The sequence below is a fragment of the Microcaecilia unicolor genome, unplaced genomic scaffold (genome assembly GCF_901765095.1).
Source record: "Microcaecilia unicolor unplaced genomic scaffold, aMicUni1.1, whole genome shotgun sequence".
Classification (NCBI taxonomy): domain Eukaryota; kingdom Metazoa; phylum Chordata; class Amphibia; order Gymnophiona; family Siphonopidae; genus Microcaecilia; species Microcaecilia unicolor.
This window is the reverse complement of record NW_021963650.1, coordinates 1-66,908: the sequence shown is the minus strand read 5'-3', so window position 1 is coordinate 66,908 and position 66,908 is coordinate 1. Positions and strand designations below refer to the sequence as shown.

Sequence of the window (66,908 nt, the reverse complement as noted above, 5' to 3'; positions counted from 1 at the left end):
ATATAAAATGCTGACTGGATAGAACAGTAGACGTGATCGCTTTTACTCTTTCCAAAAATACTAGGACTAGGGGACACTCAATGAAGCTACAAATTAGTAAATTTAAAATGAATCGGAGAAAATAGTTCTTCACTTAAACGCTGGAATTCGTTGCTAGCTTAGCGGGTTCAAAAATGGCTGGTCAGACTGGATATTCAGTGGCATTGCCCAATTTAGTGGCAAACTGTAGCTTGTCTTCATTTCCCTGTATCACCTCTGCTGTTGTGTTGCCTGTGAGTATCTGCAGAGGTTGTCTCCTGTTTCTTCTGCTAGTTCAGCTAACCCAGATCACAACTCTCCTTCCAGCCTATTAGTATCAGTTCTACAGTGTATAATAATCATGACGATAACTCCCATTCTATTACCCACCAGAGACAATTCGCTCCAGCCCCAGAAGGTACCAAGATCAGAATGGTGCCAGCTGACTTCTAGTGTGAAAGCCCTCCACCATAATACCTGTACAGTTAGCAATATTGTGCAAGTACCCTGAACTATTCATGACCCTGTACGTTCACAATCTGATAGCCTTATCAAGTCAGTACATATAACTCATTGCAGCTGGCCTCACCCAGCTCCATTGCAGATTTAGCGAAACACATGATACCACCATCTGCTATACAGACATTGAGGGGCATAATCGAACTTCGCTGGCGAAATAGGTCGTCGGCGATCTATTTTGGCGGTGGCGCAACAGCTGGCCGGAACCGTATTTTCAAAAAAGATGACCGGCTATCTTTTTTTTCGATAATACGGTTAAGCCCGGCCAAATGCCGGAGTTCGCCGGGTTTGAGATCGCCGGTTTTGTTTTTCAGCAATAATGGAAAAAAATGCCGGCCATCTCAAACCTGGCAAAATCCAAGGTATTTGGTCATGGGAGGAGCCAGCATTTGTAGTGCACTGGTCCCCCTGACATGCCAGGACACCAACCGGGCACCCTAGGGGGCACTTCTAAAAATATTAAAAAATACACAAATAGCTCCCAGGTGCATATCTCCCTTACTTTGGGTGCTGCACCCCCCCAAATCCCCCCCAAACCCACTCCTCACAACTCTACACCATTACAATAGCCGTTATGGGTGAAGGGGGGCACCAAATGTAGGTACAGTGGGTTTGGGGGGGGGAGGGTTGGAGGCTCAACACTTAGCACCACAAGTGTAACAGGTAGGGGGGGGTGGACCTGGGTCTGCCTGCCTGAAGTGCACTGCACCCATTAAAAACTGCTCCAGGGACTTGCATACTGCTGTCAGGGAGCTGGGTATTACATTTGAGGCTGGCATACAGGCTGGCAATAAAGTTTTTTTATTTTTTTTAGTATGGGAGGGGTTGGTTACCACTGGGGGGTATGGGGAGGTCATCCCCCATTCCCTCCGGTGGTCATCTGGTCAGTTGGGGTATCTTTTTGAGGGTTGGTCGTGAAAATTAAAGGACTAAGTAAACCCAGCGAAATACTGATTAATGCTGCTTTTTTTTTTCCATTATCCGCAAGAGCCGGCCATCTGGTAGCCACGCCCATGCCCGCCCATGTCCCGCCTTCGCTTCACCGCCGACATGCCCCCTTGAACTTTGACCGGCGCGGCGACGGGAAAGCGGCGATGTTGTCAAAAACACCGCTTCGATTATACCGATTTCTCCGCTTTTGTGAGATCGCCGGCCATCTCCCAATTTATGTCGGAAGATCGCCGGTGATCACTTTCGATAATAAGCCTGATTGTGTACCAGGGCATGATAGATATATCTGACATCCTTATGTTCTGCAGCCTGATTAGTTTCCTGCTGATGTAGCAAAAGCACATCCTTTCTATGCTGGGAACGGAATTGCAGTGGGAAGCTCAGAAGCATGCGTTTACACTATCTAAGATCACCTATGTATATAAGTGTGAACTGCACAAGACAACTTTGGGAAAGTACCTGATGCAGTCCCTGAGCAGTGCTTTGCAGCCAGTATCTGAGAAAGGACTTTCCCCTCAGCTAACAATATCATTTCACTGTCTTTGCCAGTGGGGTAAGAGTGTGGTGATGGAGGGGAATGGGAGTAGAGAGGGAATGAGCAGGTTGAGTCTTTACCTCAGGAAAGGGGTGTGGCTTTGGGGAGGGGAGCTTTTAAAACGTTTTAACCCTGTGTTGATGCAGAGGTGTGTGGAACCAGGCTGACTGGGCCATCTGTGAGTGGAAGTTCCCCTCAGGAGACAAATGTAAGGGAACTCTGTTCCTGGCAAAAGGCTTTTTATTTTCACCAGCTGTCATCCCAGAGTGTATGAAATCTTGACTGTGGTATTGCAAGAAAAATGTCATTTAAACTTTCAGTAAGGATTTAAATGAGCTAAGAGCTCATTCGCATCTCCTAGCTAAATTTTGCAAAAAATGCCATTCTTTATGCTGTTTCCTATTTTCAGTCAGATCTTCTATTTTCTGAAGGATTTTCTTTTAGTTCTAATAGCTTCCTTCACCTCACTTTTTAACCATGCCAACTGTCGTTTGGCCATCTTTCCTCTTTTTAATGCATAGACTCTATCTGGTCTGGGCTTCCAGTATGTTATTTTTGAATAGTATCCACACCTGATGTAAATTTTTTACCTTTACAGCTGCTTTTCTGAGGTGGTTTGTTTTTCTTTTTTTTTTTTTTCCTTTTTCCTTATTTTATCATAGCCTCCTTTTTGAAAGTTAAATACTAATGTATTGGATTTCCTGTGTGTATTACTGCAGAGATTATATCAAATCTGATCATGTTATGTTTGCTGTTATCAAGTGGCCCCAGCACCATTACCTCCTGCACTATATCATGAGCTCCGCAAAGGTCTAGATTTTGAATTGGTCCCCTCTTGTTGATTCCTGAACAGCCAGACTCATATTTGGAAAAACGAAATACGAAAGCCCTTAAGAGAAAAACTACATTGGCTCCCAATCAAAGAACAAAATCTGCACCCTGGTTCATAAATTATCCACGGCGAGGCCCCGGTTTACATGACAGACCTCATTGACTTACCAACCAGGAACTCAAAAAGATCAGCACGCACATACCTAAATCTCCACTACCCTAGCTGCAAAGGACTAAAATATAAATCAACCTATGCATCCAGCTTCTCCTACATAAGCACACAACTATGGAATGCACTACCAAACGTCATGAAGACAATGCACGACCTAACAAACTTCCGGAAATCATTAAAAACCAACTTGTTCAAAAAGGCATACCATAATCCAACTTGAACACCTGAACCCTGCAACACAACAAAACTCACACCATAACTGAACAAAACTTAACTCTTTATCCTTACTACTTAATTTACTCTGTCACTTATGAACTTTAACGCAATACCACCCTGTATTTCTCATACCGGAATTGGCGATCGCCATCACGGTACTATGTAAGCCACATTGAGCCTGAAAATAGGTGGGAAAATGTGGGATACAAGTGCAAAAAATAAATAACCTGAGAACATTTTCATGAATTAAAACATGGCCCTTTTGAGTGCATTAAACAGTAGCTATTGCAGTGTATTAATATTTTCAGTGACATCATTTTCAAAAGGTGAAGTATACAAATACTTTCCCACTGAAAAACGGTGCAACTCATGTGTTGGCTGCACATGTTATAAGAAAATTACCTTCTCTGTGGTCAATATTGAAATCACTTTTCTGGGACCTAAGCATAGATATTCAGCATTATTTAACTGGATAGTGCCATTGAATATTTATAATTAGGGGGAATTCTATATATGGTGCTGAAAAAATTGCCCCCTCCCAAAAGGAAAGCTCTTAGAGCTATTCTATAAAGTTAGGCACGGTTTACAGAATACACATAGCGCCCATCCTTGTTACAAACATTTAGGCGTGGCCATTTTCACCAATTAAAATCTGGTGTAAATACCCACACCTAACATCATTTTAGGAATGCTCAAGACCCACCAATGTTGCTCCCATGGCCTTGCCCCATTTTGAGATCCGTGTGGTAGCATTTATGAGCACCACTGTATGGAACAAGCTTAGCAAGTTGTACACGTAAATTCTAATTAGTGGCAATTATTGATAACTGCTTGTTAGCGGCCAATTATCAGCGCTGATTGCTTCTTAATTAAATTGCATGCAGAATCTCAAAGAGCAGCAAGATTCCAGAATTCCAAAGAACAGCAAGATTCCGGAATCCCAAAGAGTAGTAAGATTCCAGAATCCCAAAGAACAGCAAGATTCTAGAATCCCAAAGAACAGCAAGATTCCGGAATCCCAAAGAGCAGCAAGATTCCAGAATCCCAAAGAACAGCAAGATTCCGGAATCCCAAAGAGTAGAAAGATTCCAGAATCCCAAAGTGCAGCAAGATTCCAGAATCCCAGATTCCAGATTCCTAATGAGCAGCAAGATTCCACAATCCCAAAGAGTAGAAAGATTCCGGAATCCCAAATCAAGTTGTACGCATAAATTCTAATTAGAGGCAATTAGTATTGATAATTGCTTGTTAGCGGCCAATTATCAGCGCTGATTGCTTCTTAAAAAATTAAATTGCATGCAGAATCTCAAAGATCAGCAAGATTCCAGAATCTCAGAGTAGCAAGATTCCGGAATCCCAAAGAGTAGTAGTATTCCAGAATCCCAATGAGTAGCAAGATTCTAGAATCCTAAAGAGCAGCAAGATTCCAGAATCCCAAAGAATAGCAAGATTCCTTTTTTCTCTCAAATAACTGTTTGCATGAGCAGCGTCGTTTTATTCAAATTTGCCACTATTTGTCTTCTCCAACAAGATATGATTTTGATGAATATATTCTGAGATAGGAAAATCATTATCATTGAGTGAGATAATCTTATTAACTAACCGTTTAATATACTGCCATTCAAAGTCTAAAGAATAGATGTGGCAGTGTTCAAGTTCCAAATAGTTAACTGCCCTAATACAAAGTTGTACCAAAAATGAACAAAATCTCAAAAGGGGCAAAAGACGAATAGCACAACATCAAACCCCATCAACAATGGTAATATAAAAATGAAACACATAAAAAGGGGAGAGGACAAGTTAACTGGCCAGTAGCCCCCCAAAAATCAGATGCCCAGGAAGAAAGAAATAGACACAGATTAAGGCAAATGCATTTGATTGCATCTATACTCTTACATTAAGCTTTGAAACTCAGTGGTGTTTTAACCAACCCTGATTTTAGGATGGATAAGGTTATTTCAATTTGATCTTGACCAGCTCTAGTACACTGCATGTAATTTGATTCTGTTACTACCAGCAATAACGTGAACTCTTTTTCCATTCTATTTATTTAGAATAGACATTAGAGACAGCATAAATGCTCAGAAAATTCTTGAAACTATCTTGAATCAGGTAAGTTATATTTCATTAAAGACCACAAGACATGGGTATGCCTGTTATTAAAATGTGAGGCAATAGTTGTTCTATTTTAAGAAAGTAAAAATACAGCGTCCTGTTTACTAAAGTGAGCTAACATGGGCTAAATGCTTGTGTTACTTGATGCATAACAAGGGATATTAGCAGTATGTAAGACCTAAATTGAATTGAATTAATATTAATATAGATAAAATACAATGTCAATACTGAAGAGAGATGACTACATGCAAATACATGCAAATCAGCTCAGTTCATGAATATTTAATGTGTTTTAATGCACATCTCTTGAGGCGTAGATAAGTTCTTATGTTGGCCTTTCCTTCCCACCTACAAACCTCCACTCAAAATCAAATATCCAAGCTTGCTCAGTCCCCCCCAAAATGAATGCAGGAGCCCCTTGAAGCTAGGTACTCTCCAGTATTCATATTCATGGAACAGGTGGATGTGAAGTGTCTGTTCACGCTTTCCAAAAATACTAGGACTAGGGGGCATGCGATGAAACTACAGTGTAGTACATTTAAAACAAATAGGAGAAAACATTTCTTCCCCCAATGTGTAGTTAAGCTCTGGAATTCGTTGCCGGAGAATGTGGTGAAGGCTGTTAGCTTGGCAGAGTTTAAAGAGGGTTTGGACGGTTTCCTGAAGGACAAGTCCATAGACCGCTACTAAATGGACTTGGGAAATATCCACAATTTCAGGAATAATATGTATAGAATGTTTGTACGTTTGGGAAGCTTGCCGGGTGCCCTTGACCTGGATTGGCCGCTGTCGAGGACGGGATGCTGGGCTCAATGGGCCTTTGGTCTTTTCCCAGTATGGCATTACTTATGTACTTATTTATTTCTAAGAGTAAGGAAATCTAAAAGCAATTTTTTAATATGACTTACAAAGAGAAATCTTACATGGATATCTGACAAAAGAAGAAGACTCTTTGGATGTGATTATTGTTTTGCAGGGAGATTTCATGGTCCATAAGAACATAAGAATAGCCATACTAGATAAGACTAATGGTCCATTTAGCCTTGTATCTTGTTTCCTACAGTGGCCAATCCAGGTCAGAAGTACATGGCAGAATCCCAAAGTATAGCAAGATTCCAAAATCCTAAAGCGTAACAAAATTCTGGAAACCCAAAGAGTAGTAAGATTCCTTGCTACTAATCCCACGAATTTTAGTCCAGGATCTTGTCTAAACCATTTTTTAAACCCAAATACGCTAACTGCTGTTACCACATCCTATGCAAATATATTTCCAGAGCTTGTTCCTCCTCTTCTTTTTAAAATGTATTTCCAGGCAACTTCATTGAGTGTTCCCTAATCTTTGTACTTTTTGAAAGAGTAAAAAAAAAAAAATCAGTGCCTACCACTGCTTAGTAAAAATACCCCTTAGTGATTTAAGCTTGGGATACAGGAAAATTTGTAGGTTTACTGATAAAACCCAAGTTAATTTCATAAAAAACAAACAAACATTAGTTATTAGTTTATTAAAAAATCTAAAATTATTTTGCCTTAGTTTAGATTTGTCACAGAATTCTAAGAGCCCTAGAACAGTGAAAATTAAGGTATTAGCGGGTTTATCAGCTCCTAATGTTGTTGCCCTGTCTTTTAGTCATCTCAGGGACCTGGTGGAAGGAAAATACCCAGTGGAACACTGTGATCCCAAAGTAGAAATTATTGCAATGATAAAGTGGGTCAAATTGGAGGGAGGATAATGTTATATGTTAAAAAGAAAATTGTGTCAAAGAAAATAACAGTTCATCAGGAAACAGATTGCAATGTGGAATCGTTCTACATAGAAATCCCTCCCCTATCCCCCACCCCTGATATATAATGCTATTTAACAGGCCAGAATGGCTGTTGACCGATTAAATAGCATTTAACGAGCTATCCACCTATATTCAATGGGGGATAACCAGCTGTGAATACTCCAGGTTAGTGGCTAGCAGACAGCCGGTTATATTGCCTGATATAACTTGCTAGACGCCTATATCTAAATCCAGATTAGCCGCCATATTTGGCAACATGATAACGTGGGATGTCTTTGACCGGTTTAAAGATAACTGTTAAGATTCACTATTGACTAATCCAATTATCTTTAAATTGGCCAAAAATAAACCGGATAGTCAATACGAGTCACCGAAAATGGCCGCTCATTGAATAACCAGTTTTAGCTCCGACCACAGAAGTTAGCCAATATAACTCTTGCAGTCCGAATGTCGGCCTCTCCGTGTATAAAGAGAATGAGAATACTGGTGGGACTATATTGCTGCCCACCTGGCCACGAAGGACAGATGATGAAATGACAACAGAAATAAGAGAAACTAACAGATTTGGTAGAATGAGGTAAATGTAAAAAAAAAAAAAAAAGCCCATTTGTGGTTTATACTCAACATCTCTTGTGCACTTTATACTGCTCACATTTGATGACAATAAGAAAGGGTCCTTCAGCATTGACTCTTATTTAATAGTTATAAAAGTTGAATTGTTCTCCTCTACCCTTGTCAAACACAGTTACCTGGAGCATTCACAAGTGGCCTTACGATGATGAATGCGGAAAGTGGAGTCAACAGTAAGTGTTCCAAATTTTTGTTGACATTCTCTCTTCAGGTTCATTAGCATGCATGTGATAGTGAGTTTTGTTATAATCATAGAAACAGGAAAGGGTAAAATCATCTTTGAGGGTAACAGTGGCAGTCAGCATTTTTTTAAAAATAAATTAGCACATCTAATCAGAAAGGTCCATGAATATAATCTCAACTAGGGTAGGAATGGATAAGGAGTCCTGCTACCACTTTTCCCTCTAAGCTGAGCGGAGGTCCTCCAACTACACTGCTGCCAGTGGGGGCGCTATTTCAATACTGTGTTTTTAATGGCTAGAGACAGGCAGGTTCCCTGGAGTCTTGCAGAGCTTGTCTGTCCATCACTATTGAAAATGTAATAGTGAAACAGCTCCACCCACTGGCAGGGCTATAGATGGAGGACACCCTCTCAGATTAGAGCAGTGGTTCCCAAACCTAGTCCCGGAGGCATCCCAGCCATTCAGGTTTCCAGGAGAGATTAGCAGGCAGTGCATGCAGTCTCTCTCATGAATATTCATTGTGGATATCCTGAACACCTGACTGGCTGGGGTGCTTCCAAGACCAGGTTTGGGAACCACTGGATTAAAGGGAACAGTGCCTGCTGCAGTATGCGTAGACCAGTGGAGACCAGTGTTAGTCCTTGTGTGTGTGTGACTAGTAAGCTAATTACTTCTTCTGTTATAAGCTTGGGAAAAAGCCTAGCCTTCATTTGCTTCCTGAAACAGAGATAGCCTTGTGCTGAGTGAAGCCTTTCAGGGAGTGCATTCCAGAATGGGGGCTACACCAAAGAAGGCTCATTGGCAGGTATCAAATCACATGATATCCTTTGCAGAGATTGTGTTAGGGTTACTCCTTGGTAGGACCTTAGTAACCTTGGAGGTGTGGAGAAGGAGATCCTGTTCTTCAGGAGCTCTGGCCCATTTCCTTTAAGGGTCTTGTAGATCACAGTTTTATGTTTAGGCCTGTATTGTACTGATAACCAATGAAGTTTTTGCAAAAATGGTTTGATGTGGCTATGTCTTATTTCCTTCTATCAGTCTTGCTGTTGCATTCTGAATCAGTTGGAACTGGTGCAAACCCATTGTAATCAGACCAGTGTAGAGTGCATTACAGTAGTCCAGTCTTATGTTATCATGGCATGAGTCATTCTGACAAGACTTGCCATCTCAATGTATAGAGAGAGGCAGCATAGTTGTTGCAAAGATTAGAAACAGCTCTTGAAGGTTTGGCTGATCTTGAAAGTTGCTGGGATCAATGTAAGTGTTTAATTGTATTCCACAGTTCCTGACTTGCGGTTTATGAAGAAGTTTATATCTCCAAAAAATAATTTTGATGTCAAGTATGTGCACACTTGTGTTCGGTACTCACAGGAGCTCTGTTTTACTTGGGTTTATTGTTTTTAGCCCATTCTTGAATTACTGTTAAATAGGTAGTCTATTCATGGCTGTAGGTAAGTCTGGTTCTATTTATTTATTTATTTATTTATTTATTTCAATGTTTAGCCTGTCCTTCCAATGAAGCCCAGAACATGTTAACAAAAAAAGCATATATAGTGAAATAAAAAGAGATACAGTTAAACAAAAATCAAAACATGCAGAAACAAATAAACAAAACTGTTCATTAAAAAAATAAATGATTTTTCAATTAAATAATATAGTTTTAATAGCTTTATTAAGGGGGACTGTGAGACTTCGGGGATCCCAGTGATGTGTGGAGAGGAAACTATAATCCTCACCAACTAAAGAAAAGGCAAAATTGCAAGAGGTCAAACACGTACATAACAGTACTTAAAAGATCACCTCATTGCCACCCCAAAGCTAGCCCAAGACCACCCTTGGGAACTATAGGACTGGTGAATGCCAGATCAGCTGCAAAGAAATCCTCGGTGATCCATGATGTCATACATGAACAGAATCTTGACATCCTAGGAATAAGTGAAACCTGGCTAGATGAAAGTGTGGGTTTACCACTGGCCCAACAGGTTTCAACATCCAACATCAACCAAGACCAGGAAGACGGGGTGGAGGTGTAGCAGTCTTTTCCCTAAGTGACCACCTGAAACAAATGGCACCTCCCAGAGTTTGGAAGGAGATCAGAGACAAAAAAAGCTGACCGATGAAATTTCCTAGAGGCCTTAGACTATCCACATGTGGATGAAAAGACAACTACAGTGTCAGAACAGGTTGACATTTGGAATACATACTTAGCCAAGACCTAAGAGAAAACGGCACCAGTATAAACAGTTTTATGCTCCACTCACAAACACTCACCTTGGTTTTCTCCAGAACCTTGGATCCTTAAACGCGAAGGACGTAAACTGGAAAGGAGATAGCGTAAATCCTGCCTGGATGAAGACACGCTAAACTAGAGGAACACACAACAACAAAAAAAACGCCAAGCCTTGACAACAGCCAAAAAAACATATTTTTCTCAATGCATTGCACAGGCTGCCAATTCAACCAAGCAGTTGTTCAGTATAGTAAACAGCCTACTGCAACCCCCACAACAGAACCAGCCTGCCCAGTCTAAACTAAACTGCCATGATTTTGCTGCCTACTTTGTCAACAAAATTAAAAGTCTCCACCAGGATTTACAGGCAATCCCACCCAGTCTCCAATCTGTTAACCAGGAGTGCACAAACTCCTGACAGAGACAGATGAGACACTTAACCCAATGACAGAGGAGAGCCTTGACAAAATCCTAACAGAACTTCAACCTTCGACAAACTACCTGCTCCCTTGACCTTTGCTCATCAAAGATAGTGCAGCAGGAAAGTATGGGCCTCATAGAAGCCATCACAAAAATTGTGAATACCTCTCTTTCTAATGGGCAGTGAGTCACCCTTTGGTAAAGCAAAACAAACTTGAAAGTTACCAGCCAGTATCCAACATCCCATTTCTAGGGAAACTTATAGAACAGGCAGTCTATGTTGAACTTAATGACTGGCTAGAAGAGAGAAAATGGCTAGATCCATGTCAGTCTGGTTTCAGACCCGGTTATGGAACAGAAATGGTCCTTGTATCCCTTCTAGATGATCTTCACAGAACTGAAACAGGGGATTCACTTTGGTGATAGTCCTGCTAGATTTCTCAGCAGCTTTTGACACTGTGGATCATTGTATCATGCTAACACGACTGACAGAAACAGGCATCAATGGAACAGTACTTGCCTGGTTCAGATCCTATCTATCTATCAGACAGACAACAATCCATAACGTTTGGCAGCAACTCATCGCCACCATGGGCTCCGCCATCTGGTGTAGCACAAGGATCAATACTGTTATCTATTCTGTTCAATATATACCTCAAGCCACTAGGTATATGGAATACTATGGTTACATGTGTTTAATGGTCCCCCTAGGGATGCTCACTTATGCCAGTCATTGATCTTGCTTAATTGATTGCACCTAAAAATTGGCAGGCCAACGTCTTTTACCTAGTATTCTATAATGGTTTAGGTGCATTATTAAGCCATTATAAAATTGTTGCCACATCGTTATAGAACTGCATCTAACTCCCAAATAAAGCAAAATATTTTTGAATCATCTTCATTTCATCATTTTATTTTATTTCTTCCAGACCTTGGTTGTTGAGAAGCCTGAACAGTGAATGAAGGAAGGAATCTTTCTGGCTGAAAACCTGCAAAATGTTGATTACTTTTATGTTACCTAACTGTGCAATTATAGGGTTAGGAACAAGAATGAATCAAATTAAGGAAAAAGTGAAACTTCTGTAATGCTAATGGTGTCTAATTTCTTAAAGTTTCCTGAATGCTTAAGGACAGTGATCAAAGGCATTTCATGAGCAAGCATCTTTCTTTTTAAATACTTGCAAAATCTAACACATCAAAAATAAAGGGGTTGATATTCAATGTGGTTTAAGTGGGCAGGAGAGGCTTCAAACCCTCTTACACAACACTGAGCATGTCAGATTCCAATATACGCCAGCACTTAACCAGGCAGCCTGAGACAATCAAAATCTGAGCAGTGCCAATTCTCCCTGGTTCCCTTTTCAATACCTCTCCCCTCCCCAATTCCATGTCCATGTCCTGTTCCCCAATCTCGTTGTTCCGCTCTCCCCTAGCTCCTTGATCTGATCCCCCCTTAAAAATCCCCCATTATCACATATCCAAACCCCCCACTCTATCACCAATTCATCAACTGCTGCCCTCTGGACCCCTCAGGACTTACCAGGTTCTGATCTCTGGTGTCTAGTGGGATGGGGGTTGAGTGGTCCCCTTTCCTCTCCTGCCCCATTGGCTCCAGTTTCAAACTGACAGCACTGATCCAGTAGCTGTAGTCTTGCAATTCTACTGCTAGGAGTCAGCTTCCATATAAGGCTGTGCCTCCAAAGATTCAGACCCCTTTATAAAACCATTTCCAAATTAGAAGAAGACAGAGATGAACCACCACTTAACCTGCAATACACATATTTACTGGCACAATCTCATAAGCCGTTTTTGGAACAAGGTCAAGGCTAAAAATTGGTCATTATATCTTTGTAATCACCTTTCAGATAAATTTTCTGTGTTCTGGCATTGTATTCTCATCCTACCTTCTGAAAATCATTAAAATGTTCACTAAGGCACGCTAACAGAATTAGTGTGTGTTAACAATTAGTGTGCGCTAAATGATAAGATGCCCATAGGAATATAACAGGTATATTATCATTTAGCACCTGCTAAATCTGTTATTGTGTTAGTAAAAGGACCCTAGTATTATTTTCATATTGTAAAGAATTGTTTTCTTATTGCTTAATGCCTGTACTGTATTCATTCTTTCATTAAAATAATAATTACTTGCATCACATTCCATGTCTCTCTGCTACTATAGAGCATCTAATCTAAAGGTGTCTTGTATTAAGCTTTATAAAGCAGCCAGCTTGGGTTTTACCACATAGTAGACATTAACGTATACCTAAGCCAACATCTACCATGTCTTCTAACTAGCAATGCAATACAGAAACCTACACTAGTTGTCTAATGTAGATAAGAGTGAGAGGTAGGCATATCGTGGGCTGGTTGGAGGAGTGGTCGGCTGTGACATCTAGAATGTGGGTTGGTACCACACACTAGCTGTCCAACTGCCAATGACAAGGCTGCATTTATTACCACTTCAAGGGAAGAGCTTTGCAGTGTAAAGGATCGTCAGCTCATTGGTGTGAGTTGAGTGATCGTGAATACCTGTCTTTGTAAATCCTTAGGCTCCTGCAGGCACAAAATCTCTGTTTTATCAAATAAAACATATCCTTGCATCTATTCAGTGACCTTCACTTAACCCCTTTGGTCAGTCTATGTCAAGGTCACTTGGAGAGAACTCAGCCCATCCCTGGCCTCTTTTCTATCTATGGAGTTTAACACAAGTTCTAACAATGCTTAAGGAAAAAAGTTCCATATGTATAAACAAAAGTGTTCGGTAAGTTGTCTTTTAACTTATTTATTTTTTATTTATTTGTAGCATTTGTATCCCACATTTTCCCACCAAATTGCAGGCTCAATGTGGCTTACATTTGCCGTAATGGCGGCTGCCATTTCTGGATAACAGAATTACAGATGGTATTGCGTTTAGGTGCATACATACATGGAACATGATATATGGAACAGGTCATGGAATATATATATATAAACCATGTGCATATATATACTGAAATACCGAAAGGAAATGCCTTTTAGTTGGGGTCAGGCCCTGTACCAGACTGCCTACCTATCACCACATGCTTAGCTGTGATTGCTGCTACATCTACCTGCAGGCAAGAAATAAAGTCACCTAGTCCTACTACTCTAAATCATTTCTGTAGCACTACCAGTCGTACAGACTCCGTTCCTTTTATCTTGCTGCACCATGTGCCTGGAATAGACTTTCTGAGCCGGTAGGTCAAGCTCTATCTCTGGCCGTCTTCAAATCTTGGCTAAAAGCCCACCTTTTTGATGCTGATTTTAACTCCTAACCCTTATTAATTTGTTCAGAACCCTTATTTTATCATCCTCACTTTAATATTCCCTTATCTCTTATTTGTCATGTTTGTCTGTCCTGATTAGATTGTAAGCTCTCTCAAGCAGGGACTGTTTCTTCATGTTCAAGTGTACAGTACTGCGTACGTCTACTAGCGCTATAGAATTGATAAGTAGTAGTAGATTCCTATACATCTTAGAATGGAATCATCTGTTAGATGATTCACATATACTTTTCACATATAATTACATCAAAGATGCTTTGAACAGGATATGTGAGATAATGCATTGAAATTTTGCAAAATATAAGTATTAAAAATGAGGAAAAATCTATCTAACTAAAGGCCTTAAGTCCACGTAACTAAGGGACAAGATACTAGGAAATGCCAAAGGAAGCAGGACTACAGTAGAAACCGTTTAAATAATATTGGGTAAGACCAACTCAGTCAAAAATCAAATACCGCCTAATACTGATATACCTAAGAAGTCAAAATAGTCTAGCTGGCAACAACTTTACCTTCAAGAGGAAGAAATGTAATTGTGCTACATTATAGAAGACACATTTAATATTTTCATATACCACAATGCATTTACATGGATATTTTAACTGAAATTTTGCCTTTAAGGACAAAACATTGTGCTGCAAACATACTGTTTTCTTCTATTCTGTGTCCTTATACATATATCGGGGAACTACTACTACTACTACTATTTAGCATTTCTATAGTGCTACAAGGCGTACACAGTGCTGCACAAACATAGAGGAAAGACAGACCCTGCTCAAACAGCTTACAATCTAATAGACAAAAAATAAAGTAAGCAAATCAAATCAATTAATGTGTACAGGAAGGAGGAAGGAGGGTAGGTGGGGGCGAGTGGTTACAAGTGGTTACGAGTCAAAAGCAATGTTAAAGAGATGGGCTTTCAGTCTAGATTTAAAGGTGGCCAAGGATGGGGCAAGACGTAGGGGCTCAGGAAGTTTATTCCAGGCGTAGGGTGCAGCAAGACAGAAGGTGCGAAGTCTGGAGTTGGCAGTAGTGGAGAAGGGAACAGATAAGAAGGATTTATCCATGGAGCGGAGTGCACGGGAAGGGTGTAGGGAAGGACGAGTGTGGAGAGATACTGGGGAGCAGCAAAGTGAGTACATTTATAGGTTAGTAGAAGAAGTTTGAACAGGATGCGAAAACGGATAGGGAGCCAGTGAAGCAACTTGAGGAGAGGGGTAGTATGAGTAAAGCGACCCTGGTGGAAAACGAGACGGGCAGCAGAGTTTTGAACCGATTGGAGAGGGGAGAGGTGACTAAGAGGGGCATAATCGAACGCAAACGCCCATATTTAAGAATGTCCATCTCCGAAAACGGGTCCGTGAAGGGGTGGGTCGAATCGTATTTTCAAAAAAGATGGATGTTTATCTTTAGTTTCGAAAATACTGTTTGTGCCAGGCAAATGCATTGGATGTGGGCGATAATCGAAACCGAAGCGTCCCAGCTCAAAAATGACCAAATCCAAGGCTTTGGGTCGTGGGAGGGGCCAGGATTCGTAGTGCATTGGTCCCCCTCACATGACAGGACACCAACCGGGCACCTTAGGGGGCACTTTTAAAAAATAGAAAAAAACATTACATTACCTCCCAGGTGCATAGCTCCCATACCTTGGGTGCTGAGACCCCCAAATCCCCCCCAAAACCCACTCCCCACAACTCAACACCATTACCATAGCACCTAATGGTGAAGGGGGGCACCTACATGTGGGTACAGTGGGTTTGGGGGGGGGTGGTTAGAGGCCTCATTTACCACCACAAGTGGTACAGGTGGGGGGGTGGGCCTGGGTCTGCCTGCCTGAAGTGCACTGCAGTACCCACTAAAAGTGCTCCAGGGACAGGACTTGTTGCTGCTGTATAACCTTGGCACAGCAATTGATACCTGAAGACTAATCTCGCTGAAAACGTCCTTTATTTGAATAAGCACCTTTACTCACAGTTAACTGCAGATCAGAGGTTGTGCCCCACTGGCAACGAGTCTCCCTGGTACTGAGATTAGCAGTAGGTCAGAGCTGGCAGAATGTTGTACAATGCCCTCTTTCAGCAACATTCAATGTAAGAACTAAGTTCTGTAACGTGGCTAACACACGAAAGGGATCTAAAACGGACTTACAAACATGGCCACTACCTATTGGACTACTGGAAACAAACCAGGGCACACTCTGACCCAGGTCAGCAGGGGGAAAAGCAACATGGGAGAAGAGCCTACCAACTACCAACATCGTGAGACTGTAACACAAGCTAGTGAAATCAGGAGGCCATTACCCTACATCCACCACATTGCATTGCTGATGTGACCCTGCAGAGCACCCGAGAGCCACATCTGACCCAGGGAAAGGCTATGACAGGATCGAACACATTCTGCTGTCATGGAGGTGGGTACGGAATTTGAGGGTGGCATAGAGCTGGGAAATAAGGTTTTTCAAGTGGGTTTTTTGTTGGTGGAGGGGGGGGGTTAGTGACCACTGGGGGAGTCGGGGAAGTGATTCCCAATTCCCTCCGATGGTCATCTGGTCATTTAGGGCACTTTTTTGGGACCTGTTCGTGAGAAAAAAGGGTCCAAAAATTCTCGCTGAAAATGCCTTTTTTTCCCATTATCACCTAAAGACGCCCATCTCTGCTCGGCAGATAACCACGCCCCAGTCCCACTTTCACCACGCCTCTGACACATCCCTATCAACTTTATTCGTTCCTGCGACTGAATGCAGTTGAAAACGAACAAAATCGGCTTTCCATTTTACCGATTTGGGTGTTTTTGCGAGAAAGATGCCCATCTCCCGATTTGGGTCGAAATATAGGCGTTTTTCTCTTTCGATTATAAGGTGGTAAGTGGGAGGCCAACAAAGAGATTATACCTCCCAGAACATCCAGCTTACATGATTGAAAAAAACACTAACAAAAGTGCTGCTTTATCCTGTAAGAAAACAAACGTAACTGGGAGAGTCAGTCTCTCTACAACCTTTTGCTGTGCTCAAGAGAATTCACAATCTGTTGGCAAAAGCTGATTTATTTCTCAAAATCTGTGACCAGAAAGTGTGCTTGAGCGGGGGCGGGAAAATAGATTTGTGATTATCCTCAGTGCTGAATGAAAGGAAAAGGTTTAATTGGACAGTTATGGTCCCTATTACAGAGCGGTGGTAAGCCCAACACAGACTTACCACTCGCTCTTCTGGGACTACTGCCGGCCCAACTTATCTTTCCATAACACTTTTAACCTTCATAGCACACTCAATTTACAGACGGGACCTGTTTCACCACCAGTGATAGAGCGTTGTATCCCTGAGGAAGCCTGGTGGTGCGCTATTTTTTTTTATAAAGAATGAAAAATAAAAATTGTAAATAAAAATTGATAGGATTAAGGGGCTTTTCTGGCCCCTTAATAGAACGTGGTCTGAATGAATATTGCTTAGCACAGACCAGTCCATAGGGTGCAGTATTACTACGGCCTTTCTGAGGCATTTTCCCCTTAGTTATTTTGAACTTAGGGCCCTGCTTACTAAGCAGCGTTATAGGCTCGTGTGTTACTCATGTACACACGTTAACCATGTACATGCCTACAATATCCCTATAGGCGTCTACATGGTTAGCGTGCGTGCTAAAAACACTAACGCACCTTAGTAAACAGGACACTTAGTTTTTTGGACTTGGTATCTATATAAAGCATCCACTTTGACTGTGAGTTTTGTCTAAGAGCTATGTGCATTGGGTATTTGTTTAAATATTAAAATATTGACATTTACCTGAACAAAGTTGAAAGTAATGTAAGAGTTGATTGCTCTATGAAAGGCAATTGTGAAAACAGAAACATCTTATCTTACTGACGACGTCTAATTCTACCTGTACTTATGTCATCTGGACACTTTAGGGCTTTTTTTCACTAACCCATAGGGGTCCTTTTACTAGGGTGCGCTAATGGGTTTAACACATGCTCATGACTAGCATGTGCTAAGTGATAAGAAGTCATTATATTCCTATGGGTGTCTTACCATTTGGTGCATGCTAATTGTTAGTGTGTGCTATATCTATTAATTCACCTTAGTAAAAGGACTCTTATTCATAGGCAGTCGGTGGCCCAACTGTTTGGGGAGGCTAAAGGGGCGGGTTTAGAGGTTGGGCCAGGGGCGGAGCTTACCTCCATAATTGTTTGACAACACACAGAAAAAAATAAGTAAAAATAAAATAGTCACAATTAATACCATTTTAAAATTTAGATATTAGATATGTATCATATGTCAAAGAATATTGTGGTTGCTCAAAGCATATACTAACCACAATCGCTCAACTGCAAACCACTATGCACAACTTTGTGCAAAAACAAACTCATAAACCTTACTGTACCATAACACTGGGCAGACCCTAATAAACCAATATACCACCCATACGGAAAATACAGACCGTCAACCATATGAAACAAGGGATCATAATATCACAATTCTCATGTAGAGCCACAAAACACCCTTTTAGGGTGGATAGTGTTCACAATGAGCTGCTTTTATTAACGACCATATGTAGATCCTTCAAGAAGTAGTGTGTCATGATTTAGGCTCTAAAACCCTTTCTGATGTTTTGGTGCCACCTCAGATAAATATTACACTGGGCAGACCCTAATACACCAATATACCACCCAAACGGACAACATCGCAAACCGTCAACAATATGAAACAAGGGATCATATCACAATTCTCATGTACAGCCACAAAACATCCTTTTAGGGTGGATAGTATTCACAATGAGCTCCTTTTATTAACAACCAGATTTCAATTTTGGCACAGTAAAAGTCATCACAAACAAAATATAGGAAACTAAAAGCATTAGGGGCTTATAGCCCATTTAGTTATGTTTAAACAAAAGAGATCTAGACTCAAGAAGAATGTCAGGAAGTATTTTTTCACGGAGAGGGTGGTGGATGCTTGGAATGCCCTCCCGCGGGAGGTGGTGGAGATGAAAACGGTAATGGAATTCAAACATGCGTGGGATAGACATAAGGGAATCCTGTGCAGAAGGAAGGGATCCTCAGGAGCTTAGCCTAGAATGGGTGGCAGAGCTGGTGGTTGGGAGGCGGGGCTAGTCCTGGGCAGACATATACGGTCTGTGCTGGGGCTGGTGGTTGGGAGGCGGGGATAGTGCTGGGCAGACTTATACGGTCTGTGCCAGAGCCGGTGGTGGGAGGCAGGGATAGTGCTGGGCAGACTTATACGGTCTGTGCCAGAGCTGGTGCTTGGGAGGCGGGGTTCGTGGTTGGGAGGCGGGGATAGGGCTGGCCAGACTTATACGGTCTGTGCACTGAAGAGGACAGTACAAATAAAAAAGTAGCATATATGAATTTATCTTCTTGGGCAGACTGGATGGACCATGCAGGTCTTTTTCTGCCATCATCTACTATGTTACTATGATCAAAATATTTATTTTTTATTTTGACTTAAAACCTTCAGAGTCAGCACCTACCTCTCCTGAAATCCAACGTGCGCTGCATGCCACAATTTCCTCAAATTATTATGGTCTGGGTCTGGTAAGGAAGTGGGAACACCTCAGACAGCCACTCTTAACCAGTCTTGATCCTTCCCTACTCAGTGACGGCCCTTCCCGCGCGTTCCCGCCTATGCGGAACAGGAAGTTGCATCATGATGGGAGGGGAGCTCTCGTAGGGAAGGCTGACTCTGACTGGCTGAGCCTGAGGTGAAGAAGCACATCATGATGATGATCGGTGACGTTGGGAAGCCCAAAGCCAGTTTAAGGCAGATCGGCGGTGTGGAGGCAAAAAGAGGAGGAAGAGGGACGCGGCGCGCTGGTGAGAGACCGAGTAGCCCCGGGCGGGCGGAATTGGGCATGGGCATGGCGCTCAGGTGATGGTGAGCTGGCAGCACTGCAAAGAAGAGAGAGGACTGGAGTCAGTCAGGACTCGTCTACTCTCGGAGAACGGAAAAGATAAAGACCGTCGGAGAATGAGAAACAGCTGATCCATCCTGCTGCATCTGGGGAGGCTTAGCCTCCCCAAGCCTCTTACACTGGGCACCTATGCCCTTATTGTTCACTAATTGATATTGCAGCACATCGCATTTTTTACCTATGGGTCACATGACATTTAGCTCAAACAGCACACAATAAATGATAAAAGGGCTCCTTATGTATGTATAAAATTACAAAAGGACCTTACAAGATCGGGAGATTGGGCATCTAAATGGCAGATGATATTTAATGTGAACAAGTGCAAAGTGATGCATGTGGGAAAAAGGAACCCAAATTATAGCTACGTAATGCAAGGTTCCACTTTAGGAGTCACCGACTAGGAAAGGGATCTAGGTGTCATCATTGATGATATGTTGAAACCCTCTGCTCAATGTGCAGCGGCGGCTAAGAAAGCAAATAGAATGTTAGGTATTATTAGGAAAGGAGTGGAAAACAAAAATAATGCCTTTGTATCACTCCATGGTGCGACCGCACCTCAACTATTGTGCTCACTTCTGGTCACCGCATCTCCAAAAGATATAATGGAATTAGAAGAGGTGCAGAGAAGGGCGACAAAAATGATAAAGAGGATGGGATGACTTACCTATGAGGAAAGGCTAAAATGGCTAGGGCTCTTCAGCTTGGAAAAAATATGGCTGAGGGGAGATATGATAGAGCTCTATAAAATAATGAGTGGAGTGGAACGGGTAGACGTGAATCGCTTGTTTACTCTTTCCAAAAATATTAGGACGAGGGGGCATGCGATGAAGCTCCAAAGTAGTAAATTTAAAATGAATCAAAGAACATTTTTTTTCACTCAACGTGTAATTAAACTCTGGAATTCATTGCCAGAGAATGCAGTGAAATCAGTTAGCTTAGCAGGGCGTAAAAAAGGTTTGGATGGCTTCCTAAAGGAAAATTCCATAGACAATTGTCTGACACATACTTGGAGTGTTCCAGTTCTTCACGTGGGTGGCAAATTTGATCTTGGCCACAATTTCAGATATTTAATCCAGAGACTGTTTGGAAAGCAATCTTTGGTCTTTAGGCTATTCTGAACACCCAGCTGCAGAAGCTACCTTCACATTTAGAAACTGTAGTTGTTGAATCTTCTGCCTTGAAAACAAGGGGTGATGAGTTTGAAAGCAAAACTGCAACATTTGAGGCAAGATTTCAGGCCCTGGAAACCTGGGATGAAACCTGGTTGAAGTATTATGTGAACCTGTGAGAGAGGGTAAACATTTTGGAAAATGTTTTTCAGGCTTTTTCTATTACTGATCCCACACTGTAGATCTGGTCACCTATCTTTGTGATAATCTAAACAGCTAGCAAACAGTTTCTATCACTTTGCCATCTTGATTTCCCCATTACAGCTATGACAGAAAGGATCTAAGAAAGGTTAGTGTGTACAGTGGGTGAGGGATAGTCGTACTTCAATTAGCAAGGATAGGTTTTCTTCTACATCTACCATCCAAAAGATGAATTTACAAGAACGGGAGGAAGAGAGCTGGGTTTAGAATAAACAGTGCCTTGAATAGCAGAAATGGTATCCTTCTGTAAGGAGAAGGATTTGGCTTGGCTCATGGCTACTGGACACCTGCAAAACTAAGTCTATAGTGGCTGAAGCCTCAGAACTGCCAAATAGTTGGCATCCATTCATATACATAGTAACATAGTAGATGATGGCAGAAAACGATCTGCACGGTCCATCCAGTCTGCCCAACAAGAAAAACTCATATGTGCTACTTTTTGTGTATACCTTGATTTGCACCTGTCCTTTTCAGGGCACAGACCGTATAAGTCTGCCCAGACTATCCACGCCTCCCACCACCGGTTCTGGCACAGACCATATTCATATGTTAAGCAAAAGAAATACACTTCCCATTTTGTAGCACTTGGATACAAATCTTGATCTTGTTATAATTTTGGCCATCATATATTCTGAAACTTGGGCGCTTGGAGAATTGGATCGAAGTTATTTTCCTCTACATAAGCTGATGTCCAGTCCAAGCCATATAACCTTATGCACAGGAGAAGAAAGTGGTTATATTTAATTGCTCATCTCTTAAGTCATTCTTCATTCAGTTTTTGACAGTACAACGTGTTTGGATGATAATCAAATGAACATACTGTACCAATGTTCCCGGATTTCTATGTTAACATCCTAGTTGAGCACTTGAATACATTGAGCATTTGAAGTAGAATAAAGGAGCAGGCTGGATACAGCCTTACTCATCCACTGTCTGCACAATTCAGGTCCCAATTTTTAAAGTCCAACTACCAGACCCTCAGGCTCCTTTCCCAATCTTTTTCAAGTTTTTACTTGTTACCATAACATCTTCTCTTCCTTTATGCTCACATATCTAATACTTTCCACTTTTGGACAAGCTACTCTGTTACTGTACTCATTTCTTTCCACCCACTATTTAAAGTAAACATCTCTGTTCTAACATGCAGTTCAAGCTTTTCTATGTTTGCTTAATCACAGCTGTTCCTAATATTTTGTAATATTCACACTTGGCCACTGTATGTCAGTGACCGGGAAAAGGGGCTAAACTTTGAAGGGGTTGGAGGATGAGGGTACAGGGGTGCAAGTTCATGCTGCTGAGGCTGGCAAGAAAGAAAGGTGGATAAGCCACCAGGAGGCAGGAATCAGCAACTGGAGAAAAGACCTTAGTGAACCTTGAAACTAAGGGTCCTTTTACTAAGGTGCACTGAAAAATGGCCTGCGCTAGTGTAAGGCACTTGTTTTGGATGCGTGCAGATCTATTTTTCAGCACGCCTGTAAAAACTGCCTTTTTTGGGGTGAGATGTATGATAAGAACAGGGTTCCGGTTAGCCTGATGTTAGTAGTCGAGGCAGCTTTCCAGGAACCCAGTACCCAGGAACGGAGAGGGAACAACAAAACTAACCTCGCCTCTCACTCCCGAAGAATGGGAGGGGAAAATAAACTAAATTAGGATTTGTCCTGCTTAGAAGAGAACCAAACTGAATAATGGTGAATAAATAACAATAGTTTTTTATTTTGTTCAAAATGAGGTAAGAATAAATATTTCTATCAACCTTTCATCTATTGTAATTTTATTATAACATTCATATTTATCAGTGGTTCTTGTTCCCCAATTTTCCAAATTCCCAATATTCAGTCTAAACTCAACACTTTTATTTTAATACAGTATAGAATTAATCCTACAGTCTTTGTTTTATTCTCTTTCCTTCACAGAATCTTTCCTCGGTACCTGCTTCATCCCTATCAGATAAATATATGTACTTAAATATTCTAAATAGTTAACCCCTTTAATTGCAAAGAATTGATTCTTTGTGCTCTCTCTTTGTATTTTCCCAGGACTTCAGTGCACCCTCCACCTCTCAACTCAGGTAAGTATCTGACTCTCTTTGTCCTTCAACCTTGTTGCAACTTAGCTGTGGCTGATTTTCTTTATAGGTTGTTTTCCTCTGTAATCTTTTTTGCTTGGGGGCCCAGGCAGTGGTGTTCCTGGCCTGGATGGCACCCGGGGCAGAGCGCCGATGCCCCCCCCCCCCCCCGATAGATGACACCTTCCCCCCTCCGGCAAATGACACCCCCTCCCAAGTGCACCCCGCTGGGGGGTGCCGCTGCGCGCGCCTGCTCTACCGTGTTCACTAAACTTCGTTCATTCGCTGCAGCTCCCTCTGCCCCGGAACAGGAAGTAACCTGTTCCGTGGCACAGGGAGCTGCAGCGAACGAACAAAGTTTAGCGAACGGAGGAGCAGGCGCACGCCGCGGCACCCCCCAGCGGCGTGCACCCGGGGCGGACCGCCCCCCTCCCTTGGTACGCCACTGGGCCCAGGATAGGATCCAGGTTCTCGTCCTCCTGTTCGGTTTTTTCTCCCTTCACTTCAACTTTAACCAAATGAAATGGAAGCAATACCCTAACTCCTTAGACTTAACAATCACTTCACTAGGTGGCTTTAATAATTTTTCAGAAATACTGGGCCTCAGTAAACTTGCAGGAAATAAAAGTAACCAAACAATCCCTTACTTCTAAAACCTAGTCTGTACTTTGTTTTCCCTATTCTATTAGACACACTCAGCATGTATACACTGTTGCAACCATTCCAGTCCACAGCATGCAGATTTTTGTAACTCTCTCCCTATCAATTCCCCATTAAATCACACATCACAACTTTTATACTCACAGCACAGCTGTTCCCACTGTTCCAGAACACCTCACTACAGGCAACCCAGATCTAATTTCCTACATTCAGAATTTCCCAGTCCTCACTTTCCTTCTATCCTGTCACACTCCCTTATCCCTGCACATCCCTTTCAGCTATTTCAATGACTCCCTAGAACATTTAATGTGACAGGGGGTTAAGAGCGGGAAAAAAAATAATATAAAGTTTTTTTTACTTACCTGGAAGGGCTCCGGGGCCATTTTAGGAGCCTAGTGGGGCCGGGATCAATGTGGGTTAGGTAGTGAGGCCCGTTGGAGGGAGCGCTGTTAGCTCCGTAGCAGGGAGGAGAGAGGTGGAGAGGGCCGTTTTGGCCGGTTTCGGGGTTTTTTTTAAGGGAGGGTCCCGGAGACGATTGGGGCAGTCGCTGTTTTTGGAGTCCCGGGGATGACTGAGAGCGTCTCCGGGACTGAAGAACTACATCGGAGTCATTTCAGGCTCAGGAGGTAAGGGGTTTGTTGACCCAAAATTTTAATTTAATTATTTTACAATTGTGTAAATGCGATTTTTTATTTTTTAAAAATCAGGGATTTGTTTAATTTAAATTCTGTTTTCAGATTCGGGTTCGGGGAATTTTTGTTGATTTTTCTGCCGGGTTAATTTTTGAATTTTGATATTTTTAAGGGGTCTTTTGGAGGGGGTTTAGTTTTAGGTGGTTATAAAAGGGTTAATTTTTAAATTCGACGGGGTAGATTAAGGGGGAAGTGAGTGAATTTTTGGGGTATTTTTAAAATAATTTTGGGATTTTTAAGGGGTGTTTTGGGAGCAAAAATAGGGCGGACGAGGAAAAAAATGTTAGATTTAAATTTTAAAAACAGGGTTTAAAAGAGGAGGTAGTGTTTAGTATGTGGGGGTGATTTTGGTGAAATTCGAGTGAATTGGGACTTTTTAATTCAGGTTTAAATATTTTTTCCATTATTTCCTATGGAAAAAGATAAAATAAAATGGAGATTCAGTTGTGCTGCCCAGGGTTCCGTTGGTCAGCGGGAAGGCACGGAACCTTGGGGAGTACAACTGATTGGCTGAGGGGTCTCCGGAACTCTGGCCACAGTTCCGTTGCTTAGGCAACGGGGCTGTGGACAGTTGATCAGAGGAGCGGAAGACACCGTGGAGAGTGGTTGTGCTTTGTTGTGTGTCGGGTGCTGAGAAAGTGTATAAGGACTTAATGTGACTGAATGGTGTGATTGGGGAAATAAATAATAAAAATTATTTGAATGCTGGTAGAGTAAGGGGAAAATTGTGTGTAAGGTGGGTGTCATGGGGAATTTAAGTTAAATTTTAAAGGGATTGGATTGGGAGTTAATAGGAATTAGAGTGGATTGACTGAAGTGGGAGTGAGGTATGAGTGAAAGACTCCAGTGCTCCTCTAGTGCAGGGAAGGAAAAAAAAATAGAATAGATCTGGAAGAATAGGGATATTTAATTTAATTTATTTTTGATATATATATATATATATATATATATATATATATATATATGGCCAAAGTATTTCCCTAATAACACCTAGGAGCTTTATAGGAGGGTTCCCTTAGGGAGAAAGGGTTTCTTTCCCTTTTGGTTATTAAGAAACGTGTAGGGTGAAGAGAGGAACGTTTGGATGGAGTGCGGAAAATACAGCTGGGCCCCAACGCAAGACAGACTTCAGAGCTACAGAGAAAATCTACCTGGAAGCCAGCTAAGTGACCTGTGAAACAAAACAATTTAATTACACATACTTACCTGAAAACCTGGGTTCCATCGGAGGAGAGAGAATCCTAGAAAGAGAAAAATATACACAAAGAATCAAATTCTTGCATTGGTTTTAATTAAACATATTAATTGACTCTTAGTTAAATATATTAGTTTAGGAATAGAGCTTTAAGGGAAGTAAATACAAAATACTTATCTGATACATGTGAAATTGATATTGTGTTGAATTAACCTGTAAAGAAAAGAAAACCTGAGTTAATGTTATTGTAGTTTTTGAAAATATAGAGTAAATTTTTCTTAATTCAAATTTTGTTGTAATGTACATTTTATCTTAAATTTTTCTTGTTATATTGAATAAAGTGTACAAGAGATTTTCAGCAGTTCGTGTCTGGAGCCACTGAATATTGGGAAGTTTAACATTCTTATCCTGAATTAGATTAATTTTCGTCTTCTGCCTTACAAAGATGGAAGACGAGGTTAGTGAGTCTACAACTTCTCCAGTGTTTCACAGTGGGTTCTGAGATCTGGCCCAACTACTATCACCTGACCTCAGAAACCACATAATAAAACCCGAGCACTGGAGGGGTTCGTTAGATTAAATCAGTTTCTCACTTCCCAGTCTCTGCCACACAGTACAGGCCTGAGAGCTAATACCCAGTTTGGGGACCGACTGGAAGAGCCTGGCCTCAAAGGCTACTGGGAAAGGAAGATAGGTCAAGGAAGAATTGAAATCAAAAAGCATTTTCTAACTGTGACATTAGGTTGACAGTTTAGAATGATGAAAATAGACTCTGAGCACAGAGATAGCAGGGAGGAGCCGTATAGCAGGTGCATGAAGAAAAGCAGAAGTCAGAAAGGGTAGAGGATTTTTTCCAAGTGTAAAAATATCAAATTTGCAAATCTTCGGTTAAGTGTCATTCTGACACCTGTGCCATTCGGCCATCTGTGCAAAAGTAGGGGTTCTTTTAGAAGTTCCTAGAGTCTAATGTAAGACAAGAGAAAGTACACATCTCCGTCAGACTTAGGGGATTGTAAGAGATTAATAGGGAGTTTTCTATACTATTCAGTGACATGCTTGGTTTAGTGTTGTTGAATAATGACCAGAAAATAAGGGGTCAAAGATAGGAGTCAGATGAAAGAGGTAACAGCCTTCTCTATACAATTAGAGACTTGGGGGACATAGAACCCCAATAAATTCATCTGTGATGACTTAACTACTCTGTGATCATCCTGTCTTTTGATCTCTCTTACCGCCACAGCTGTCAGTTAACTGAACAATGCAACCCTTATCTCTCCCTTTCCAAACTCCATCTACCTTTATTTGTGGATTGGAATGAGGTTATCTCTAAACACGGTGAGGTTATAGACTTTGTAGTGTGACCACCCAGCGATTTTCACACATTCAAAATGTGTGGGTGTAAAAACTACCATTATTTGAGAAAAAAAAACCAAAATGGGTAACACATAACCAAACAGAGGTGATGGAAACATGTCAGGAGGGTGTTAATGACTTCACAGTGCTGGAACAATGTTGGAGGCCTATCACAAGCAGTCCCTACCTTTACCATGGAAATTTTAACATGAGGTGTGGACCTGCCGGTTCTTCATTATTGCAAGTAGGAGAAGGGGAGAATCAAGGCAGGGAAGATGGAGCACAAAAAAAATATAACAGCATACACGCAGCTTCTTTGCGTGTATGAAAGTCGTGCCACATATGTTTCTTTTTCAAATTACATTTTCTGGCAAGAAATTGGGGGGGGGGGGGGGGTGAAATGTAAAGCAGAAAAGTAATGGTGACTTACCAAAAATGCAAGGTAGTTAAGGGTCCATCAAAAAAACATCGTCTGTGGCACACGGGCTTGGTTCCACCCCAGCTGTTCCTGCTGCTTCCTTCTATTGGCTGGCTGACATCCTAGAACACCCATCTCACTGAAGATGGACTCTCATTGGCTGGCTGCTGTCCCAACTCCTCCTCCCTGCAGGGCTTCCCTGATGACATCACTTTACAGCTGTGAACTGATTGGATACGAACTTCCTGCAACAGGGAGCAGCCAACAAGCCTGCTAAGAACTTCCCAAAGCGACTGAAGGCCTGTGTTAAAGCTTGGGATGGACACTTTGAGCAGTCACAGTGACACAGCAAAATTCTGACACATCGTTAATTGTATCATTTAAATGACATTATGGTATCGTGCTTTAGCTCAAACATTTCTAATACACAAAAATCGCTAGGTAATAACGATAAAAAATTAAAGTAACATTAACATAGCTTAAGATAATTAAGGGCCCTGTTTACTAATCAGCAGTAAGGGTACACTAGTGTTTTCAGTGCACGCCAAACAGTGCTCACTAATGCTAAGACACCTATAGGAATATATGGGTGTCTCTAGTGTTTAGCATGCACTACTTTTAATTGTGCACTAAAAACACTAGTATATCTTAGTAAGCAGAGCACTAAATGTTGTTTAAATATTAATTTGTAAGTACGATGACTAAATAAGTGTATAAAATTCTCATTAATATTCAAAGAGGTTGCTGAGAAAATGGCAAAAGACTCTATGGGTTGCTTTTTTTTTTTTTGCTTCAACCTATACAAGGTGTTACCTTCCTCTGTCTATTTTGTGCCCATTTCTGTAATATTATTTGGAGTCTCCCATTCATATTTAGCTCTACAACAATATCTTATTTTCTATTTCATCATAAACTCATCTCTCTGGCAGAGCCCAAGGCATAAAAGTGAACAGGATAGCACATTGCTGCAGCTGACTGGGTCAAAATAGCTTTTCACTCAGGGCCGTGCCAATACGGTAAGCAGTGCTTACCCTCGCCACTTACCTGAGCTCCGCGCCGCCGAGGCCTTTAAACCTTTTACCTCCGAGGCTCCGACGGTCGCAGAAGAAGGCGGGACACTGAGGGAACCAACGAGCGCGAAGGGAACAAAGACGTCGGCAGTGCTTTCACTGACGCTGCTGCAACCGGAGGTAAAAGATTTAAAGGCCCCAGGGCGTGGAGCTGAGGTAAGGGAAGGGAAGGGAAGAGAGGCATGGATGGGAGGGCAGGGCCCAGGGAGAGGAGAAATTGCTGGAAATGGAGGGGAGGGGAGAGAGGAGAATTGCTGGCTATGGATGGAGGAGGGAAGCAGAGAGGGACAAGGATGGGCATGGATGGGAGGGCAGGGCCCAGGGAGAGGAGAAATTACTGGAAATGGAGGGGAGGGGAGAGGAGAATTGCTGGCTCTGGATGGAGGAGGGAAGGGCAGAGAGGGACAAGGATGGACATGGATGGGAGGGCAGGACCCAGGGAGAGAGGAGAAATTGCTGGAAATGGATATAGAGCAAGAAATCAAGAAAAAGGAGGAAAGGAAAGAAATAAATGGAAAGGAAGCCCTGGAAACGGAGTTAAGAGGACAGATAGCAGCATTCTATGCATACTCTTAAAATTAAGGCTGTGATTATGTATGTATCATGATTCATTTTGGTTGATGATCCAGGTAGTGATAAAAAATCAAACTCTTATATGTATTGAAAAAGGTACAACATATAATTAAATGAGGTTAATTCACCACATATGTTATATCAGTTTTACAAAGCTAATGTTATAGCATTATTTATTGAACTTTATAATCTGTTGTGAGGGGTCTGACAGGAGTCTAGTTCCGGTAGTGCCGAAACAGGGACGGGGGAGAAGTTTTCCCTTTAGATGTAATGACTCTCCTTCACTAATTGCTTCTAAACAAAAAGTTCACCCTCTAGTGGCCAAAATGCCAGTGAAACCACTAGTTAGGGGAAGAAACTACCATCCCCAGAAACCACTGGGACACCAGCAGGACTCTCAGGAAATGGAGGGAGAAGTGAATGATTGGGAAATGAGTTCTGATCAAGCGAATGAGCAGCAGCTGGGGGAACCCTGAGCGAGGAAGACATGGAATGGGATAAAGAGGAAGTAAGGGAAGAGGGGGAGGAGGAGTGCATGGAGGTCTAAGGTCTTGCTCAGACTCCAGCAGGAAAGGTAAAAGGTTTTTGTTAATAATATAGAATATATGGGCCATGCTGGACAGGACCATAGTACAGGCTGATCAATAACCTGTACAATTGTGTGCTGTGCTAGGCCTCAAAAGGCTGTCTGTTTATGAGACAGATGGTGTCGAGGCCTTAGTAACACAGACCAACAAGGAAGGAAATCTGGATTGCAAGCAGTTTAATAAGGAACCGAAATATGATCTCATTACAAAATGGTTTATAGACCAAGTAAATTTAGGGGAATTTTAAAAGTTATTGAACAGGTGGGGAACAAACAAGAACATGTGGTTAGGGACATTAATGTCAAAAGTGAGAATGACCCAAATGAACTGCTGATAAATGAAATTACTGTAAATGTTAAATTAAGCAAGTTACGGAAAATAAAGTGCTGATTGTAAGGAAAATCATAAATGCTGATAATAAGTAAATAATGCTGACGCTAATTAGTATCTATACAAGAAGACAGATTTACAGGGATATGTATGACGCAAAAGCACGTGATTGAAAGAGTATATAAATGAGAACTGTAATCAATAGAAGTTAGAGAAGTATACTATCGCACTTCACGTCCAGTTTACCACTCTCTATGAGAAAAGCTTTGAGAACTGTCTTGATTTTATCTGATTTGACTGAAATTGTCATATTAATTGAACAATTACACCAGCGGTTCACTATTAATTCAAATAATTTTTTAACTTGCAGTGCTCAGTAATGCTGTAGTGCCTTAACCACCATATGTTTATGGAACAGGTACTCAGCCACCAAACATCACAGCGCCAAACATCACAGCACTATCCCTTCCTCTCTTCCCCTTTCCTGTCTTTCATATAATACAGGCAGTTGTTTTTCACTTATCTTTGCTGGATTGATGTGCGGTTCGAGTCATTGTCCATATCACCCGTGTTTAGTGCATCGTGTTTAAAAACCAAAGTTCCCCTTTATTCTGCGGTGCTGCAGATTCTTGACCTATATATAATTGATTTAGAAATCTCCATTGAAAAAAGCAATTTCTGAATATTATAGCAGAATTAGTTTTGTGTCAAAATTATTTTTGCTTGGAAAACACGTATTTTCTTCAATTAAAAGGAGTGGCCATGGGAGCTATTGTAGCTCCCACGGTAGCCTGTTTATATATGGCTCAATTTGAAACATCTTATATTTACACTTCACAGTTTTTTTCAAATGTCGTACTGTGGCGTCGTTTCATAGATGACATAATTTTTATGTGGAACAGCAGCTTGTCAGATTAGAGATTTTTTTGAACAATCTTAATGATGTGACCCCAATATTAAATTTACTTCGACTGTAGGTCACGAAGCAGCAGATATTATAGATATACATATTGAATTACATCAGAAGAAATAAAAACATCGTTGTTTAAAAAACCTGCAGATGGGGAATCGGGCGTGTCAAGATGGCGCCATGAGCGGTTGTGTTTGAAGCGGTCTCCTGCCTTCCCTGCTGACTAAATAGATATTCCTGTTAGAATGCCGCATACAAACGTAAAGGGACGATCCGGGGAGTTCCCCTACCTTCCGGACATCCACTCCGGCGAGGACAGGCTTGGAGCGCTTCTTCCCCGCGGTTTCCGCGTTAATCGGAGCGGAGTCCTTAGCGGGGGGAACCGGTGAAGCGGCTCTCCCCGCTGGACATAGAAAAATCTCTTTCCCGCGCTATGCTCTATAACCCTCTCCTTGCCCGGCAACTCTTGCCAGTCGAACGGGGTTTCCTCCAGGACCGGAAAGGGTGATTCTGAAGAGCCCAGAGGGGAGCTCGACCTGACGGGGAGATCAGAAGTTGCAGGAGAGACGGAGGTGAATCTAAGTCGGATCTGGCTGAAGTTATTAGAAATTGAAAGAACCCTGAAACAATCTTCTGATGAGGTAAAAACATTAAATTTATCGGTACAAGAAGTGAGAACTCTATGGAAGTAGCTAACCGGATTTTCAAAGAAATTGAGGCCTTACAGACAGACTCTAAGCAAACGGAAGAATTCAAAGTGGCTGTGATTAAAGATAGTATTGAGATTAGAAAAAAGGAACAAATGAGAATATAACAGGAGGTTAAACCTTCGACTATTAAATTTTCCTAGAATGTTGGGAGTCTCTCCAAATGATATTTTTGCAGATTTTTGAAAGAAAATTTGAATTTTCCCCAAGAATATTTCCTCCTTTGAATAAAATTTATTACATTTCAAATACAATGAACAAAGTAGAGGGAGAAGACTCAGTAGACTTACAAAATGTCACAGCCATTTTGGAACAAAATTACAAACGCGATGGAAAGAGGAACGTTGATAGTCTCTTTTGTTTTCCAGCAGGACTTAATGCAGTAATGAGACTTTATTTTAAATCAACCAACCGCATGTTTGTAGGCCAGAAGATCTGGCTCTATCCTGATGTGACTAAAATAACACGGAAAAAAGGAAAAATTTCTGTCAATGAGGTCAAAATTTTGGAAATGGGAGGTTCCTTCCTTCTTGCTTATCCTTGTAATATGTTATCAGGATAAATCAAAAAAATATATATATTATATGCCTGATCAGCTTCAGAACTTCTTAGATACTAACAGCTTAGAGATAAGAATTAAGGGAATAACGGTGTCACCTTTTTTTTTCTTGTTTAAAATGTGATATTATGTAATACACTTCACTAATTCCTACCCCCCATAACCTTTACATTGTGGTCTAAGGAAGCCAATGGTTATATAAATAATTGAACAAAAGTTTTTCTTTTTCTTAAGTTTGTAAGTTATTACAATTGTGGCTGTATTACACTTTGCAGTTGTATTTATCTGTACAAGTATATATAAAATAATAAAAAAATATAAATAAAAAAAAACCTGCAGATAGGAACACAATATTGCATTACTCCAGCCATCATCCTACAACCCCTTAAGAATGGAATTCCAGTTGGTCAGTTCCTCCGTGTAAAGTGCCTGTGCAATGAAAAAAACATCTTTTATGCATCATGCCAAATTAATGACAAATAGATTTAAACAGAGGGGATATGTGAACAAAGTGTTAAAAGAAGCACGGAAAAGAGCACATAATGCTCATAGAGAGTGGCTTCTTAACCCACGTCCACAACCCATGACATCAATGAAATCTATGCAATGTGAATTGCCGTTTCCTCCTACAGACATAGCAATTGCAAAGATCATACAAAACATTGGCCGGTTTTACAATTGTATCCACAGTTTAAGAATAGACCGCGAACAGCGTACAAAAGGGGCAGGAATATGGGGGAGTTTTCTCTCTATATCTAGACAGATTCATGATCAGCCGGCATCAGCAGAAAGAGGACACAGTAGTTGTCAGAACTGCATATATGGCAGCCATGCACTGAATGTGACCAGCGTGACCTATTCCTGCTACTGGTAGAAGATTTGATTTGCGTTATCAAACTGACTGCAATACGGCCCAGGCAATTTATGCCATTTGCTGCCCGTGCACAAAGTGATATATCGGGCATACACTCAGAAAAGTAAAATTGCGCATAGGAGAGCACCTTAGTAACATCCGGGTTAGTAAAACACTGGCAGGACATGAGCCACTCAGAATCAGAATTAAAATATGTTGTGCTAACTCGAGTGCAACTACGTTTGGGCGGAGATATCACTTCAGTTCTTACGTGGCTTGAACAAAGATTCATATATACATGGGGACACTGTATACCTCAAGGGTTTAAACAAAGAAATAGAATGGTTGTCGCTTTAAAATAACGTGATGTAAAATGATGTAATATCCGTTAATTATCAGGGATATGACATATATATTAGAGGGTCTTGCTTAGACTCTGGTTCATCAGACAGGGAGGTGCGAGCGGTGTGATCTCTCCCGGTAAGCTGAAAACTATTTTCAACATAACCATGTTTAAGAATGAGTTTATAATATGATCATAGAAAATGAAGAAGAGATGTGATTATATATATAGTTTGTAGTTTAGTCAACAAAGGCAATAAAGAAGGAACTTTGTTTTTAAACACAATGCACTAAGCACCGGTGATATGGACAATGACTCAAACCGCACATCAATCCAGCAAAGATAAGTGAAAAACAACTGCCTGTATTATATGAAAGACAGGAAAGGGAAGAGAGGAAGGGATAGTGCTGTGATGTTTGGTGGCTGAGTACCTGTTCCATAAACATATGGTGGTTAAGACACTACAGCATTACTGAGCACTGCAAATTAAAAAATTATAAAAATTATAACATTATTTGAATTAATAGTGAACCGCTAGTGTAATTGTTCAATTACTATTATTACCAACACCAGGTTATTGATATTTGATCCCTAATTGATTGAGTGAAATTATCATATGCCAGTATACCCATAATTGGTAAGTTATAATAAAATGCTTCTTCTCATATCAACAGCCTTCTGACTCTCCTTCTTCTAGTAATTTATAAATACAGTTTATGTGTATCAGTGGTGGACACTGTTAGCTACTGTATAGACTTGTGTTTAGTTACCTAGAAGGAGGGCAGACAAGTTGGAGTCAATACAAGTTGGTGTAACCACGACGTGCCTTTTACCCTTCTATATATTTTACTCTCAGGGGTGTCAGCTAGAAAGTCAGGCAGAATGTAGCAGTTTCAAACAAAACACAGGAAGGAACTCAGTTGAACAGTTTAACAGTGCAGCATCAGCAAAATAACTTCAATTCAAGACAACAGGTGCTAAACAAAAACAAAATCATTCTCCCAGAAAAATCATTAAAAAAAAATCGCATTGTGAGAATGTTTGAATCTTACCTTACTTAAGGAGCCTAGCAGGGTGCACTAAATCTGAAAGGTCCTGATAACTTAAGAGGTTACTTCCATAGCCAGCAAATCTTCTCTTTCCCCTCCCCTCCATTTCCAGCAATTTTTCAGTAATGTTCATCTCTTCCTGTAATATATATCATCACTCCAGATGTACATATCATAATAATCTAAACAGTCTATACCAAAATTCATCTGTACCATCCCATCTCTGCCACGCTACCATCACAACCTTCAAAATGGCAACCAACGAACCACAAAAAATCACAATTACCCACCATCAACACAACCCTCTCTCAGCAAAAATCGCCATCCACATATTTCTCTCAACACAAATCTTCCCCAAAGTGTCCCTACAGTTCTGTCACAGTTACTCCATTCACTTCCAAGCACCATGAATTATATTGCACAACTGCGCACAAAAAACTAATTAGAAATCCCCTCTATCCAGTGCCTATAAATATTCACAGCCTTAAATTGTCCTAACTCACAGGCTTTTATTAAAACAAACAAACACAGCATAATCAGCCATGTTCCTAGATTCCTTTACCATGGCATAAAGAAATCCGGTACTCTGCATAAACTCTGTTATTCACAAACGTACAGGCAATTTGCATAGGGGAAAACACTTTTTAGATAGCCGTGATTCTTACAAAAATTATTTCCTTCCCTGCATAAATTAACTATATGTCAAAAAACTGTCTTTCACATTAGTATTTGTGGATAATTAACCTTAACTCCTAAATGATATAAATATAACATTTCTTTCAAGGTGCACAAAATATCTTAATTTCTTCTAAATATAAAAATTCATCTAGATTTCCTTTTCCAGTGGGGCAAGGTCCCTGGAATCTCAGTTATCTGAGCTCTCACATCCAGTGCTTTAAACTGTAAGAATCAGGAAGTCAGTGATTACATTACCATGTTGACAGGATCCCTTTGTAAGGAACAGGCTGAGTTTACGGTATCTTTTCACCTCAGCAATACTGAAGAAACTTCACATATCATCATTTTGTGGCGTCAGTATGGCCAAAACTGTGGACAGTTGGAGAGGAGAAATCATACAGTGGGGAAGGAGCTGGTGGAGAAAGCTAACCCATTAACTATCTGAGGCTAGAAGATAGTGCCTGTGGAACAAGGCAAGGATTTAATGCTTTGTGGTATTCTGAATTAAGATTGAACTGTGTTGAGAAGGTGAATGTGAAAACCTGAACTGAATCTTTCATTGTTGGTGATGAAACTAAGTGAAGACTAAGGCTGTATTGAAGAAAAGGGTTTTGAGAAAATAAAAACCTGTGTTTTCAAGAAACTATGAGAATGCTGAGTTTTTGTGTGACCCTGCAGTGCGCAGGAAAAAGGCTCAGGCCAGCCGGAGAGCAGCCAGACCGGGACAAGTGCCTGACAGAGGAGAGATGGTTTGGATCCCATACCTTAGAGGGAAACAGCTAAAGCTAAGCAGGGTAAGCCCTAGGCCCCACATGGAAGGAGGACCCTGGTTACATATGGTGGCAGTGGTGGGATCGATTGGACAACCCGCCAGTAAAAGAAGCACATACCTTTCCATGTTCTGGTAAGAGAGAAATAAGGCACAATATAAAGTAATAATAGTATTTAAACTCTATCCAGAGGCCTGAAGAGGATTTACACAGGATTATAATCTTGTTAACTAAGGAGTCGATGTCGGGACTGTTTCTGAATTTAAGTGTGGGGTAATTACTTTCTTAGATTCTAAGAATGAGTTTAAATGCAGGGGATCAAAGAAAATATATTTTACTGAATTCAGCTTCACTACACATTTGCAGGGAAAATTCAACCAAAATAAACCTCCCATCTGAAACACAGTGGGACGTAATTTAAGGAAATTTTGACGTCTCTTTGTGTTACTTTGGAAACGTCTGGGTATATTCATACTTGGAAATTCAAAAAAGTTTCTTTCCTATGTCTGAAAAATTGTTTTAACACCCAGTCCCTGTCTGGTTGCAGAACAAATGTTACAATAAGAGATCGTGGTTCCAAACCCAAATTATCAGCTTCTATTATTTGTGAAAGATTCAAAGTCTCAATTACTGGTTCAATTCCTTCAGATTCAAGTTGTCCATCTATAATTGATCTTTTATATGGCTGTAAATAGTAGATGTTAGATATTGGTGGACAAGCCTGTTCTGGAATCTTTAAGATATCAAACATATACTTTTTAAAAGTCAGCAAAGATGCCACCATTTCTTGTCTAGGAAAATTTATTACTCGTAGGGTCTTTGATCTTTGTTGGTTTTCTACGTTTTCCACTTTAGTCTGTAGCCATTTATTTTCTTTTATAATATCTACTTGTATCTGCTGAGATATTTTAATGTCTTTAACATTTTCTTCAGTTTTTTTCTTCTATAGCTTTAATTTGTTTCTCAATTTTTAAAATGCTTCATTTGCTGATAATAGACCAGAAAATTTTGAACAAAATGAATATTATTACAGACTAGTAAAACAGGCCCGTTTCTGACACAAATGAAACGGGCGCTAGCAAGGTTTCCCTCGGAGTGTGTATGTTTGAGAGAGTATGTGTGAGATTGACTGTGTGTAGAGAGAGAGAGTGAATGTGCGAGTGTCTGTGTGTGACAGAGAGAGAGTGAGACTGCTAGGTGCGAGTGTGTTTCCACTTTCCCCCCTCCAGCCACCCAGCGATTCTCCTCTCTCCCCTGCTCCCCCTCCAGTCACCCAGTGATTCTACTTTTTCCCTTGCCCCCCTCCAGCCACCCACTGATGCTCTTTTGTCCCCTGCCCCCCCTCCAGCCACCCACCGAGTCTCCTCTGTCCCCTGCTCCCCCTCCAGCCAGCCAGCGAGTCTCCTCTGTTCCCTGCTCCCCCTCCAGCCACCCAGCGATTCTCCTCTCTCCCCTGCCCCCCTCCAGTCACCCAGTGATTGTCCTATCTCCCCTGCCCCCCCCCCCCAGCCACTCCTCCACTTTAATCAGCATATATTAAATTCCCCCCATGTGGTACAGAAAAGCACCAAGCACATCCTATATAATAAAATGCATCTCCAACTGCTGAAGCTGAGAAAGTGAAGCCTTCAAGCCTTGAAGCATTCCTGGCAACGTTCCGGAACTACGTGTCGTCAATTGAGGAGATGGAGCCTTACACATAGTTCCGGAACGTTGCAGGAATGCTATCATGCTTGAAGGCGTCACTTTCTCAGCTTCAGAATGTTGGAGATACATTTTATTATATAGGAATGATTAATATCGAGATTGTTGTTTTCCCAGAGTTCCGGTATGACTCCTAAAGTTTTTTCCTCTGAATTATTCATCTTAGTATATTAATTCAAAAGGAGTGAAGCCTGTGAAACTGAACTACCTTAATCGTGGGAATTGGATTAGAGATTCAAGAGTTTGTATTGTTAAATAATTTCTGGTTTTAACGGAGAAAATAAATGAAATCAGGTGTATTATTTCCACTAATATTGGACAATAAGTATGTTTCCAACGAAATTAATTGACTATACACTGTCTTGGGTTTGAAGAAGCCAACCAGATGATCAATGTGGAATAATGAGTCAGATAAATAATAACTGAGGATAATCAGGTTAATACCACGTTTTCTTTGTTTATTGTTGTTGAATTGATCTCTTTGTCGTGTTTCACTCTCCCTATTTATTTTGTGGTCTAAAAGTAGAGGAGTGTGGTAGCCGTGTTAGTCCACTCTTAAGGTTATCAATAGAAATCAAACAAAGAAAACGTGGAAAAGAAAATAAGATGATACCAAAGAGAGAGAAACTGCTTATCCTTGAATAGCTATAACTCTGCAGAACCAACATCCCTAGGACACCTTGGAGACACTTGGTATACACAGCTGAGGCATGTGAAAATCAGAGCCCAAACAAACCAGGGAATACTGATCACACCTTTACAGATGCAAACCAAATGGGGATAATAAACCTCTCGAACCATCATTATCACAGCATGAGGTCTCGGTGCTATCCAAAGGGCTCTCATTCTGTCCGTCCAGAGGACTAGATGTAATCCAACTATACTCAGACCTAGAGGAATTCTTTAGAAAAATGCGCCTTAAACACATTTCTATAATAAAGGGACACCAAACAGACCGGAATACAGTCTTAAACAAAAGAACACTTATTTCACCCCACAGGAGGGACAAAACTACAAGCTGGATAATTACATAGAAAGTTTCAGACATAGGGTGAAATCCCAACTTTCCAACAAACAAAAGAGAATCCTGTACAATCTTACCCCACCAGAAAGAGCGGCCATAAGAACCCTACAAACTAACGGACTCATTATCATCAAACCCGCAGACAAAGGAGGTGCAGTGGTAATTATGGACATACAAAATACATTGAAGAGGGGCACAGACAGCTCTCAGACAATAAATACTACAGGAAACTAACTGAGGACCCCACACAGGATTACACAAAACAGCTGAAAAGACCTTATCAAAACATTTCCTACACAAGAGCGCAACCTCACCTGAAGAAACTCATACCAATCAACCTTCCGTGGGCTCATTCTACATGCTACCCAAGATCCACAAACCGGGAAACCCTGGCAGACCAATCATATCAGGTAGTGGCACACTCACGGAAGAAATATCTGGATTCATAGAGGGAATTCTGAAACCTCTCGTACACAACACTAACAGCTTCATACAAGACACCACAGACTTTCTGAATAAATTGAAAAAATATCAAGCAACTACCATCTAACACCCTTCTGGTCATGATGGATGTAGAATCACTATACAGCAACAGTCCACATGCGGATGGCATAGCTGCATGTGGAAGACTCCTAAAAAAATCCACACTGGACCATCAACCAGAAACTATTACAAAATTAATCAAATTCATTTTAACTCACAACTACTTCCACTTTAACAATGATATCTATCTGCAAATAATGGGCACTGCGATGGGCACCAGGACAGCACCCCAATATGCCAACCTTTTTATGGCTGAGCTGGAAGAGACATTTCTGAATATACACGAGACCAAACCTCTAAAATACTACCGGTACATCGATGACATTTTTATGATTTGGACGGAGGGTGAAGAAACTCTGAAACAATTTTTTTTTTTTTTTTTTTAATTTTTATTTTATCATTTTCACATTTTTACAAGCATTTACTACTTGAATAGGTAATACAGTTAGAAAATCACCACATAATTAGGCAAAATTAAAACAGGAAAATGTTACAAACTTATATTAGACCACCATATTTGGAGGGGCTAAGAGCCGTTATCTTAGGAGAAAGAAATTTAGTGGAACACTTGACAAGATTGAAATAAAGCAATAGCAGATTAAACTAACCCCAAACTTATATATAATTACTCTCCCCACATCCTAATCTTAAGGCGAAACATAACAGTTTAGATTCAAAAGCATTATAATAATTTTTTTTGTAAAATAAATTGTTTTAAGTGTTCGGGTTCAAAGAAAACATATTTTACCCCTAAATGTTTAATATTGCATTTACAAGGATAGTTCAAGTGGAATGAGGCTCCTAAAGACAAAGTTTCAGCTCGAAGTGCTAAGAAGTCTTTCCTTCTGCTTTGAGTTTGTTTAGTCACATCCGGGAATACCAGATTTTCTCCCCATAAAATGGAGTTTGCAAATTCTTCAAAGCCATCCTTCTAATAGATTCTAAATCTTGAGGAAATATGAATGAGACCAGCAATGTTTGCCGGTCAGTTATATCAGTTAACGAAGTTTCTAATAAAGCTGATACATTTAAATCCGGTTGTTTCAACTCTTGTGTTGGTTTCTTGGTAGGAAGGTAATAATTTTATTCACTGGAGGTATATTTTCTGAGGTAAATTTCAAATTTTCCATCAAATATCTTTTGAAAATTTCTAATGGGGGATATATGGAAGTCCGAGGAAAATTCAAAAAACGTAAATTTAACCTCCTATTATGATTTTCAAAATGTTCCAACTTTTTATGTATCAGCATATTATCTTGTATTAGTTTAACTGAAATTTCCTTCACTTTAGAAGTTTCATTAGACAAATTTTGAATCTTTTCAGTTACCTCTTCTTTCATAGAGGAAAATGCAGTAGTTAATTCATTTACTTTACCCAGTAACGGTTCAATCTTGCTAGTTGATTCCATCACCGTCTGTAGAGTCTCCCATATCGCCTCAAGGGTCACCGCCGGCGAGGAGACAAAAGATTTCCCTGGCCTCTGTGCCATCTGACTCTCAGCCTTTGTTGAAATACAGGCCTCAGCTGTATCGTCGAAGTGGGGACCCAGTAGTAGCTCTCCTCTCTCGTTTCCACGATTAGGGGCTACTCGCCCATCATCGACGTCAGCTGGTTGCGGTGGTGGTGGGCGCACCGGGGGGGACAAAGAAACGTCCTGCCCCTGGAGCTCAGCCTCTCCTCGGGCATCGAGCTCAGCAGGGCTTCCCGGCGTCGTAACAGGGGTTCTCGCGAGGAATCCTTGGATAGAGAGCTGCGTTGGAGTCGAAGTTCGAACCGGCAGGGTTCCGGTTCTCAAAACCCCTTTCCTCTTGGTATGCGGCATCGATGAAAAAAGAATAAGGTAAAATTATTTTTTTAAGTAAATTCAACCAGGGGGTATGGGTTTAATACAGCGCTATCCAAGGGCTCTCTCGTGGAATGATGTTGCTGCCGCCATCTTGCTCCACTCTGAAACAATTTTATTCTGCATTCAATACATACCATCCTACAATCAGATTCAAAATTGACTACTCCCCAGAAAAAGTCAATTTTTTGGACACCACGGTCTCAATCAGTGATGGCTGTATACAAACATCTATATACAAGAAACCCACAGACAGATGCAGCTACCTCCACAACTCCAGCTTCCATCCTTCACATACAAAAAGATCCATCATTTACAGCCAAGCCACAAGATACCACCGTATCTGCTCTGACCCAGGGGACAGAGACAGACACCTTAAAAGCCCGACTGAATCCTTCAAACAGAAGGGCTACAACCCCAAAATAATCTCCAAGAATATTGCCTCCTCCCTCAAAACACCCAGGGAGAATCTGCTACAGTACAAAAGAAAAATCCACAGACAGAATCCCGCTTGTAGTGACATACAATCCAGAGCTGGAAAAACTGAGGAAAATCATAAGAGATCTACAACTTATACTCCAGGAGGATGAATTACTGAAAGAGATATTCCCATCCCCACCAGTACTGGCCTTCCGACAGCCACCCAATTTAAAACACAAGCTAATCAGAAGTAAACTTCCATCACAGACTGAAAAGGAACAGAAGGGCACACTTTCCTGTAATTTATCCAGTTGCAAACTATGCCAAAATATTTCACAGGACCCCAAAGTCATCCACAAAGGAAAGATATTCAACATAAAGGGATCTTTCACTTGCTCATCTTCCAATGTTGTATATATCATTCAGTGCAAAAAATGTAACGAAGGATGCTATATTGGAGAAACAGGCCAGATGCTTAAGACAAGATTCAATTTACATAGACATCATATGAACAATACTGGTGCCAGCAGGGTTCCCACGCCTGTTGGTCAACATTTTACAGGACCAGGACACTATACCAGTGACTTCACAGTGAGAATCCTGAAAGGTAACTTTAAAACCATACAAGAACGTAAGACCTTTGAAGTCAGAATGATTGAATATTTTAACACCCAACAGAAAGGACTTAACAAGGATCTGGGGTTCCTAGCCCATTATAAACCATAAAGCTGTATGTCTCTGTTGATCACCCTCCCCTCACCTATCCACACCCATCCTGTTAGAATATCAATGATATGCTTTGATGTCCCCATGCATACTTCCTACCCACCCCCCTCCTCCCACCCTGTCAGACTGTCATAGTAATGCTTGAATGTTTTCACTTATATACACTGTCAGCTAGCACATTTGCTTATTTCCGATCTGAGGAAGAAGGGCAACCTTCGAAAGCTAATCAAGAAATGTATTAAGTTATGTCCAACAAAAAGGTATCATCTTATTTTCTTTTCCATGTTTTATTTTGTTTAATTTCTTTTGTGGTCTAAGAAGAGAAAGATTGTATATAATCCATTTATCTAGTTGAGATTGTTTTCCTCTAATATTGTATTAATGTACAGTCATCTCTGTATTACTGTTTGCAAGTGACCCTTGTAAAATGAAAAATTATAAATAAATGATTTAAAAAATAGTTCATTTCGAGCTTGTATTTTCTGGGATAAGAATGATAGTTTCTGAGAAAAGACGTTTCCAAAGTCAAAGATGCTTCCATATTGTTTTGAGAGTAATGGTTGAGGGTTTAGGCAAAAGAGAAGACTTACTGAGTGTTGCTGAAGTATTCTCAAGAGCTTCGAAAGTTTTCTTCTCCAACTCGTTAAGTTTTCTTTCAGAGACGACGTCGCCATGCTGGTCACTGCCCTTCTCCATCGGGGCAATCTGTGATCGATTGCAGGAGTCTGACCCGGCTGCAGCAACTACTTCCACCACTTCGGGAGGTGTAGAAATCTGCACAGATGCTTCCTGCACGAACACTGGCATTGGCGGCGGATACCTCAGCTCGGGGCTGAGCATGGTGTTTACTTCTTGTTGTGGAAATCAAGTACGCTAGCGTTTAACTATAGAAAAGGTGATTACGACAAAATGAGAAAAATGGTGAAAAAAAGACTGAAAGGAGCAGCTCGCAGAGTAAAAAACTTGCATCAGGTGTGGATGCTGTTTAAAAACACCATCCTGGAGGTTCAGGACAAATATATTCCACGTATTAGAAAAAAGGGAAAAAAGACTAAACGTCAGCCGGCGTGGCTAAACAGTAAGATAAAGGAAATCATTAGAGCCAAAAAACAATCCTTCAGAAAGTGGAGAAGAGAACCAACTGAAAGTAACAGGATAGATCATAAGGAATGCCAAGCCAAATGCAAAGCGGAGATAAGGAGGGCAAAAAAGGACTTTGAGAAGAAATTAGCGTTGGAAGCAAAAATACATAGTAAAATTTTTTTTAGATACATTAAAAGCAGGAAACCGGCCAAAGAGTCGGTTGGCCGCTGGACGAAATGGTGTTAAAGGGGCGATCAAGGAGGACAAAGCCGTAGCGGAGAAATTAAATGAATTCTTTGCTTCGGTCTTCACCGAGGAGGATTTGGGGGGGACACCGGTGCCGGAAAGATATTGAAGCGGGGGAGTCGGAGAAACTAAACAAATTCTCTGTAACCCTTGGAGGATGTAATGGGTCAGTTCAGCAAGCTGAAGAGTAGTAAATCACTGGGACCTGATGGTATTCATCCCAGAGTATTAATAGAACTAAAAAATGAACTTGCGGAGCTACTGTTAGAATATGCAATCTGTCCCTAAAATCGAGTGTAGTACCGGAAGACTGGAGGGTAGCCAATGTTACTCCGATTTTTAAGAAGGGTTCCAGAGGAGATCCGGGAAATTATAGACCGGTGAGTCTGACGTCGGTGCCGGGCAAGATGGTGGAGGCTATTATTAAGAATAAAATTGCAGAGCATATACAAAAACATGGACTGATGAGACAAAGTCAGCACGGATTTAGTGAAGGGAAGTCTTTGCCTCACCAATCTAATGCATTTTTTTGAGGGGGTAAGCAAACATGTGGACAATGGGGAGCCGGTTGATATTGTATATCTGGATTTTCAGAAGGCGTTTGACAAAGTGCCGCACGAAAGACTCCTGAAGAAATTGCAGAGTCATGGAATCGGAGGTAGGGTATTATTATGGATTAAGAACTGGTTGAAAGATAGGAAGCAGAGAGTAGGATTGCGTGGCCAGTATTCTCAGTGGAGGAGGGTAGTTAGTGGGGTCCCGCAGGGGTCTGTGCTGGGTCCGTTGCTTTTTAATGTATTTATAAATGACCTAGAGATGGGAATAACTAGTGAGGTAATTAAATTTGCCGATGACACAAAATTATTCAGGGTCGTCAAGTCGCAGGAGGAATGTGAACGATTACAGGAGGACCTTGCGAGACTGGGAGAATGGGCGTGCAAGTGGCAGATGAAGTTCAATGTTGACAAGTGCAAAGTGATGCATGTGGGTAAGAGGAACCCGAATTATAGCTACGTCTTGCAAGGTTCCACGTTAGGAGTTACGGATCAAGAAAGGGATCTGGGTGTCGTCGTCGATGATACGCTGAAACCTTCTGCTCAGTGTGCTGCTGCGGCTAGGAAAGCGAATAGAATGTTGGGTGTTATTAGGAAGGGTATGGAGTCCAGGTGTGCGGATGTTATAATGCCGTTGTATCGCTCCATGGTGCGACCGCACCTGGAGTATTGTGTTCAGTACTGGTCTCCGTATCTCAAAAAGATATAGTAGAATTGGAAAAGGTACAGCGAAGGGCGACGAAAATGATAGTGGGGATGGGACGACTTTCCTATGAAGAGAGGCTGAGAAGGCTAGGGCTTTTCAGCTTGGAGAAGAGACGGCTGAGGGGAGATATGATAGAAGTGTATAAAATAATGAGTGGAATGGATCGGGTGGATGTGAAGCGACTGTTCACGCTATCCAAAAATACTAGGACTAGAGGGCATGAGCTGAAGCTACAGTGTGGTAAATTTAAAACGAATCGGAGAAAATTTTTCTTCACCCAACGTGTAATTAGACTCTGGAATTCGTTGCCGGAGAACGTGGTACGGGCGGTTAGCTTGACGGAGTTTAAAAAGGGGTTAGATAGATTCCTAAAGGACAAGTCCATAGACCGCTATTAAATGGACTTGGAAAAATTCCGCATTTTTAGGTATAACTTGTCTGGAATGTTTTACGTTTGGGGAGCGTGCCAGGTGCCCTTGACCTGGATTGGCCACTGTCGGTGACAGGATGCTGGGCTGGATGGACCTTTGGTCTTTCCCAGTATGGCACTACTTATGTACTATGTACTTATGTACTTCTCATAGGCGTAGTTTGACTGTTTCATTTGGGGGGCAAAGAATGGGCGGAGCATATTAGCATATCATTTGCATATATAAATATGCAAATGAATATGCTAATATGGAGGAAGGAAATGAAATTTACAGGCAAAATATCACAGATGCACATTTCAAAAAGCTGACACATTTCAATTAATAAATTATGAATAAAATACTTTTATTTACCTTTGTTGTCTGATCATTTAGTTTTTCTATTCGCTTTGATCCAGTGTCTTCTGTTTTATGCAGTGTCTTCTTTCCAGTAGGCTTCCCTCTGCTCCCCACCCTCCCAGTCCCATCCACCTCTTGCTCCTTCCCTCTGCTCCCCAACCCTCCCAGTTCCATCCATCTTCTGTTCCTTCCCTCTGCTCACCATCCCTCCGTCCCATCCATCTTCTGCTCCTTCCCTCTGCTGTGCCTGACCTCTCCCAATCCCATCCATCTCCTGGTCCATCCCTCTGCTTCCCACCCCACCCAGTCCCATCCATCTCCTGCTCCTTCCCTGTGCTTCCCACCCCTCCCAGTCCCATTCATCTCCTGCTCCTTCCCTGTGCTTCCCACCCCTCCCAGTCCCATTCATCTCCTGCTCCTTTCCTCTGCTTCCACCCCTCCCAGTCCCATTCATTTCCTGCTCCTTCCCTCTGCTTCCCACCCCTCCCAGTCCCATTCATTTCTTGCTCCTTCCCTCTGCTTCCCACCCCTCCCAGTCCCATTCATCTCCTGCTCCTTTGCTCTGCTTCCCACCCCTCCCAGTCATCTCCTGCTCCTTCCCTCTGCTTCCCACCCCTCCCAGTCCCATTCATTTTCTTGCTCCTTTCCTCTGCTTCCCACCCTCCCAGTCCCATTCATCTCTTGCTCCTTCCCTCTGCTTCCCACCCCTCCCAGTCCCATCCCTCCCAGTCCCCATTCATTTCTTGCTCCTTCCCTCTGCTTCCCACCCCTCCCAGTCCCATTCATCTCCTGCTCCTTTGCTCTGCTTCCCACCCCTCCCAGTCCCATTCATCTCCTGCTCCTTCCCTGTGCTTCCCACCCCTCCCAGTCCCATTCATCTCCTGCTCCTTTCCTCTGCTTCCCACCCTCCCAGTCCCATTCATTTCCTGCTCCTTCCCTCTGCTTCCCACCCCTCCCAGTCCCATTCATTTCTTGCTCCTTCCCTCTGCTTCCCACCCCTCCCAGTCCCATTCATCTCCTGCTCCTTTCCTCTGCTTCCCACCCCTCCCAGTCATCTCCTGCTCCTTCCCTCTGCTTCCCACCCCTCCCAGTCCCATTCATCTCCTGCTCCTTTCCTCTGCTTCCCACCCCTCCCAGTCCCATTCATTTCCTGCTCCTTCCCTCTGCTTCCCCACCCCTCCCAGTCCCATTCATCTCCTGCTCCTTCCCTCTGCTCCCCACCCCTCGCAGTCCCATTCATTTCTTGCTCCTTCCCTCTGCTTCCCACCCCTCCCAGTCCCATTCATCTCCTGCTCCTTTGCTCTGCTTCCCACCCCTCCCAGTCCCATTCATCTCCTGCTCCTTCCCTGTGCTTCCCACCCCTCCCAGTCCCATTCATCTCCTGCTCCTTTCCTCTGCTGTCCCACCCCTCCCAGTCCCATTCATTTCCTGCTCCTTCCCTCTGCTTCCCACCCCTCCCAGTCCCATTCATTTCTTGCTCCCTCCCCTCTGCTTCCCACCCTCCCAGTCCCATTCAGCTCCTGCTCCTTTGCTCTGCTTCCCACCCCTCCCAGTCATCTCCTGCTCCTTCCCTCTGCTTCCCACCCCCCCCCGTCCCCAGTCATCTCCTGCTCCTTCCTGTGCTTCCCACCCCTCCAGTCCCATTCATCTCCTGCTCCTTTCCTCTGCTTCCCACCCCTCCCAGTCCCATTCATGTCCTGCTCCTTCCCCCTGCTTCCCACCCCTCCCAGTCCCATTCATTTCTTGCTCCTTCCCTCTGCTGTCCCACCGCCTCCCAGTCCTCAGTCATCTCCTGCTCCTTTCCTCTGCTTCCCACCCCTCCAGTCCCATCCATCTCTTGCTCCTTCCCTCTGCTTCCCACCCCTCCCAGTCCCATCCATCTCTTGCTCCTTCCCTCTGCTTCCCACCCCTCCCAGTCCCATCCATCTCTTGCTCCTTCCCTCTGCTCCCCACCCCTCGCAGTCCCATCCATTTCTTGCTCCTTCCCTCTGCTTCCCACCCCTCCCAGTCCCATTCATCTCCTGCTCCTTCCCTCTGCCTCCCCACCCCTCGCAGTCCCATCATCTCTTGCTCCTTCCCTCTGCTCCCCACCCCTCGCAGTCCCATCCATCTCTTGCTCCTTCCCTCTGCTTCCCACCCCTCCCAGTCCCATTCATCTCCTGCTCCTTCCCTCTGCTCCCCACCCCTCGCAGTCCCATCCATCTCTTGCTCCTTCCCTCTGCTTCCCACCCCTCCCAGTCCCATTCATCTCCTGCTCCTTCCCTCTGCTTCCCACCCCTCCCAGTCCCATTCATCTCCTGCTCCTTCCCTCTGCTTCCCACCCCTCCCAGTCCCATCCATCTTCCCTCTGCTCCCCCCCCCCCCGCGAGGTCCAAGATGGTGACTCCGTTTACCCCCTCTCTTCCTCCCTCCCTCCCTCCCTCCGGTGCAGGCAACAGTCTTCAGCTTTTTCAGCGTCCTGGCAGCGGTAGCGATGTACACGCTGCCTTCGGTCTGCCCCGGAAGCCTTCTCTTCAAGTTCCTGTTTCCACCTATGCGGGAACAGGAACTTGAAGAGAAGGCTTCGGGGCAGAGCCAAAGGCAGCGTGTACAACGCTACCGCTGCCAGGAACGCTGGAGACTGCTGCCTGCGCCGGAGGGAGGGAGGAAGAGAGAGGGGTAGACGGACACGCTCCTCTCCGTCCGCTTGGCTTCCCTGCCCTCTCTGTCTGCGTCCCGCCCGAAAGGAAATGACGTCAGAGGAAGGCGGGACGCAGATAGAGAGGGCAGGGAAGCCAAGCGGACCGAGAGGAGCGCGTGCCTGCATGTGTTTTTTTTTTTTGTTTTTTTTTTAACTAATGGCGCGGCGGCGCCTCGCGTCGTTTGGGGGGGCATTGCCCCCCCTCGCCCCCCCCAGTCTACGCCTATGGTACTTCTCCGTTTCCACAATCAGCGAAGAATCACAGCCTCCCTGAATTCCTGGCACAACGAAGCGATCCATAGCCCCGATTAAAGGTGATGAAGACGCCACAGGGCTTGGCCTTTGCCTTCCTCTCCGTTTAGGCATTTCTTTAATTCAGTATAGAAAAGTTAATAAGACGGGCTTAGGAGCTGCTTAGGAGCACATACAGGATAACGGTAGACGAGGTGATATTTACAGGGTTTTTATACCAAAAGAACAAAGATGGATATATCATTTACATACAACATTTCCCAATGGTCTGAGTGGCCCAATGGAATGGGAAGTGTTTTACTAACATTTTAATTGATTGAGGATTAAACACCTTTAATTGATTGTCTCGAGATACAGACTTGCAGGAAGTGACGTCAATTCATAAAAATGTGCATCCGTCGGAGCGTCTTTATAAGCAGTCGCCATTTTGACTTGTTTTGTATGCAATATGGAAGATAAATGTTTATGCATATCCTCTCCTGATGAAGCAAAGAAACAGCGAGAGTGATTGAGAGTGCCTTTATAACTATAGTTCGTGGGAATGTTTTGAAGCTTCTTCGATATCATTCAAGATTTGAGATGCCATATGGATGTGAAGTATCTGCCTTTTGATTGAAGCTAAGTACTTCTGTAATATATGGTAAGATATATTAAATGTTTTTTCCTGGGGCTCTGGGGGGGGGGGGGGGGGCTGTTCCAGGGTTTTGGTGGATGGTGCTGGCTGGAAAAGGTTTTAAAGTTAGTTTGGGAATTTTTAATGGAGTTAGGTGAAGAAAGTGTGAGATGTTTCTTAAATATGTTTTTTTAAACAAAAGAATAACCATGATTAGGTGGGGAGTGTACTATAAAATGGTTCTTGCTGTTTTGTGTACAGGTTAGGTTAAAATTGACTTTAAAATTCTATATATAGTAAGTTTTGCATTAACTTCTATGGGGGGAAGGGGAAGCAACCTGGAGATTCAGTTAGGACAGCTAAGATTCTAAAACAGATAAGAAAAAAAAACTGTCTTTTTCTGACAAGCTGATTGGTTGAGGGATGTCAGATGTTCCTCTAGGGGGCGGGGGATGAGTTGCTAGGGAGACCGCTGAACTGGAGGAGAGAGCAGGCTGAGCGCACGGAGAGTGAGAGAAAAAAAAACGTTTGCTGGGTGTGTGAAATTTAAGAGAAAAAGTATAGATTTTATGGGTTTAAGTGAAATAAGTGATTGGAAGAGTAATTTAGAGACAGGCTTGTGTGTACCAGTTTGAAAGTGAGTACTTAAATAAACAGACTGCCTTTCATGGCTGCATTGCTGAATACATTTGGGGAAAACTGATGTGTTTTGGGTGAGGGAGAGCTGTACTAACAGAAAGCTGTGAGAAAGTTTAAACCATATTTAATTTGGTTTTCGAGTGGAGAAAAGGTATGTTTCTGCATATAGTGAATGGAATGGTTAAGTTTGTGGGTGACTGGTAAGGGTGAGAGAGGCTGTGATTTGTGGTGGGAATTGTACTAAATGAGAAAGCCTATAAGGGTGTCAGGAATAAGGGTGTAAGGATTTAAAGTGCGACTACTACTACTACTACAAGGCGTACGCAGCGCTGCACAAACATAGAAGAAAGACAGTCCCTGCTCAAAGAGCTTACAATCTAATAGACAAAAAATAAAGTAAGCAAATCAAATCAATTAATGTGTACAGGAAGGAGGAGAGGAGGGTAGGTGGAGGCGAGTGGTTACAAGGAGGAGTGGAGTGGCCTAGTGGTTAGGGTGGTGGACTTTGGTCCTGGGAACTGAGGAACTGAGTTTAATTCTTGGCACAGGCAGCACCTTGTGACTCTGGGCCAGTCACTTAACCCTCCATTGCCTGCCGCACTGAGCCTGAGTGGGAAAGCGCGGGGTACAAATGTAACAAAAAAAAATAAAAACATGTGGTTACGAGTCAAAAGCAATGTTAAAGAGGTGGGCTTTCAGTCTAGATTTAAAGGTGGCCAAGGATGGGGCAAAGACGTAGGGGCTCAGGAAGTTTATTCCAGGCGTAGGGTGCAGCGAGACAGAAGGCCTGCGAAGTCTGGAGTTGGCAGTAGTGGAGAAAGGAACAGATAAGAAGGATTTATCCATGGATCGGAGTGCACGGGAAGGGGTGTAGGGAAGGACGAGTGTGGAGAGATACTGGGGAGCAGCAGAGTGAGTACATTTATAGGTTAGTAGAAGAAGTTTGAACAGGATGCGAAAATGGATAGGGAGCCAGTGAAGCGACTTGAGGAGAGGGGTAGTATGAATAAAGTGACCCTGGTGGAAGACGAGACAGGCAGCAGAGTTTTGGACCGATTGGAGAGGGGAGAGGTGACTAAGTGGGAGGCCAGCAAGAAGCAGATTGCAATAGTCTAAACGAGAGGTGGACAAGGGTGTGGATGAGGGTTTTAGTAGAGTGCTCGGAAAGAAAGGGGTGGATATGAGCAGAGAAGGAGAGAGAAGAGTCAAAGATGACCCCAAGGTTTCGAGCTGAGGAGACACAGAGAATGAGAGAGCCATCAACAGAAATACAAAACGGGGGGAGTGGGGAGGTGGGTTTGGGGGGAAAAATGAGAAGCTCGGTTTTGGTCATGTTTAATTTCAGGTGGCGTTGAGACATCCAGACAGCAATGTCAGATACGCACGCTGAAACTTTGGTTTGGATGCAAGGTGAGATATCAGGGGTAGAAAGGTAGATTTGGGAGTCATCAGCATAGAGATGGTAGGAAAAGCCATGGGATGAGATTAATGAACCAAGGGAAGAAGTGTAGATAGAAAAGAGGAGGGTACCAAGAACAGAACCCTAAGGTATGCCGACAGGCAGAGGGATAGAAGTAGAAGAGGATCCACCAGAGTGAACACTGAAGGTGCGGAGGGAGAGGTAGGAAAAGAACCAGGAAAGGACAGAGCCCTGGAATCCAAGTGAGGACAGGGTATGCTGTGATCGACAGTGTCAAAAGCAGCGGAAAGATCAAGAAGAATGAGGATGGAATAGAGACCTCTGGATTTAGCCAGTAATAGGTCATTGGAGACTTTAGTAAGCGCAGTTTAGGTTGAGTGGAGAGGCCGAAAACCAGATTGTAGTGGGTCAAGAATAGCATGTGAGGAGAGAAAATCAAGGCAGCGGCGGTGAACAGCGGTGGTGAATTTCTCTCAAGTAATTTGGAGAAAAGGGAGGAGGGAGATGGGTCAGTAATTAGAGGGACAAGTAGGGTCGAGTGAAGGCTTCTTAAGGAGAGGTGTTACCACAGCATGTTTAAAGGCAGTAGGGACAGTTGCAGTCTGCTGCCCCCTCACTATCTTTCTACCCTCATCTCCCCTTACGTTCCCGCCCGTAACCTCCGTTCACAGGATAATCCCTCCTCTCAGTACCCTTCTCCACCACCGCCAACTCCAGGCTCCGCTCATTCTGCCTCGCCTCACCCTATGCTTGGAACAACCTTCCTGAACCCTTACGCCAAGCCCCCTCCCTGCCCGTCTTCAAGTCTTTGCTTAAAGCCCACCTCTTCAATGCTGCGTTCGGCACCTAACCATTACCGTTCAGTGAATCCAGACTGCCCCAATTTGACTGCCCCTATCGGACCGACGTTCACTTGTCTATTAGATTGTAAGCTCTTGAGCAGGGACTGTCTCTCTTTGTTAAATTGTACAGCGCTGCGTAACCCTAGTAGCGCTCTAGAAATGTTAAGTAGTAGTAGTAGTATTAGGTTGAGAATGTGACTGATAAAGGAATATGAGCAGGTGAGATGGCATTAAGAAGGTGGGTGGGAATGGGATCTGAGGAACAGGTGGTACATTTTGAGGAAGAAAGGAGAAGTGTAGTTTCCTCTATAGTAACTTCAGGAAAGGAGGAAAAGGAATGAGGGGAAGGAGAGAGAGGGGAATGGACTAGTGGAGGGAGAGGTGGCAAGGTAGAGAATTCAAGATTTATCTTTTGAACCTTGTCGTGAAAGAATTCAGCAAGGGTCTGAGGAGATAATGAAGGGGGACTTGGGGGAGGGGGCACCTTGAGGAGAGTTCATTGTGGTGAAGAGAAGTCGAGAGTTAGAGCCAAGAGAGTTGGTCAGTTGGATATAATAATCCTGTTTGGCGCGTAAAAGAGCAGATTGGAAGGAGGTCAGCATGAACTTAAAGTGTAAGAAATCAGCAAGGGCCCAAGATTTCCACCAGAGGCGTTCGGTGGAGCGGGTACAGGAACGTAGGTAGCGGATATTAGAAGTCAGCCAAGGTTGGGGTTTTGTACGCCTTATAGGGCGGGTCATCAAAGGTGCAAGAGTGTCTAAGGCAGAGGATAGAGTATTGTTGTAAGAAGAAACAGCCTCGTTGACAGACGTGGATGGTGCCACAGTAGAGAGGAGGTTTGAAACACGGGAGGATAGAGATGAAGGGTCAATATCGTGAAGATCCTAGATAAATTAGATAAGATAGAACGGGACTGAGAGGGAGGAGATTTAAGTGTGAAAGTTATAAGATGGTGATCAGAGAGGGGAAGATCAGAGGCAAGGAAACTAGAGGGTGAACAGTTGGAGGAGAAGATGAGATCAAGACAGTGACCATTTTGATGAGTGGGGGAGGTGGAGCATAGTTGGAGATTAAAGGAGGATGTTAAAGCGAGTAACTTGGAATTATAAGAGTTGGAAGGATCATTAGCAAGAATATTAAAGTCACCAAGGATGAGAGAGTGGGAGAAAGGATCATGGAAGAAGGCAAGCCAGGCATGAAAGTCACTGAGAAAGGATGAAAGGGACTTATCAGGGGGACTATAAATGACTGCTATTTGAAGAGGCAGAGGAGAGAAAAGGCGGATAGAGTGGACTTCAAAGGAGGAAAAACAGTGAGATTGAGGTGGAAGAAGGGGTTGAAATCTGGAGGAGGGAGAGAGAAGTAGTCCAACACTGCCCCCGCGACCAGCAGGGCGAGGAGTATGTGAAAAAAGATAACCGCCATGGCAGAGGGCTGCGACTGAAGCAGAGTCATCAGGGCAGAGCCAGGTTTCTGTTATGGCGAGCAGATGGAGGTGACATGAGATAAAGAGGTCCTGGATATAGGGGAGTTTGTTACAGATAGAGCGGGCATTCCATAGGGCACAAGAGAAGGCAGAGAAGAGGAGGGGAGTAGAGGAATAGAGATGAGGTTAGAGAGGTCACGGTGAGATCTGTAGAGTTGGGATAATAGTTGGTGAGGAGGGCCAGGATTGGGATTGATGTCACCAGCTGAGAGTAAGAGAAGGAGTAAAAGAGAGCGGAGGAGAGTAGGAGAGGTGTGGCCACGAAGGCGTCGAAGGCGAGAGGTATTTAGGTGGAATGGGGAAGGCAAATGGAGGGAAGAAAGAGACGGAGATTAAAAGCCAAGAGGGAGGAAGAGGGTAGGAGAGAAGGTGAGTTGATGAAGTCGATGGATGGGCAGTGAGTTCCTGTAGTGGAGAGAGGTTAGGGCGGGTGAGGGAAAAGATTAGGAAGGGACAGGGCTAGGAAGAGAATGTGATAGGGGCCATAAACGACTGAGGTACTTTAGCAACTGGGAAGAAGAATAGATGTAAAGAGGAAAAATGCCCCGGCTCGCAGCACCTAGAGCGGAGGCCCTGAGTGGACCTAGGTGACACCCCGGAGAAGGCTGTAAGGATATGCAGATGAGCTGCAAGTCCTCCACAGCACTTGAAAGGCAGCCGGTGGTAGAGCTGGGCACCTCTCTGCTGAGGAAAGGTTTACCAGGGGTTAGGCCGAAGCCAGCATTCCTTCCCCTGAGGGTCGCCTGATCCTAGCCAAAAACACCTGGAAACTCTGTGTACTTGGAGCGAGGGCCCTGGGAAGATCGGGGTGGACCTGGAGTCACCCCAGATACAGCTGTGAGGAAATGCAGAAGGGCTGCAAGTCCTCCACAGCACCTGGTGGGAGCGCTGGGCACCTTGAGCGGAGGCCATGAGTGGATTGGAGTGGGCCTGGGTGTCACCCCGGAGAAGGCTGTAAGGATATGCAGATGAGCTGCAAGTCCTCCACAGTACCTGAAAGGCAGCCGGTGGTAGAGCTGGGCACCTCTCTGCTGAGGAAAGGCTTACCAGGGGTTAGGCCGAAGCCAGCATTTCTCCCCCTGAGGGTCGCCTTCAACCTCCCCCTGTGACAGAGGGGAGGTTGAAGGTGAATTTTAATATTTGGAAAAAGAAACTTTAGGCTGTGTCTGTGGGGAAGGTGTGTTGTTTGTGAGAGTTCTGAGTTCAGTGCAGGGTTTGGAATCAGACTGCAGATTAAAGAAAATCCAGCACTTTTGCATGAGTGTGCTGTATTCTCAAGATTGATTTGATAGCTATGCAGGGTAAAGTTATGTATTTATGTGAAATCTGTGAGATGGAATGTTGAATCACCATTTGAATATGGAATGGGTCACTATCACAAAGAGTTAGCAGTCCTGGTTTTACTCCATTACCAGTATATACTTGTAGCTCTCTTTTCCTGTTAATATTCTAGATGAGGTTGTTATGAAAATTTGGAACCAGCTGCCAGTCCTATAATGTTAGCTTAATACATTTTTGATAGGTCCCCCCCCCCCCCCTCCTTATCTCCAACAGGCTGCTGCAGTGTCCAGAAACTAAAACCAAAGATGTTGAAAATGTGGAGTTTGGCCATTTTCTTGGGTCTGTTTGCTTTATCTGCTCCTGTGAATGGTGAATGTGATGCGAAAAAAGTGGAAGACTGTAAGTATAACGAAAGAAAGAAAGAAAGAAAGAAAGAAGAAAGAAAGAAAAGAAAGAAAGAAATGTTCCTTGGAATTCAGAAAAAAGTGGTCAAAGTTTTCTACTCAGTGGCAAAAAACCCCACAGGGGTCCTTTTACTAAGGTGCACTGAAAATGGACTGCACTTGTGTAAGGCACAAGGTTTCGGCGTGCAGATCCATTTTTCAGCGCGCCTGTAAAAAAGGGTCGTTCTTAAATATTTGCCAAAAATGGGCATTGGGCAAAATAAAAATTGGTGTCCATTGACTTACGGGTAAGGTCTCACGTGTTAACCATGCGGTGTATCATCTACACGCGTAACAATGACAATTACCGTTAAAAGACAAATTACCACCTGGGCCATGCGGTAGCTGGGTGGTAACTGCAAATTGATGTGTGTTGGGCACACGTAGGCACCTACCCAACTTAGTAAAAGTGCCCCTAAGTGGGAACAACCAAACAAACAACAAAAACAGAAAACTGATAGTCCAGAATTTCCAAGATGCAAATTTTTATTGTAAAAATAACTATGATGTACATTACTCTTAGATGTTTGTTTTACAGGTTGAATGGCTTCTTCCCATTTTTATACTGTAAACCACCTTCTACTACTACTACTAGTACTACTACTTATCATTTCTATAGCGCTACTAGAAGTACGCAGCACTGTACACTTGAACACGAAGAGACAGTCCTGCTCAACAGAGCTTACAATCTAATTAGGACAGACAAACAGGACAAATAAGAGATAAGGGAATATTAAAGTGAGGATGATAAAATAAGGGTTCTGAACAAGTGAGTAAGAGTTAGGAGTTAAAAGCAGCATCAAAAGGTGGGCCAGAGATGGAGCTTGATGTACCAGCTGCATCAAGTCTATGGTGCAGCAAGATAAAAGGAACAGAGTCTGGAGTTAGCAGTGGAGGAGAAGGGTGCAGAGAAGAGAGATTTACCTAGTGAACAGAGTTCCCGGGGAGAAGTGTAGGGAGAGATGAGAGTGGAGAGGTACTGAGAAGCTGCAGAGTGAATGCACTTATATGCAGTGGTATGCTGGAGCCGGCTCGCACCGGCTCTGCAGAGCCGGTTGTTAATTTCTGAAGAATTTGCGAGCCGGTTGTTCAGCTGAAGGACGGGACAAAGTTTTTTTCCCTGGATGGAGGCACGCATGCCCGCCCTGCACACACCAGCTGTCACCTGATATTGTGGCAGCCCTGCCTCCTCGTGTTGCATTGGGCTGGTTCCGGTGGCGTACCGAGGGCGGGGTGGGGGGGCAGACCAGCCGGGTGTAAGCCAATAACTTCTGCTGAATCTGCTCCGTCCGTGCTGCACTGGCGCGCGCCTTACCTCTGCGGCTCACTTGTCTCCTCCCAGCGGCTCCCAGTCCTCTTGCTCTCTTTCCGCCTCGCCAGTGTGCCCTTCCTACTGCAGTAGCGGCTCCTCCCAGCTCCTCTCGCTCTCTCCGCCTCTCCGGTTGAGTCCCGTCCATCTTCTACATCATGACTGCCTCCTCCCCGTGCGGCACCCTGCGCGCCAAGACTGTAACGGCTCCTGCAGCAGGTGTTCGGCTCCTCTGTCCATCCCAGATCGCGGCCGACCGCAGAAGCTAGTAGCGCCTCCTTCTCTTCTGCTTCCTGCTAGTGCACAGTCCTCCTCCACCACCCCTGCTGGCCACCAGTCTATAGTCGTCCTCCTCGTCAGACCAGGTAATTAGGCTCCGCGGGCCGCAGCACAATCTAATATTTCATCGCATTTTCTGCAAGTTTGAAAGAGCAGCAAGGAAAGGAAGAACGGGGGGGTGGGGGGAGCAAGATAGCTTAATAATAATAAGAAGAAAGAACACTACTCTGGATGGGAGAGAAAGGGCAATGGCAATGGGCATGAATGGCTAAATTTCAGTGAGGATATCCTGTTTCCTGATGTCTGGGTTCGTCTTACTGTTGTTGTTGTAATCTACCATGGAAGCCTGGTGTTATAAAGTTGATGGAATGTATTGAAATTAAATGGAAGTAGAGAATTAAACTCTCCTTTCATTGGGGCACACATGGAAACAGATCTTCATCTGTTTTATAGAAGTTTACCTTTTTACACAAATGGATTATTCTGTTTTGAACATGTTTCAGGGGGAAGTGGTTTATTAGTCAAAATAAATATTTTGTTTCATGCAGATCTCTTTTGTTTATACATGATAAATGGGTTATATAAGCCCCTAATGCAGCCCATATTGGTTTTCTTATATTTTTTTCTTGTGATAACTTATACTCTGCGAAACGGAAAACTCATCTCTGTCTGGTCGGTAATAGAAGAAGCTCATTGTGAACACTATCCACCCTAAAGGTTGTTTTGTGGCTGTACATGAAGAATTGTGATATTGAATAAATAAGCGTATGTGTAGTGTGCCTGCACGTGTAGGGGGGGAGAGAAATGTGTTGTGCCCCCCCTCCACCCAAATTGCAGGGCTGGCTATGCCCGGAGAGAGAGCCTGTTGTTAAAATTTTACCAGCTAACTCTCTCCCCGGGAATAGCCAGCTCTACAATTTTTTTTAGGGGGGGGGAGCTTGTAGAGGTAGACGGGGGCACAGAAGTGGATGGGGGGGGGGGGGGCGCAGAGGTGGACGGGGGGGGCACAGAGGTGTACTGGGGAGAGAGCCTATTGTTAAAATTTACCAGCACACCACTGCTTATAGGTCAATAAGAGCTAAGCGGTTTACAGTTTCATTTCACAGTTAACTGGATCTGTCCCTAGTGGGCTCACAATCTAAGTAGTACTTTGTTCTACTGTTGTACCCGGGGCAATGGAGAGTTTATGGGTTCCTTTTACTGAGGTGCGCTGAAAAATGACCTGCGGTAGTGTAGACGTGTGTTTGGGTGCACGCAGATTCATCTTTCAGCGTGCCTGTTAAAAAAAGGCCTTTTTATATTTTTGCAGAAATGGACGTGCGGAAAAATCAAAATTGGCACATGTCCATTTTGGGTCTGAGACCTTACCTCCAGCCACTGACCTACACGTGTAGAAAGCCCACGACGTGCTCCTTCTACATGCACCAGCGATGTATCCAGGTGCCAGCAGTGAATATTAGCGGTGCCAGGATAATGTTTCGTTCAGCCCCAACTCCATCCTGAACCACTCTGCACTAACCAGACACTGCTGCAATGATCAGAGCTAACGTTCAGCATCACTGATCTCTCTAAGCTGTGTGGGAGTCCTCCACCTACAGTCCTGCCAGCAGGGGTGCCAATCCTCCCTGTCTCTGCCCATGGACCACCCAGTGCCATGGCGGTCAGAGGGAATAGTCAGTGGCCCTGTGCGGGTGTCACTCAATATCCTGGGACATCCACTGATTGGGATTTAAGTAGGCAGGAATATCTTAATATCAATATTTACTCCAAAGTTTCTTGTCCTTTAAGCAGTGCAGAGTTGCAGTAGCCACTGGAGTTTCAGAGAAACCTGAGTTGTTTTGCATGCTGTGTGATGTCTTCTGAAGTGACTCTTTTGTTATATTTCTAAAAATATCTATTGCTTTGGTCTATTATCCTAAATTGTAAACTTAATCTGTTGACTTTTTTTCTAGTTTTTATGAATAACTTGGATATCCTCAACTTGGAATTGGAAAAAATTAAGCTCAAGATTCTTAGTCTCCCACTATTAGAGTGAGTGAAAATTCTACAACACTATCAAGATTTTTGCACAAGTATTGATCATGCAGTCAGTGTATAAAACATGTTTGGTTATTTTAGAGTATAATAAGCAGCGTCCACTCTGAAAGATTATTCTGGGTTTAATATGAATGACTTGCATTTCAAGTAACCCCCTGCATATTTTTGAAGTTTTCTAGAAGTTGATTTGAATTTCAGCAAGAACTGTTATGTACTTATTAATCATCATATATCCATATTACTGTTAGACAAAATTTGATTATCTTAAGCTATGTTGATGTTACCGACATTTTAGCATTATTACCTAGCGATTTTTGCACAATAAAAGCATTGGTGCAAAAAATTTACGATATGACACAATTTTGCAGTCACTATTTTTTTTCACAGTGCTGAGCTTCCCATTCTTCAGATTTTAAACAGTCACTATTGCCTTTGCTCCAACAACTTGCTCATGCAGTGTGTCTGGATTCTCACTTTGTCCGCTACTGACACCTTGTAAATGATTGCCGTTCTGATCTGAAATGCCTTTTAAAAGAAATTATCTGTAAATTATCATATTATCAAATGTCTACTTAACTGTGACATCTTTAAGAGTAAGTTGGTAACCCTGTTTTTTCCCCCCTATAATGGTAGTTTTACAGTGCAAACATTTTTGAAGATGTGAAAATCGCTAGGTGGTCAAGCTAAAAAGTCTGTAACTTTTGCCATGTTTAAAGATAATTGCATTCTATTTAGCACATGAACGTAGATTGTAAAAGTAAATACAGCTGTAAATGTCACATTGAAGTCACAGATAACCAAAAACATCCTCAAATCTCCAGTTCAGTATCGAATGCCTTCCTAAATAGGAATGCCTTAACACTTTTCCTGTATTTGGGCAGGAAGATGATTCCATAACCTAGTAACTTCTGATGTAAAACACTCTTGATCTATTCTCTTCCATTCGCATATGTTTCACCGTGGGTACATCCAGCAGATGCTTATTATCTGATCAAAGGGGACCTTTATGGCTGTATATTTGTAATTTGTAGCCAAGAAGACTGGGGCTTCATTGTTCAAAACATTACAGATTAATACTAAAATCTTAAATTGAGAAAGCCAATAATAGGTAGTTAATGGAGGGTTCCTAAGAAATGGGGTAATATGGTCCCATCGGCTGTTCTGGTCACTATTCGTTGCCAAAGCATTTGTGCCAACTGAAGCGGATGGAACAAGGTTCCAGAAACTTCCATTAAGTAATGCATCACAATAGTCAGACAGAGGAGTGATATGAGCAAAAATAAGCAACCTAAAATTATCCTCTAATAGATTAAGTCCTAAGTCTACTTAAAAGGTTTCAGTTTAAAGAAGATACACCTGAGTACGTTCCTGTACATGGGGGTAGAAAGGTAAAGCGGAATCCAGAAGTAAACCCAAGGTATTACATCTCGTGTTTGATTTTCAATTTAAGAATCTTCTAAATCAAAATACTTAGGAAAGAATCATAATTTGAGTCTTTAGCCCTATTAAATTTTAATCTGTTTGCAGACATCTAGCTCTTTATTTTGACAAAATAGAGACGTAGGCAATGAAACACTTTATGACAGATTTTTCAATAGGAAAAAAGAATTGGATGTCATCGGCATAAAGTCGATAAGATACTCGTAGCCCTTCAAAAAGTTTACATAGTGGCAACATGTAGATTTTAAACACAGTGGGGGATACAGTAGAACCCTGAGGCTCTCTAGACTGAGTCAACCAGCTAGATGTAGACTGATTTATTCGCAACTGAATTGACTACTCTAAAAGGAACAAAACCAACCAAAGGACCTTCCCCTAATCCCAGTTCTTTAGGCATCCTCGCAGCAATCTGTGATGAAATTGTTTAAAAGGAGCTGAGATGTTCAGAGCTATCAAAATATAGCTCAAGCCCCTATTATAAGCAATGTTTCTGTAGAAAAACTTTGGGTGAAATCCAAACTGAAAACCATCCAAATTTGATAATCATCTTGTAGTTGAACCAGTACTACTTCTGTACATAATTTTAAAACAGTCTGCCTAGATGGGGAGGTCATGTGGTCAATTTTTTTTTAACACAGATTAAGAATTTACGTGTCTTTATAAAAACATTAGCACAAATCTTGCACAAACCACAAGTTAAATAGATCAGCATGAGGAAAATATACATTTTCAAAACCACGCTCAGAAGAAGAAGGCAATATATATGCTTAGAGTACACAGGTGCAGCTGAGTCCACCAGTGCTCCAACCAAACTCTGGCCCTGAAACATCCTTACAACTGCATCACATTTAAGTTTTCAAAATCAGAGGTTGGCAATAATATAATATACATGCAAAATGCAGAAATAACTCCAATAACTTGACAGGAAAGCTAAACCAGTATTCAAGAAATACTCAGCATGGTAAAAAAAATACAATAAAGAACAGTGGTGGAGGAAAACTCACAGAATGATGGTCCCAGAGCAGGGGCATAGCCAGACCTCGCCGGAAGGGAGGGGGTCAGAGCCCGAGGTTGGGGGGGGCACTGTTTAGGAGCCCCGCCACCCCCCCCGAGCTGCCGATGCCGCCACATAGGACCCCCCCTGCCCAACGACCCCCTTGAAAAACCTCTCCTGCCCCAACCTCCGCCGCCGTCGCGTCCACCCCCGCGCCGCATCAGAAACAGCTGATCACACAAGCAACTCATTGAATGAAGGTGCTACTCCATCGCTGAAGAAGACTCTCTCGGCTGGTGGGGTTCGAGGACCCCCGCCAGCAAACAAGTATCTGATGCGGCGGCGGGTCGGGCGGCGATGTGGGGGAGGGTTGGTGGCGGGAGGGGGGATTCCAGGGGATCATCGGCAGGGGAGTCAGGGGCAAATCTACGGGGGCCCAGGCCCCCTCAGGCCTCACGTAGCTACGCCACTGGCCGGAGAGCATAAGGAAGACAATTCCACAATGTTGCTGCTAATATTAAAGAATGTACCCATATGTTGTCAGTTCCAGTGACCTTTGACAAACTAAGGACCACCAATCTATTATCTGGGACAGATCTCAGCACCCTACCAGGTACATACCAGTTTTCAAAGTGAGGTTACATGATTAACTTCGCTTTCAGATTACTCCAGGAAAATGTCCTGCACATACATTCACCTGACACTATGCGTACTTAGTTTCCTAAAAGAAAATAAATGCATAAGTTGAAAATACAAAAGTATGGACAGAAGCTCAGACCCCTCCCCATCTCTGTCTTAAGGAACACCTGTTCAAACGGGTAAAGCTGGGCAGGTACAGGAACTCTGCTTGTAATTTTAGCCTCACATAGAGAGGGTTGTTTTCAAAAGAGCCCATTATCCCAGATAAAACACTATTTTACTTGCTCATAATGTTTTGAAAATGGCCTTTGCTGAAGCCTCTTTTCATACTGCTCACATTACTGCAAAGTTCCTGTGGATCGGTTTTTTCCAATAAAAGCACCAACACACTGCTTTATCTTCTCCTCCAAACATAACAAATACAAACCCACAACCATAAAAACTCTAGGACATACCCTCCCTATTTCAGACGGTTTGAAAAATACTCGGCGTTACACTTGACCGCAACCTTACTCTCAGAGCCAAGTAAACTCAGTAACAAAGAAAATGTTCTTTTCCTGGTCATCAAGCAGATGAAGCCATTACGTATGGGTTGTGTCCATCAACCAGCAGGGGGAGATAGAGAGCACTCACTTTCTCAGTGCCTCATGGCGAGCTAGCTCCACTGCCTCTTCATTATTCTCTATCTCCCCAAGCGGGTGGCTGCAGCTTCTTCGAGCTCCATCAAAATCTGCCTGGGGGTGGCTCCTGGCTTGCCAGTTGTTAGCCGGGGTGTTAGAGGCTATAGCAGCTTCACTTTGAAGGCACATAGGTCAGCCCTTTCCCTAGCCTTAACCCATGCCCCCCGTGGATGTGGACATATAGAGCTTGCATTTCACTGTCCTTTCCCACTCAGAGGATGCAGGCACATTGGGTTCGCCTTTTCCCTGCCTTTCCCACTTATCTGAGCCTCCGAGTGTTTTTATTTACCTCTTTTGCCTCTGCTTTCCTCACAGCGTTAAATAAATAAATTAAATAAATAAATAAAGTCGTGTCTCGCTTTAGCGCAGCGATCTTGGAAAAGAGGTTTTTTTCTTGAGATTCTTCTGCAGGACCGGAGCTGTGATACTCGGTCTAGTGAGGTAAGAGTGTTTTCTGACTCCTCCGGGGTGAGCCCACGATCGGGATTGTTTTTGGTGCGAATCCGCCATTTTGAATTTTACCGCTGTTTCGGGGCAATGGCTGCGGAGACTGTAAATGTGCAAGCGCAAATCAGCAGCGGGCTCTGTAATTCGTGCTGTACAGACGGTAGAGCCGGCCCGAGCATGACGAGCGGCGATCTTTCCACGCTGTGAGCTGGAAACGGACGCCATTTTGGATTTTCCACAGGCGCGGCCTCTGTTGCGATGGAGAGCTCTGATCCTGGGGGGGGGGGGGTCCTCTGAGTGAAGCTAATAATAAAGCTGATAGCCCTGGGCAGGATCTGGGCGGTCAGCGGAGCGGTTTTCTCCCTGAGTTTGTTTAGATGCTGCATAGGGCATACATGCTTAAAAGAGCTCTTCCACAGGGATCTTCGGACCTCTGCCTGCCCCCCAGGTGGATCCTGGCTTTTTGGAGTTCGCTTTGCCTGTTTCTTATCCTCCTGATAAACGCAGAAGGGCTAATTCCCCTTCTGAGTGTGGCGCACCCCCCTTTTCCCCACGTGGTTGGGCTATGAGGATTCTGAGGGGTCTGGCAGAACTTCTTGGGCTGAGGAGCCAGAGTCGGGTGCAAATTGCCACAGGAGCTTGATGTATGCAAATCTATCTCCTGTCTGCGGTGAGGATTTTCCACCGCGAGGAGCTGCCAGCGCTTATTTCAGATGCATTACAAGCCCTCTCGATTGAAGATCCTGGGCGTGGCACAGCCTCCTCGGTTAATCCAAGGATGGCTAGTACCAGAAAGCCTGCTCGAGCCTTTCCTTTGCATGACTCCATCCAAGAGCTTATTTCGGCTCAATGGGCTGACCCCGAGGGACCTTTGAAGGTTGCCAGGGCTATGGGGCAATTATACCCTCTGAGTGAGGAACATTTGGCTCGCTTTGCAATGCCTAAAGTGGATGCCCTGGTCACGGCTGTGACAAAGAGAACTACCCTCCCTGTTGAAGGAGGTGTTGCCCTGAAGGATATTCAAGACCGCAGGCTTGATTCAGCTCTGAAGCGGTCCTTTGATTTGGCAGGTCTCACTGTTCGGGCGTATGTATGCAGTTGTTATGCTGCTAGAGCCTGCCTGGCTTAGTTACAGCAGGCAGTGGAACAGCCCAGTGATGGAGCGGAGACCTTATCTGAAGTGGCTCCGCGGATGGAGACAGCCTTGTCCTATTTGGGTGACGCCCTTTATGATATGGTCAGAGCTTCGGCTAAGCAAATGGCTGTAGCAGTGGCGGCTCGCCGCACTCTTTGACTACGACATTGGGCGGTGGACATGGCCTCTAAGCAAAGGTTGGTGAAGTTGCCCTTTCAAGGCCTTCTCCTGTTTGGTGAGGAGCTGGAAAACATTGTTAAAGGCCTGGGGGATTCCAAACCTCAGCGCTTGCCCGAAAATAGGCCGAAGCCTTCCTATAAGGGTCAGGCGGTCCGCTCCTCTTACAGACCTCGCTTCCGTGAAGCTAGAAGGTACCGCCCGGGGCGTGCTGCTGGGTTCACTTTGCTTGCCTGCTTTCAGCAGAGAAACTCCTTTTGCTCGGACAAACATTCCGCAGCTTCCGGTTCAAGGCCTGGAGTTCAGGGGCGACCCTCTCAATGATGGTGCGCCGGCCCTCTCCTCATTTCCTGTCATCGGAGGAAGACTTTCCCTCTTTTTCGAGGAGTGGGCCAAAATCTCCACAGATCAGTGGGTCTTGGACCTGATCAGAGACGGATACCGAATAGAATTCGATGCCCCGGAGAGAGACGTGTTTGTGGAGTCCCGATGCAGTTCTGTCGCCAAACGGGCGACGGTAGAGGAGACTCTGCACAGTCTGTGCCAGATAGGGGCTTTGACCCCGGTTCCTTCCGCCGAACAAGGTCTAGGCCGCTACTCCATTTACTTTGTGGTGCCACAAAAAGGCGGGTCTTTTCACCCGATCCTGGACTTAAAATAGCTAAATAAGTCCTTAAGAGTGCGGCATTTTCACATGGAAACCCTGTGCTCATTGCGACGGTCCAGCCAGGAGAGTTTCTCACGTCTCTGGACCTGAAAGAAGCTTACTTGCACATACCAATTTGGCCCCCGCACCAGAAGTTTCTGCGGTTTGCGGTGTTGGGAAAACATTTCCAGTTTCGGGCCTTGCCTTTTGGCCTCGCCACATCTCCCCGAACCTTCTCTAAGGTAATGGTGGTAGTAGCTGCCTTTCTCAGGCGAGAGGGTATCCGGGTTCACCCGTACCTAGACGACTGACTCATCAGAGCAGACTCAGAAAAAGAGAGTCATCTAGCTACAGCCAGAGTGGTTTCAGTCCTTCAGTCTCTGGGCTGGGTTGTCAATATGGCCAAAAGTTACCTGACCCCCTCACAATCTCTAGAATATTTGGGGACCAGGTTCGACACAGCCTCGGGCTATGTGTTTCTTCTCAAGCAAAGGCGGTGCAAGCTTCAGAATCAGGTCAGACTGCTCCTGAGGATGCCCCGCCCGCGAGCTTGGGACATTGTCCAGCTGTTGGGATCGATGATGGCCACCTTGGAAGTGGTGCCTTGGGCAAGAGCGCACCTGAGACCTCTACAGTATTCTCTACTTCAACGATGGTCTCCAGTATCTCAGGATTATCAGTGCAGACTGCGGCCCACCTCAGTATGGAGTGGTGGCTCTCAGACAGCATGTTGAAGCGGGGAATGCCGCTGGCGCTCCTCGATTGGTGCCTAGTGGTGACAGATGCCATGAAGGGCTGGGGCGCACATTGCCAGGGGAAGCATACCCAGGGTCTGTGGACACCCGACGAGTCGGAGTGGTCTATCAACCGCCTGGAGTTCAAAGCGGTGTTTCTGGCTCTTCTGGCCTTTCAAGTGACCCTGGAAGGATTGGCTGTCCGAGTGATGTCGGACAACACGACAGCAGTGGCCTACATAACTCGACAAGGTGGCACTCAGTGCAGAGCTCTAGCCGCGCAGGCCGAACAAATTTGCCACTGGGCCGAGCTGCATCTATAGTCCCTGTCAGCAGCTCACATTGCAGGTCAGAGCAACGTGCAAGCCGACTATCTAAGCAGGCATCAGATCGATCCAGCGGAGTGGGAACTAGCAGATGATGTATTCCTGCAGATATGTGCCAAATGGGGCAAGCCAGTGATGGATCTTATGGCGACCAGCTCCAATGCCAAAGTCCCGTGCTTCTTCAGCAGACAGAGGGATCCTCGCTCTGCGGGTTGGATGCCTTGGCTCAACCCTGGCCCCTGGGCTTGCTGTATGTCTTCCCTCCGTGGCCTTTGATAGGGCGAGTGCTCCTGCGTATTCGGCTGCATCCAGGAGAAGTGGTGCTCATCGCCCCGGATTGGCCCAGGAGACCTTGGTATGTGGACCCCGACAGATGGTTGGAGGCTCCCTTTCCGTTACCTCTGGTTCCGCATGTTGTCACAGGGTCCGGTGGCCATGGAGGGGCGCCTGCCGCTTTGGTCTTATGGCATGGCGATTGAGAGGGCGCAATTGAGAGATAAAGGCTACTCAAATAAGGTAATTTTCACTCTCCTGCAGGCCCGTAAGCACTCCACTTCCGTGGCTTATGCCAGGATTTGGCGCCAGTTTGAAGTCTGGTGTGTTTCAAGAGCGCTTTCTCCATTGCGGGCTCCTGTCTCGCCGATTCTGGACTTTTTGCAGGATGGTGTACACAAAGGCTTGGCCTATAATTCCTGGGTGCAAGTGACAGCACTGGCCTCCCTGCGTGGCAAGGTTGAAGGCGTGTTCTTAGCTGCTCATCCAGATGTGGCACGGTTTCTTA

General features: G+C 43.5%; 2 long non-coding RNA genes across 2 annotated transcripts; both read left to right on the top strand.

Moving 5' to 3' along the window:
* The first annotated feature begins 5,290 nt into the window (after positions 1–5,290).
* Positions 5,291–12,710, top strand: LOC115459538. Its single transcript, XR_003940295.1, has 3 exons — positions 5,291–5,354; positions 7,887–7,944; positions 11,533–12,710. It is a non-coding gene; the product is annotated as an uncharacterized LOC115459538 (long non-coding RNA).
* A 20,907-nt stretch (positions 12,711–33,617) lies between these two features.
* Positions 33,618–58,903, top strand: LOC115459539. The gene is made up of 3 exons (XR_003940296.1): positions 33,618–33,651; positions 55,115–55,240; positions 58,825–58,903. It is a non-coding gene; the product is annotated as an uncharacterized LOC115459539 (long non-coding RNA).
* The last annotated feature ends 8,005 nt before the right edge of the window (positions 58,904–66,908 follow it).